The sequence below is a fragment of the Hevea brasiliensis genome, chromosome 11 (genome assembly GCF_030052815.1).
Source record: "Hevea brasiliensis isolate MT/VB/25A 57/8 chromosome 11, ASM3005281v1, whole genome shotgun sequence".
Taxonomy (NCBI): Eukaryota; Viridiplantae; Streptophyta; class Magnoliopsida; order Malpighiales; family Euphorbiaceae; genus Hevea; species Hevea brasiliensis.
In genome coordinates this window covers 17,176,355-17,248,443 of record NC_079503.1, presented here as the reverse complement: position 1 = coordinate 17,248,443, position 72,089 = coordinate 17,176,355, and the positions used below count along the sequence as shown (strand labels likewise).

Below are 72,089 nucleotides of genomic sequence, written 5' to 3'. Positions count from 1 at the left end.
ACTCCTATGATATATGGCTGTGTCCAAATTTCGAAGAGGTCGGAAGAGAGTCTTTATCCGTTCCTCAAACAAAATTTTTAACAAATAATTTAAAATAGATCAGAGGAGAGTTCTTATCCGGTTCTCAAACTAAAAATTTAATAAACATTCAGAAAGGAGATCGGAGGACAGTTCTTATCCGGTCTCAATTCAAAATTTTAATGAATACTTAATAGAGATCGGAGGAGAGTTCTTATCCGGTCTCAATTCAAAATTTTAATGAATACTTAATAGAGATCGGAGGAGAGTTCGTATCCGGTCTCAACTCAAAATTTTAATGAATACTTAATAGAGATCGGAGGAGGGTTCTTATCCGGTCTCAACTCAAAATTTTAATAAATATTAAATAGAGATCGGAGGAGAGTTCTTATCCGGTCTCAACTCAGAATTTTTAATAAATATTAAAGAGTTCGGAGAAGAGTTCTTATCCGATTCTTAAATTAAATTTTAATAAAATATTTCTTTCAAATAAAATTAACATACAACAGTAACTCACTAAGGTTGTCTCATTTACTTATGTATCTGGGTGATCCTAATTTAGTGAAAAATCAAATGTTCCTTTAGTCAAAAGGATTAATATGTCCATTCAAGCCCTCCTAACTAATGCAAAGTTAAATCTACTTACCCTTATTAAGGGACGAGGTGGGTTGCCTAACACCTTCCCCACCCGTTTACGGACCCTGAACCTAGAATCTCTGCCTAGAAGTGGTTTCATCTCAATTTATCTTCATAAACGGTTTTCTTTAATTTCCCTCAAAATTAAAGTGGCGACTCCTCATTCTTTCCCACTTCGGTGAGGGTTAGTTCAGGCGACCGCAAAACCCCTTGCGACAGTAATTTTTGTGGTTGATTGCAGGTGGATTTTCAAATAGGTTATGGTCAAAATTTGGGTTTGTTTTCTTCATGAAAGTTGTAGGGCTATGTCTCAGCTTTCTACTAGTAAAATTTTAGGTCATTTGGACCTTCCTAGACCAAGTTATAGTCATTTGCGTAACTACTGTTTATTTGGTCATTTTTGTACAAGTCAGTTTGCCTAATCTGGATTTGGCCAATTTGTTCACTAAGTTATGGTCACTTTCTGGGCATGATTCCCAAATAAAAAATGTTCCATTTTGTGTCTAGTTTAATTCTCAATTGGCCTCACACCAATTGGGTTAGTAAATTTTTAGTTTTGATCCCTGAAAGGGACCTAGGTCAAGCTGCCTGCAGATTGACCATAACCAATCCGAATTTAAACTTGGTTCCAATACTTCATATACACCACAAATGGTCACACTTGACCATTTCTCAACTCAAGTAAGGTTAATAACATTATTTGGCCAATTCCCAAATTTTTCTTGAATTTTTTTTTTCACATGGGTCAAGAACCCTAATCATGCAATTGATTAATTCATATCTAATTCACTACACTAATCACATATTCAACCTTAATCAAGTTCAAATTCATATCTAATTTAAATTGAACATATCAAAACTCCAAGGTACCATGGCTGGCCGAATTTTCCTCTCTTCCTAATCATGAAATTTTTCCAATTTCTTCATATAATCTCATCCATTTCTACCCTAAATCAATTATGTATACTAAAAAGAAAGGTTGGATTAGCTTACCTTAAGTGAGCAGAATTTATATCTCTAATTCTTCAAACTTTGCTTGATTTATTTATTTACTCCCAATCTTCTTATCAAATCTCAAACACAAGTTTTAGTTAAGGGATGTAGGGATTTCATGGCAAAATTTAGGGTTTAAGAGAGCTTTAGGTGGGCTTCAATGGAGGTTTTATGAGAGAAATGAAAGAGATGGGAGAGAGAGGGTAGACGGGTTAAAGATAGGAAAGAAGACTATTTTTTTTTCTTTTCTTAATTTGTCTTTTAATTGTTAGAAATTATCCCAAATTTTCAAATTTTAAAAATAAAAATTTATTGCATTATGCTTATGTCATGCATGATGTCATAACTTTTATTTTTTTTTTCATTTCTTTTCCATTTACTTCATTAATTTAATTCTTGATCTCGAAATTTTCTTTTCTCCTATTTTATTGGACAGTTAGGTCAGGAGTCAGCTCTAGGGGTGAATTGACCAAATTGCCCCTTGCCGGTTTAATCCAGTTTGCAAGTAATTCGATATTTCTTCCGAATCCCTGACCTAATTATTTGACCTGCTTAACAATTATTTTTCGTGATTTTCTCTTTTCCACTATGTTCGCAATAGTCCTAAGGACAGTGGCGTCACATTTTACAATTCGAATTTTGAGTTTAAATTGACCTCGTAGTCCTTCCCAAGAAGGTCACCCATTACTGTGACTCCCTACTCATTTAACTTCTTGTGTTCTGTTTTTCTTATTTATACTTAACTATTTGACAATTACTAATTATTTGTTTTCAGGAACTATCTAGTTGTCTTAGATGTGGTTCTAATCCCCTTAATTATTCAGACCGACACCGGTCATCGAAACAGTGAAATATACCAGGCTATACAAATAGGAGTGTTATAATTCTCCCCCCCTTAAAATAAATTTCGTCTCAAAATTTTACCTGGTATCAATTTCTGAACAGCTGTGGGTACTGTCTCCTCATATCCTTCTCTCGTTCCCAAGTAGCTTCTTGGCCAGAATGATAGTTCCACAGCACTTTCACTAACGGTATCTGCTTGTTCTGTAGCTGCTTCACCTCATAAGCCAAAATCTCTATGGGTTCTTCCTCATATATGAGGTCTCGATTCACTTCAATTTCTTCTACTGGTAGTACATGAGATGGGTCTGATCGATACCTCCTCAATATGGACACATGGAAGACATTATGTATCTTCTCTAACTCTGAAGGTAGTGCCAAACAATAGGCCAAAGGACCCACTCTTTTCAGAACCTCATATGGCCCAATGAAACGAGGACTCAGTTTCCCCTTTCTGCCGAATCTCATAATTCTCTTCTAAGGGAAAACCTTGAGGAATACTTTCTCACCCACGACATATTCAATATCTCTTCTCTTCAGATCAATATGGGACTTCTGACGGTCTGATGCAGTTTTAAGTTGATCTCTGATCAATCTGATTTTCTCTTTAGTTTGCTGAATGATTTCTGGCCCAATCAACTTTCTTTCGCCTACCTCATCCCAACACAATGGGGTTCTACATTTTCTGCCATACAAAGCTTCATATGGAAGCATTCCAATGCTTGATTGGTAGCTATTGTTGTAAGCAAACTCAATCAAAGGCAAGTGTGTATCTCAACTGCCCTCAAATTCAATCACACAAGCCCGTAGCATGTCCTCCAAGATTTGAATTACTCTCTCATACTAGCCATCTGTCTGTGGGTGGAATGTCGTACTGAAGTTCAATCTAGTTCCTAGGGCTTTCTGAAGACTACCCCAGAATCTAGAAGTGAACCTAGGATCTCTGTCTGATACAATACATACTGGCACTCCATGCAGTCTTACTATCTCATCAATGTATAACTTGGCCAATCTTTCCAGGCTATAGTCTATCCGGACAGATAGAAAATGAGCAGACTTGGTTAGTCTGTCAACTATAACCCATACTGCATCATGACTCTTCTGTGTCTTCGAAAGTCCCATCACAAAGTCCATCGTTATTCTCTCCCATTTCCATTTTGGTACTGGTAGTGGATGTAACAAACCAACTGGTACTTGATGCTCCGCCTTTACTTGCTGACAAGTTAGGCATTTGGAAATAAATTCTGCTACATTTCTTTTCATACCCATCCACCAGTAGTGCTCTTTCAGCCCTCTATATATTTTTGTGCCACCAGGGTGCATAGCAAATGGAGACTCATGTGCTTCCTTCAAAATAATCTGTCTCAAGTCAACGTTATTAGGAATGCACATTCTGCCCTAGTGAAGCAGTAGACCATCATCTCTTACTGAGAATTCTAGTTTCTTGCCCATTCTGACTTCTTCTAATAGCTTCTGATACTTCTGATCATTTTGAGCAGCCATTCTGATCTGATCAATCAACACTGGCTATATATGCCATGCAACTGTTGTCTGCCCCTCCTCATTAATCTCTAAGCTGGCATGCAATACTCTCAACTCATGTACCATAGACAAAGGAGTAACCCATAGACTTGCCATAGTCTTGTGACTTAAGGCGTTAGCCACCACGTTAGCTTTCCCTAACTGATAGTCCATCAGACAATCATAGTCTTTTATCAACTCTAACCATCTCCTTTGTCTCAAATTCAACTCTTTCTGAGTGCCCAAATACTTCAAACTCTTATGATCTGTGTAGATGTAACACTTTTCCCCATACAAATAGTGTCTCCAGATCTTAAGAGCGAACACAATAGCTGCAAGCTCCAAGTCATGTATCGGATAATTCCTCTCATGCGGTTTCAGCTGGCGTGATGCATAGGCAATGACATCCGATCTTGCATCAGTACACAACCTAACCCATTATGAGAAGCATCACTATATACTGTGTATTATTTACCTGGGGTAGGTAAAGTCAGGATTGGAGCCTCAGTCAAACACCTCTTTAACTCATCAAAACTCTATTGGCATTTATCCGTCCACTGAAATTTCACATCCTTTCGAAGTAGCTTAGTCAATGGAGATGCCAACATGGAGAACCCTTTCACAAATCGGCGATAGCATTCAGCTAAACCCAGAAAATTGCGAATCTCCTTGATATTTTTGGGTGGTCTCCAATTAAGGACAGCTTCTATCTTCCTTGGATCTACCTTGATGCCCTCTGCCGATACTATGTGCCCCAAGAAGGATATTTCCTTCAGCCAAAATTCACACTTCGACAATTTGGTGTATAGCTGTTTCTCTCTCAAAGTCTGCAGTACAATCCGCAGATGTCTATCATGCTCCTCTGCACTCCTCGAGTAGGCCAATATATCATCTATGAATACCACAACAAACTGATCGAGGTATGGTCTGAAAATAGTGTTCATCAGATCCATAAAAGTAGCCAGAGCATTAGTTAACCCGAATGGCATGACCAAGAACTCATAATAGCCATATTGGGTTCTAAAGGCAGTTTTAGGAATACTTTGCTCTTGAACTTTCAGCTGATAATAACCCGATCTTGGGTCAATCTTAGAGAATACAGCTGCACCCCTTAACTTATCAAACAAGGATCAATACAGGGCAATGGATATCTATTCTTTATTGTCACCTTATTCAACTGTCGGTAGTCAATACATAAACGGAGAGTGCCATCTTTCTTTTTTACAAACAACATTGGCGCTCCCCGAAGCGACACACTAAGGCAGATAAAGCCCTTATCAAGAAGCTCTTGCAACTGCACTTTCAACTCTTTCTCTTGCAACTGCACTTTCAACTCTTTCAGTTCTGCTGGTGCCATTCTATATGGTGTTATAGAGATTGGGTCCACACCAGGCATAACATCAATCTCAAACTGCACTTCTCTTTCTGAGGTAATCTTGGCAATTCATCAGGAAACACATCAGGAAAGTCACATACAGTAGGGATGTCTCTTAGTGTCGGACTCCCCACTTGGGTGTCTATCACATGTGCCAAGTATGCTTCACACCCCTTTCTGATCATTCTTCTGGCTAGTGCAGTCGAAATGATGTTTGATGGCAGTAACTGCCTCTCTCCATGTATTACCACATCACCGTACAGAGGGAGACCAAAAGTGACTGTCTTCAGTCTACAGTCAATCATGGCGTGATGTCTAGCTAACTAATCCATGCCCAAGATGATATCATAATCTCTGAAGGGCATTTCAATCAAATCTGATAGAAAAGTGTGTCCTTGGATTGCTAAAGGACAATCTCTATAGATTCTATTGACCCGGACCTCTTGTCCTAACGGACTAGTTACTAGCACTTCAAAATTCATTTTGGCACACGGAACAGCAAGTGAACTAACTATGCTAGCACTAACATATGAGTGGGTTGAACCCGGATCAAACAGTACAAATACATCTTGATCAGAGATAGAGAATGTACTGACTACAACATCGATTATCTCTGCCTCTTCCCGCTGTCTCATAGTGTAGACTCTGGCCGGAGCACTCCCTTGTGCTAACTGGCTAACAGTACCCTGACTGCTAGAAGCATTGCCTCTACCTCTGCCTCTTCCTCTACTAACCGATTGTGAACCTCTGATAGCAAGACTCTGAACGGACCCTTCTGCAGTTGTAGGAGTTGGCCCAAATCTAGGGGCACTGGTGCAATCCTTAGCAAGATGGCCTTTGCCTCCACAATTAAAGTAAGCTCCTGTTGCCCAATAACATTCTCCCCCATGAATCTTGTCACATGTCTCACAGGGGCGGGCAGGATATGAACCCCTGGTCGACTGCTGACCAGATCTAGGGGGTCTCTGTCCAAAGAATCTACTCCTTCCAAACCTTCTGCCTCTACCTCTGCTTGGTCCCCCAAATTTTTCCTTGTTTCCAGATGTACCACTGGTACTTTGCTCTACTGATTTTTCCCCTTTGTCTTTCTCTAGTTTCTCAGTCTTTTCTGATTTCTCTTTTGCTGGTGTCACTTCTAATTCAACCCTTTCTAGCTCAAGTGCCTGTGAGATGAGCTCAGAGAAGTTACTGTGTCTGAATCCCACTACTTGCATTCGCAGACTAGGCTTCAAACCGGTCTCAAATCTCTTGCACCTTTCCTTGCTGGTAGAAGGAGACTCCCAGCATAGTAGCTTAACGGGGAGAACTCCCTCTCATATTCTGCCACTGATCTGTTGCCGTGCTTTAGACTTAGAAATTCTTATAGTTTTTAATCCACATATGCATCTGGGACATATTTCTGCCTAAAAACTCTGATGAAGTCATCCTAGGTCAGTACTGACGGTTCTGCCAAGCTTTGGGGGATGGTCTTTCACCAATCATACGCATCCCCTTGCAGTAGCGATACTGAGTACTCGAACTTTAATTCATCTTGGCAGTGCAGCTTCTTGAACACTCGGTCCATCCTCTCTAGCCACTGCTCTGCCTCTAAAGGGTCTATTGTACCCTTAAATTCTGTCACCCCATACTTCAACAGCTTGTCATACTATCTGATTGGAGCTTGAGGTTGCACCACAGAAGTCTGGGGTGGAGCTTGAGTAGGCATACCCCCAGCCATTTGTTGGAATATCGCAGCCATCTGCTGAGCAAATTGTGCCTGAAACTGTGGCATTTATGGGGCTAGTGCTACTGACCCACTGACATTTTGTAGAGCTGGGGCTTCCCCTTGTGCCTCAGCTTCAACAGATTACTCAATAGAGCGATCCCCTTCTTCCATTTCAGTCTGGAGTTAGGATATCTCCTAAACAAATAACACAAGGAGATTTCTCTCTGTTAGTTCATATTCATGATGTAATACAATGTATGTAACAAATAAGGACATTAAGCAGTTGTAGTTATCAAAGAAAAGACACAAATTCACAAATCAAAACATATTCCAAAAATTCGCTCTGATACCACTAAAATATGTCACACCTTACCACTCTGTAAGGCATAACATGATCCCGTAGAATACCTAATAAACTACCGAACTTCACCTACCGATAACTCATTAAGTACCCTACAAGGGATTTTAAAACCATTTTCTTACTTTTTAGAAGTGGTGAGCATTTTCTTATTTTTAAAGAAGTTTAAAAACTAGTTCAAATTTTTATCTATTTTTATTTTTCCTCAATTCTTGGAAAAATTTTGGCAGACTGTCGTCTATATTTAGGGAAAATAGTTCTTCAAAAACCTATAAAAACACTTCCAATAATTCTTTTTCATCAAAATCCATCACTACCACAACAAACTCAACATCAATTTTTCCCAGACTCTAAAACTCCAACATAATTCTCAATTCAAATATCATCAAAAATAATACTAAATAATTTCATTAAAGTAAAATCAATTTACATTCATCAACCAAACTTTACATAAGCAAATCCAAAATAATATTATTACAAACTCTATACAACTGCTCATGATCAGTTTTTACATATACATACAGTTACATACACAAATATAAACATTACATTCAGGGTATAAATTTATACCCGACAAAACTTTAGGAAAGGTGGCTTCAAGATCGTCAGCAGCTCACTCTGCTGCTCCTCCAATCTCTATAACTGCGACAGCAATAACAGCCATCGCTGAGTACTATGACTCAGTGGTGCATAGCATACTAAAATACATTTATGCATAATTGAAAACACATTTATTCAAATACTGAACGGAATATGAGAAACAGATGCAAAACATGATTTACAAACTTTTAGTCCAAACAATTTCATTTAGGAAGTCTCAAAACAAATTTCATAAAAACACACAGTTGTATCATGCCATTCGAAACAATAATCATCTCAATAGCCAGAGGCTTATGAGAAATCACATCACAAAGCTAGCTAGCTCAAATATATGGGTACCCATTCAATTTCTTTTTCTACTAGCACACACCTCAACACTTCAGCCAGAGAATGAATCAAAATTCAAAACTATTTCTTCCCACTAATCATGCTAGTGAGGTATTCAAATATATGGTTATGACACTATGGTTTGAAAATTATCTTAAAAATTTACTGAATATTTATTGCCATTTCAAACACATACAAGTAAACTTTCAATAATTTAAGTCAAAAGCATAATACATATTTTGTAATATAAGTAATTCATTTCATGCACTTTGTAAATGAATTTTAAAGAATATTGATGTTGTGCACAAACCTTAAGCGAGTCGCCTCTTGACCTTAACTCGATGCTTCGGGTTCTTTCTTCGTATTCTTTTCAACTGAAACACACAATTTTACAGTGTTTCAGTATCATAAATTATCATAAGTCCAAAAATAATTTCAAATCTATTTATATCTAACTTTAATATGCTTAACTTGACGTTCTTTAAAATTTGTATTTTGGGGTTACTATTCATGAAACTATTCAAGTCAATTTGTTGACTTTCTAATGCTTAATAGGTATGGGAATTCCAATTTCACCCACATACCACATTTTCATTATCTAATTTGTTGGTTTTGGTTGTTTCCTCAAACTTCAAGTCTCTTAAGCACAAATTTCAAATTTTCAGTTTTGGTGTTCAGTATTGCACTATTTCATTGGTCATGTTGCTGTGATAATTTAGCTAAATTTTCTTCATAGACGTTCTTCCTTATTGTTTTAACTTTATTTCCCTTTTTGAATCACTCCATTTGGAGTTTTGTAGTCGAAGTTATAGCTATTTGAACATGTCTGGCCGGATTTAATTTTACCTAGAATTCTGGGCAAATTCTGGATTTTGGCAATTTTTTTAGTTGAATGCAGGTAGATTTTCAAACAGGTTATAGTCAAAATTTAGATTTATTTTCTTCATGAAAGTTGTAGGGCTATGTCTCAGCTTTTTACTGGTAAAATTTTAGGTCATTTAGACCTTTCTAGACCAAGTTATGGTCATTTACGTAACTACTATTCATTTAGTCATTTTTGTACAGGTCAGTTTGCCTAATTCAGATTTGGCCAATTTGAGTTATGGTCACTTTCTAGGCATGATTCCTAAATGAAAAGTGTGTCATTTTGTTTCTATTTTCATTCCCAATTAGCCTCACACCAATTGGGTTAGTAAATTTTCAGTTTTGGTCCCTGAAAGAAACCTAGGTCAAGCTGCCTGCAGATTGACCATAACCAATCCAAATTTAAACTTGGTTCCAACACTTCATACACACCACAAATGGTCACACTTGACCATTTCTCAACTCAAGTAAGGTCAATAACATCATTTGTCCAATTCTCACATTTTTCTTCATTTTTTTTTTCACATGGGTCAAGAACCCTAATCATGCAATTGATTAATTCATATCCAATTCACTACACTAATCACATATTCAACCTTAATCAAGTTCAAATTCATGTCTAATTTAAATTGAACATATCAAAACTCCAAGGTACCATGGCTGGCTGAATTTCCCTCTCTTCCTAATCATGAAATTTTTCCAATTTCTTCATATAATCTCATCCATTTCTACCCTAAATTAATCATGTATACTAAAAAGAAAGGTTGGATTAGCTTACCTTAAGTGAGAAGAATTTATATCTCCAATTCTTCAAACTTTGCTTGATTTATTTACTCCCAATCTTCTTATCAAAGCTCAAACACAAGTTTTAGTTAAGGGATGTAGGGATTTCATAGCAAAATTTAGGGTTTAAGAGAGCTTTAGGTGGTCTTCAATAGAGGTTTTATGAGAGAAATGAAAGAGATGGGAAAGAGAGGGTAGACGGGTTGAAGATTGGAAAGAAGACCAATTTTTTTTCTTTTCTTAATTTGTCTTTTAATTGTTAGAAATTATCCCAAAATTTCAAATTTTAAAAATAAAAATTTATTGCATCATGCTTATGTCATGCATGATGTCATAACTTTTGATTTTTTTTTTCATTTCTTTTCCATTTACTTCATTAATTTAATTCTTGATCCTGAAATTTTCTTTTCTCCTATTTTATTGGACAGTTAGGTCAGGAGTCAGCTCTAGGGGTGAATTGACCAAATTGCCCCTCACTGATTCGATTCGATTTGTAAGTAATTCGATATTTCTTCCAGATCCCTGACCTAATTATTTGACCTGCTTAACAATTCTTTTTCGTGATTTTCTCTTTTCCTCTGTGTTCACAATAGTCCTAAGGACAGCAGCGTCACATTTTACAGTTCGAATTTCGAGTTTAAATCGACCTCGCAGTCCTTTCCGAGAAGGTCACCCATCGCTGTGACTTCCGACTCATTTAACTTCTTGCGTTTTATTTTTCTTATTTATACTTAACTATTTGACAATTACTAATTATGTGTTTTCAGGGCTTATCTAGTTGTCTTAAATGTGGTTCTAATCCCCTTAATTATTCAGACCGACACCGGTTACCGAAACAGTAAAATATACTAGGCTATACAAATAGGGGTGTTACATAATGCCTAAAGAGTTTAACTCATTTGTGAGACCCCCCACTCAACAAATTAAAGTCTCATTATCGGCATAATTAATAGTTAATCCTAACCCATATTAATTCAATTAACTAATGTAAATTAATTAAAATAAACACTAATATTGTTAGATTTGTGACTTATAATCCTAGTAGTATTTGAAAACATCTTTTTCTTAATTTGAGTAGAAAAAATATTTTTTAAGAGGATGCAGGAATATTTCTTTTATATTTATATACACACACTGAAACTTCTACTTTAGTGTTATTGATAAATTATGTTGGATTTCTGATTATATTAGGATTAAAGGGACTAATACTATAAATAGGAGTATTGTGAAGTGATTTTGACTTTGCCTATTAATGAGAGACTTCTACCCATTGCAGTCTTGTGAAGAGAGAGAGGCTTTAGCATAAGTTAAAGAAAGGGCACAGTCGAAGAGGAGAGGTTTATTGTCCACTGTAGTTCCATAAAGGGAAAGAGGTATCGGCCTAAAGTGGAGAATGACATAGAATTCAAGATAAAAGAATTTTTATCCATTGATAAGGGGCTCTTACCTATGTAATAGAAGGCACTTTTATGGCATATAATGTAATTAAAGTATTGATTATATTGGATTATGTTTAAAGGAAACTAAGAGGGACTAATTAATATATTTATTATAAGCAACTTTGTGAGGGTTCTCTTAGGTGTAATTTGGATGATGGGTTATGTTTGACCTTGTAATTGATAATTTATTTTATTTATGGTAGAAGATGGCATATCCATGGATATAGCCTTATGTTAAGAGGATGAACCATGAAAATATTATTTTTGTAGTTATTTACTTTGTTTCTTTATAATTTACCTGCTTTTACAGTGAACAATATGTGGTATTAGAGCTATGGGATGATACAAATGAGTTTAGTTGAAAGTGGAGCTGCTATGACATGCAGAAGTCACACATGTAACAATGGTGATGTAAGCTCAAAGTCGTGGAGAGTCAAAATTAAGGTGGAGCTCTTGATGCAAAATGAAGAAAGTTGATAGCGTGTAAATTTTTGAAGAAAGAAGTAAGTTACACCAAAAATGAAAATTGAAGAGTTGAAGATTTTAAGGATGTCAAGCTTAAGCATGGAGATTTGATAATTGAATACAATAAAAAAATTTGAGGTATTCAATGGTTGATGAATTTTGAGTCAAGATAGACATTGTCAGATTTGTAACTTATAATTCTTGTAAGATTTGAAGATATCTTTTTCTAATTTGAATAGGGGAAATATTATTCATGACGATGGAGGAATATTTTCTTATGTGGAGTATAACTCTTATTTTAGTGTTATTCCTAAATTGAGTTGAATTCCTAATTAAATTAGAATTATAAGAACTAAAACTATAAATAAAAGTATGATGGAGAGGTTATTTGACTTTGTCCATTGATGAAAGACTCCTACACATTATAGTCCATGGAGAGAGAGAGGCTTTGACATAAGGTAAAGAAATGACATAGTCGAAGAGAAAGACACTATTGTCTATTGTAGTCCAATGGAATGAAAGAGGTTTCGGCTTAAGATGAAGAAAGGGCATAGTCCAAGAGGAATACACTATTATCTATTGTAGTCTCATGAAGGGAAAGATACATTTGCCTAGGGTGAAGAAATGGCATAAGATTCAAGATGAATGAATTCTTATCCATTTTTTATAGGGCTCTTACCCATGTTGTTGAAAGCTCCTTTATAGTGTATAATGCAATCAAAGTAACAAGTATATTAGATTATATTTAAAGAAAACTGAGAGGCACTAACTAATGAATTTATTATTAGCAGTTTTATGAAAATTATCTTGGATGTAATTAGAATGATTGGTAATATAGTTTTAAGCTTATAATTGATGATTTATTTTATTGATTATAAAAGATAACATACTCGTAGATATAGCCTTATGTTAAAAGGATGAACCACATAAATATTATTGTAGTAGTAGTATTTTTTGCTTATTTGTAGTTTGCACACTTCCGTTATGCACAACAAATATGCTTACATTTTATTACTCGCAAGTTTATCCTAAATTCAACGAAGTCTATCTTGTGAACCGAATATTTTTCAATTTTCACAAGACTCAATCTGCATAAAACTTACCATCCTAGCCAGCACATAAAAATAGTATATACTCATACTTCTTCTTCCTCATTGCAAACATCATGCATAAAAATAGTAAAAAAATTAGACTCTAATAAAAGAGGTTAGATTTCAAATGAGGTCTTAATTTAAAAGAAACAGTAACAAAACAAATTTAAATGCACCTTGCTCCAATTTCATTCAAGAAATTATTTTTATTTTTCTTACTTCACATAAAGAGAGTGATAATCAACTATTTTAAATTGGTCTAAAAGTAGAGAAGGGATTAATTGTTATTTGAAAATAAGCTTAATTTATCCTCTATCCTTTGTAAGAATGTCTGCCTTAGTTCATTTTCAATTTTAGTCCAATTTAACTCTTTTAATTTTTGTTTAGGTTCAAATTGACCCAATGTGCAACTCACTCACCACTTAGTGCGTGAATTACTTTTTTTCATTTTTTAATATTAATTACTTAGTTAATATTTTTAATGTTAATTAAATAATTATAATAAAATAATTTTTTGTATTTAACTTTTTAATATTAATTAATAATATTTTATATTTTTAATTTTATTTGATTATAATTTTCTAATTTTAATTAAGAACACGAAAATATAAAATAATATTTTTTTTATTTTAAATAATTGAAATAAATTATAATCATAATTTTTAATTTTAATTAATTATATGAAAATAAAAATATTTTTTATTATTTTTAAATGTAATTAATTTATTTTTAATTAATTAATGAAAGTATAAAAGTAATATTTTTTCCATACTTTCATTTTAATTAATAATATTAAGTAATATTATTTTTACTATTTAATTTAATTAATCGTAAAAAGTAAAAATAACATTTTAATATTGAAAAATAAAAAATATTAAAATATTAAAATGATACATGTATATCAATTGAGCTAATTTATACTTAAATCAAAAGTAAAAAAAATTAAATTAGATAAAAAATTAAAAATATACTAAATTGGACAATCATAAAAAATATAGGGAGTAAATTGGACTTGTTTCCATTGTTATTTCACCTCATTAAATTTGATTCAGATTGAAATATGAATTTACAATTCAATTTGAAGTCTAATTTATTCTGTTTAAATAATAAATTTAAAAAAATTATTTCAATTATTAAATTGCTTCAATCTAAACCGCCTCGAAATTGAATCGTAACTGAATTCGAATCAGCTTAATATCATATGAGGGATCAAAATCATCGAGAATCGACCCGTATCTTCATTTCAAATTCGTCCGAACTATATATATATAATTAGAAATTGAAGTTGTAAATATTTCTTATCCTTTAAAAATGAAGGCATAATATATGTATTCTTTGAAATCAAGTTCATATTCAAAATTAATTAATAGCATTTGAGGGCGGGTTTTTTGAAAAAAAAAAATCATTAGTTTTAATTAAAATTTAAATTTAAAACCTCACAATTTGAAAAAAAAAAAAAAAAAAAACGTTATACTGAAACTTATAATACAAACAAATGTAGATTATATGGGCTCAAGGGTGGAACTACGTTGCTGCCGATGTAGCATATATGTCCTTAAAGGCGGAACTACGTTGCAATTTCGGACTGTGGCACTCTCAAAAAATTTTAAAATTATAATTTTATTCATAAAGTTTAATATTTTTTAAAAAATTATTTTTATCACCTAAAATATTAGCTATAAATTTTTTTTTTAATTACTATTTTTTTAATATATTTTATTTTATTTTATTTTAATCGATGTAAAATTTATTTATATTTTTATATTATTTAATTTTATATTTCTTAATATTTATTTTTAATTCCCAGGGGTAATTAGAATTTCAAGTATGGGCTTGCATGAAGATTCACAAGTAGGAAATGGATTTGGATATGAACGGTTGTGTTGAATTTCGAGCACTGTAGTTCACGAGCGTGTTTGGTCCACTTTCGAATACAAAACTGAGGGCAAAATGGTAAAACAGATGTGAACACTGAATCGAATTATCAAATGGGATTAATGTAATTTAAAATTTTGATTCAGTTTTTTAGAAAACTCAGTCTATTTAATTTTAATCTAAAATTTTAATTTATTTAATTCTGTTTATTTTTATAAGAAAGAAATTATAATAATCGAATTAAACAGAAATAAGTATGTTCAAAATTCTAGTGAACAGTACAGCAGTTTCGGCCCCTGCCAAAATGCCCACAAAGTCCGACCAAAAAAATAATCTCAACATGCCTATACTTAAATAGGTTAAAAAAAAAAATGTCCACTGCTTCTCCCTAATTAGGATTGAAACATTACTAATAAATCTTTTATTTTATCTATTTTTTTTCTTTATTTGTAGATAGATCAAATTTTAAATTATTTTTATTATGTCTATAATTCAGATCAACTTCTAATTAGAATAATTTGGGGAGGGACTTTGAAGTATATTATTGATTGTATTTCTTTTTTTTATTGATTGATTGTATATAGGTGAAATTGCAAATCTGAAATTTTAAAAATTATAAAATTACTGAGACTGTTACCTCTGATCTATTGATTGTCATGTTTATTTGTCAATAATTATTACCTTTTGCTGATCTATTGAAATTAAAAACTGGTCCCTTTTTGCGATGGCTTCTCTTGTAAATTCATTCCTTATTGATTAATTGTTGACCCAAAAAACTACAAACCTATTTATCATCAAATTTTAGAATTGACAGACTGAACTAAATTAATTTATATTGATGTGATTTAATTCAATTACTCTCTTTAATTCTATTTGATTAGATTTCTTCTCATTGAGTAAATTTTAATTTTTAAATTTAGTTCTATTCAAATTGAAATAACCAACTAAAAAGTATAGCCGACAAGCATGTGACAGAGACATGTCTCGTCCTCATTTCTCTGCAATATTTTTATGCTCTTATTTTTCGCTACAAAAACCACATTTTATATTTACATATATTGATTTTTTTTTTAAAAAGTACAATATAAAACTTACAACCTATATGATGGGGCGGCTATATAAAACTCGTTCTCAAATAAGATGGAGATATCCATTTCATTCATATTAACTGGACCAGCATTTTCATGCATCAATTAAGTTCACATGCAAAATATAATACCTACAAAACCCAAAACAATAAATGAATCACGAATCCAGCTATGCAATTTCTGTCCATTCCTAAATTAACAAAGGGACTAAAAAAAAATTGCCGCAAATATACATGTGTTGCCCAATTGAAGGAGGACATAATCCACGCAGCCATATAACAAATACTAGGAACCAAGTTGAACAGGCTGTGTTGGTAAGTAAAGAGAGCTCTCCCCTAGAATATTACTGCACTCTTCACTTTAATGGAAAGCGAGAGAGAGAGAGAGAGAGAGAGTTCTCAACAAGAACTAATTACATGAGCTTACAACTTCCCTTTTTTCCCAAGAAAGCAATATATATATATATATATATATATATATATATATAAAGAAGAAACATATAACTCAAAGAACTGAACAAAAGGACGATTCTACACAGGCATTGTGACATAAGGAGATAAATGCCACTCCAGTCAACAAAGAAGAACTGAATCTGATCCCTAAGCATTTTCAGCAGGTATCTGACCCATAACACAAAAGTTGCTAGCGTGCTTGGGCCTCCACTTAGTTCTTCCCCTCACTATCTCAGCACTATCCTCTAGTCGAAGCAAATGCTGGCACTCAATCTCACCAGCATTTGCTAAATTTCCTATCCCACTGCCAGAGACAGCAGTCAGAGACTGCAACACACTGTCCCTTCCACACTCCCTCCTATACTCCAGAGTGATGGCAGACAGTTCATGACTCTCCAGGATCGGCAGCGGAGCACTCTGCAAGAAAACCCACCATAAGGTGAAAAAATCATCCACACTTGCACAGAAAAAGAAAAAAAAAGTGTAAAAGTGCATGTTCATGTGTGGTATAAAATTCCTGCTTAATTCCAGGCCGCTGTTAATTAAGCATGTAAACAAATAAAGGGACAATGTGCCAATTGATACCTAACTACTATTCATTTCTCTTTTATTCTTCCAGACTTCCACATGCATACATCCATGAAATTTAGATGGCCATGGTTTCACACTGATTTTTTTTTTTTTTTTCATACGCCACAGCAATCCAATTATTATTTTCTGATTTTTTGAACAAAACATCAATCTACATTTGCGTTCGGATTGGAATTTTGATTCAATTGCAGACTGGGAATTTGAGTGCCCTCCTCCCACTATGTACTTTGTTCAAGCTAGGCCAAAAATATAAAATGATCCTTTAAAACAGCACTGCCATGTGGGTTGACAACAGATGGTCTACTTTACATCAACAAGACCAGCTAAGATGTTAAAGCAAACAAGCTAAAAGATAAAATGATATGTGGCTTGTATCATGAGACAATCATTGAACTTGAAAAAATTAAACATCAGTCTTATCCAGTCCAGCTGTTAATTAAAGATCAAGCAATTGACTATTTCAGAATATTTAAAAGAAAGAAAGAAAGAAAGAAAAGAGATACAGAAGTCATGGCATAGCATAACAGATTGCTGGATGTCAAAATTTGTTACATTAAGAGGTTTGCTTGAGGTTTTGACAACAATTAAACTTAAATCTTTTTTCAAATTATTTGTTAGTACCATTATGCAATACAAACAATTATTTAAAACATGTAGGTAAATTTGCCATCCTCCCATAAATTATATGATTGAGGTGAAAACAAATTTATCAAGGACTCCAAAATCAGCAAAATGACAAAAATAAATAATTTGAAATGATTGAATGAGAATATCAGTTAACATGCTGTTATACCAGCTACTACTACTAATGCAAACAAAACAGGGGAAGGCATTAAAATTGGAATTTTCTAGGTCAAAAAATCTACCTCAAGGATCCAGCCAATGTACTTGACATTGTTAACATGCTGGTTGATATCTAAATCACTCCATCTAGGCTGCAAAGCAGATAGTTTATATCATCATGAGAACAGCAGGTGAGCAATAATTATAAGCCATAACACTTTCAGTAAATATAACTATTAATATTTTGGTAAGTCTCACTCACAGTTAAACCTTTGAGAACATAGTCTGCAGTGTTTTCATCAAGCTTTGGCAATTTTCTGCTATCCTCATCTACAACAAGATCAGAATTCAAAAAGTAAGGCTCTATTTCCCCTCGAACTTCTTCTGGAATTTTAGATAACCTTCTTGTCAGTTTATTCATCATCACCCACACACTGTCAATATTAAATGTGCCAAATTAATTAGTCATCAGAAAAAAAAAAAGCTGCAAAAGGTATGAAATTCCAAGGAAATGAAAATCCACCTGGAGGCTCTTGTTAGAGTTTCACCAGTTTTACTGTCACGTACAAGCCAATCACGCCGCATACCATTCTTTCCAGATGCACTCACCCAAGTATCTACTTGAACGACATCACCCCTGCAATACAAAAAAATTCAGCCAATCAAAACTCTGGTCATCACAACCATGATCATCCAAACTTGCACCATATCCAAATATAATCAGGACACAAAAGCACTAGGTTCAGAAAACATCTAGCATTTATGCCAAAATCTTTCTTCAAGTAAGAGAGCACATAAGCAGCCATCTATTATGAAAACAACCAAGGATCTAGTCACAAACAATCATGAATAACTGAATTGTGGGCTGCATCTAGGCACATGCTAGATTCAATGTTTTTTCATGGCAATCATCAACGTGTTGCCTAACCAGAAATTCTGAATTTCCTTTTATCAAACTGCTATAGCTGGGAAATTTCTGCTTTTCAACCAATGCTTGTAATGCCTATTATTAAGTGCAGCTTCCAAGGAATTTTGAAGAAACAATAAAACCTAAAAGAAATTAAAAATTAAAGACGCAGGTCAGCCTATTTTAAAACTTCACATTCCAACTTGGAGGTCTTGAGTTCAAACAACAACAAATGAAGTAAGGGTTTGAAGGATGGACAATGAAAGCCCAAAGAATTTTCATATGAAAGACAAACAAATTACCATTAACCAAATTTCAAGACAAAATGTAGGCAGACATAATCGTCAAAAAGCCAGAAATTACAGAAACATCAATTGATTATTTTAAGGAAAACATGGAAAACAATGTAAATTGGATCATGGCTTACCATGTTGGGTAACGATCCACCAGGACCTGCATACGTGTGACCACCCATATCAGGTTCCTTTTACTCATCTCTGGTGTTGAACCAAATCCATCAACAAGAAGTCCAGCAGTCTTAACATGATTGAGAGCCGTTTCCTGCAACCAAATAAATCAAAGTGAACAATTCACACTTACTAGGAAAATAACTAATACTTTGCCTTTTTCATATATTGCTAGCTACATAATTTTGTAATCACTAAATCTTCACGCACAAGGATAAAACTAAATACACAACATACTTGTAAATGATTCATCAACGTCTCTATAGATGCTGTACGATCAGCACCAATTTCATAAGATCTGATGGAGAAGTTCTGGCGAAACACAAGCCCATCTTGAACAATTCTACCTAGGCCAAATGGGTCAATAAGCATGTCAGGTCGCCTTGGTTTCCAGTCAAGCATCATCCACTGCTTCTCTGCTGCCAAAAATATAGTTGTAATAGCAGCAAGAAGCATGCTCCAATCAGGTAATTGGTTGATAAAGGTCCTAGGGGGTGGTGACGGCACGTCATCTTCATTCTTCACATTTTCCACAGATGTTGTGAACCCTGCTGTGGAACCATTTATTTTTGGAGGGGCTTGGGCATTTGCCTTGACCAGCAAGCCCCCAGAAGCAGCAGATTTGGATTTTATTCCACTTAAACTAGCAGGTCCACTGCCAATCTTGATGGACTTGGCAACTGCAGATGAAGAGGGAACTGGAAAGAACGACGAAGTAGCAGCAGTAGCAACCATACTGTAACTGAAGATTGGATGAACCAGCAGTCGTCCGACAGCTATTTGATAAGAATTTGACAAGAAGGACGAGCAAGTTTCAGAATCTTATTATGTTTCCCGCAATCTACAGAAATATGCTTCTGCATCACAAATGACCCCTAATCAGAAAAATCTCATTATTGAATGAATGAACGACAAAATCATATGATAACAGCTAGATTCCATATTACAGATTCTGCTTAAAGCAAAGTATAACCCTTTATTCAATAGCTGCAGTCAGCTTTTTGATATCATGAATAAAAAAATCGCAAACAAATAAACAATTAAAACTATAGCTACTTCGGGGAAAGGTTAGCAAATGAAAAAAAAAAAGAAAAAAAAAAAATATATATATATATATATAAGAAAAGAAATCTACTTTCCCATCGGGCTAAGACGCGGCAATTTGAATCTAGCATAAAATACATCAAAAACAGTGTTCATTCTCCGACCCCAAAAGGAAAAGCAGAATAATTTAGAGGCGTGACAGAATCCATTAAGCAAGAGAATTATGGGTTTACGCGCATTGGCAGTTAAAGAATTACAAAATCATAAAGACCCAGGAAAAAACAAAAACACAGCAGATCTGACCATAGAAGGAAAAAAATCCAAAACATTAAGTAACTCTACACCACATACAAAAAGTAAAATAAAGAAAGTGGAGCTCTCATGCAGTGTTTGGTTGCTGAGAAAACGCACGATGGAGGACAGAAATTTGAAATTTTCAAATCTCAGATCTCTCCAGCCAACCCAACCTAAACACATCCATTTCAGTGCCTCATTACCTCAGGTTTTTCAAAATCCAAAATCAAAACCGAAACCTCAAACCGGATCAAAGATGAAATTGAGAGAAAAGAAAACTTACTCCAGCAAGCGAGAGAGAGAGAGAGAGAGAGCGGGAGGCAGCTCAACAAACAAGAGAAAAGTAATAAAAGGCAGAAAAGACAAGGGCTAACGCGTCATTTCATATCCGCAAACTTCTCCCATATTCTTCTAGGACTCGCAGATCTCTTTTTCACGTTGCCTTCCTCTCTTTTTTTTTTTTTTCCTTTTTTTTTTTTTTTGAAGCTTCCTTTGTAGCTTTCCGAAAACGCCCAAACTTCGCCAGGAGAGAACAAGAGAGAGACGATGTTAAATGTTTGTGAATTGGCAGTGAATTGGAGAGGCCAGCGAGTGCAATTTAAAGTGTACACTTGGCTGGCCACCTCCCGCCTCTCATTCAAAGTTCCATTTCGCCAACATTTCTCTTCTCTTAATTACGTTTTTGCCACCTTTCATTTATTTCCCTCTAAGCCTAAACTAAATCCTTACTCACATAATTGCCAGCAAATACTGTTGATTAGTGACGTATAAATTACCTTAAAGTTAGCTATAATTATAGTATTAATTTATTATAATTTTGAATATAATTTTAAAATAATATAATATTGTGACTCAAATTGATAATAATGAATTTCAATTCTTTCTTATTAAAATTAATCATGATTTAAGTTCGAATAAGAATTAATTTGATCAAATTTGAAATCCAAATTAATCAATAATTCTCTTAAACTCGGTCATTGGTCTGATCAGAATCGCTTGGAGTCGATCAAGGTCCTTTCATCTCTTGAACTGAATTGGAGTTATGATTCGGCTCAATAGTCTAATTCAAAACATGAAACAAAAAATTAAGAATTTATTTCAATTATTAAATTGCATCAATTCATATTGAATCGAAATTCTCAGATTAAAAAAAAATATATTCAATCGAAATTAGAATCATGAGAAATCAAATCAGTAGGGGATTGGTCCCTAATCCGGTTCAAATTAGTTGCATGATAAGTCAGAATCAGCCCATAATAAACCTTGCTTTTTTATAGATCAAAATTTGATTTTGTTGAAAATTACAGCATAATTATTTAAAAATTATGAATTACCAAGTTGAAAAAGAAAAACGTGTCCTTAAAATTACTTGCAAAAGAGATTTATAATAGAATAAATCGAATCGAATCACTATAACTTGGTAATTTAGTTTGATTTTTAGGTAATTAGGTATGGTTCGATTTTATATTTTAAAATTTCAATTATTTTAATTTGGTTCGATTTTTAGAGAGAAAAATCAATTGAACAGAACCAAAATCAATTGCTTTATTAATTTTTAAATTACTTTATTTTTATAAAAAATTTATGTATTATATATATTTTTACATATATAAATTATATATTTCATTGATTAATGGTTATTAGGTTCAAATCAAGATAAAAATTATATCAAATAACTTGAAAATCAATTATAAATAAAAAAAATCCATCAAAAGCCCAAAAACCAATCGATTCGAATTGAATCAAAGCAAATTAGAAAAATTTAGTTCTATTCGATTTTTCATGCCTTTCAATTTAGTTTGATTTTTAAAATATGATAATTCGGTTTTTAATGATTCAATTCAATTTGATTTAAACCGAATACTCAACTCCTAGGTGTAAGAGTTATTTGCTCCATTTATTAAGTTTTGTTAACCTGGTCTCCTAAGATTAATATTTAATCCCTAAAAAAGGTTAAATGCAAAGGAGATTAAAAGTTAACCTATGATTATAGCATCAATGACCCATATACCTTATGTTAATCTCGTATCAAATGCCCCATAAGCATAAAAAAGAAATTATAAAATTATTAAATTAAAATGTCTTAATAGCCTGCTTAATTAAGGAATGTTGACTAGTATTATAGAGTGATTGAGATATATATTGGAAGAGATTTTGTATTTTATCTTTTGGTAAGTCATTAATTTTAATTACACGTGCTCAGCTATTTAATTTTCTTTTTGCCTAACATGTTTGCCTTTCTTTTTCTTAGCCTTTGACAATGCTTGCTTGGCTGCTATATATTCAAATGGCAATGTGCAATACACTCACCATCCCCAAACAAAGGAAGAAAAATGTTTTATTCTCTTTTCAAGCACTTTTCTTGGCTGGCTTTGGTATAGTAAATAAATGTTTAATTTCATTTAAATTTTTTTACTTAAAGTTGAACCTTAATTTATATGTTTGGAACACACCTTGAATATTTTAATTATTTTAAAAATTTTAAATTCAAATTTTCATTAAAATTAAATAAATAAAAAATTATTTTAAATATGTCATATTTATCTAATTTAAAGACATTAAAATTCCTCAACAGCTAAACACAATAATTTCATGTGAAAAAAATTACAGTGAGATTATGAAATCTACATATCAAAATCATTCAAAGGGATCTTCTATCCCATATTTAAGTTTATTTTATCATAATTATAATGGAAAGAGACCTAAATCAAAAAAGAAAAGGTGAGAAAATTCTATGGAATGTGAAAGGCTACATCTAATGTATAGTTTTAAATTATATAAAGCTAGTATCTTTAATTTTATCTTATATTTCAAATTTCAATAATTATATATTTTAAGATAAAAATATTAAGTTAAACATAATCTAATGGCATTAATTATAATTATAATTAAGAAAATAAATTAAAGTGAAATTTAAAATTATTACTTATTAATTACGTCAAATGTCAATTAATGTTGAAACTAAATGCCAAATTTTATCTAAAAGTTGTGAGTCATTGGCTTTCATATATATATATATATATATATATTAAAATTTATTAAAAAATATAATTTTTTTTACCATAAAAAAACCTTTAAATATAGATATATATAATTTATTAAAAATTAAATTTCAAATGTTCTACTTTTTTTGTAAATTCTAAATATTTTGTATTTTCAAACAAAATTATTATCTAAACATTATCTAATAGTATCTTTGATTTTATCTTAGATTTTAAATTTCAATAATTATATATTTTAACATACAATTATTTAGCTAAACATAATTTAGTGGTATTAATTATAATTATAATTACAAAAAGATAAATTAAAGTGAAATTTAAAATTATTATTTATATATTATGTCAAATGTCAATTAATGGTAAAGTATAGTATCAAATTTTAGTGAAAAGTTGTGAGTCCTTAGCTTTCACACACACATATACAAAATAATTTGTGATATACAAAACCAATTTACAGTATTTTATTCTCACATAATAAACTAAAAATATAAAAGAAAAACTCTTGTAAATTTAGATTTTAAAAATTATATATATATATATATATATATATATATATATATATATATATATATATATATATATATATATATATATATATATATATACCATCAAAACCTTTAGATATAGATATATATAATTTATTAAAATATTAAATTTCAAAAATTATATCTTTTTAAATTTTAAATATTTTATATTTTTAAATAAAATTATTATTTAAACATTATCTAATAGATAATGGTATCTTTGAGTTTATCTTATATTTAAATTTCATTGATTATATATTTTAAGATAAAATTATTCAGTTAAATATAATCTAATAATATTAATTATAATTAAAAAAATAAAATAAAGTGAAATTTAAATTTATTTATATATTTTAAGATAAAATTATTCAATTAAATATAATCTAATAATATTAATTATAATTAAAAAAATAAAATAAAGTGAAATTTAAATTTATTATTTATTAATTACGTCAAATGTTAATTAATGGTGAAACAAGTGTTAACTTTTAGTTAAAAGTTGTGAATCCTTAACTCTCATAAATCGGTTACAAATAGAAATTAAAATTCGAATTATTGTTAAAATAATTAAATTTAAAAAATAAAATTTTTTTATTAAAAATTATCAATTTGTAATAGTAAACGATTTTGGAACTGATATATAATTGATTGAAAATAAATTAGTGGCTTTAATTTTTTTAATTTTATAACTGTTTTGTAAGTCAATTGCTGTTTATAACTAATTTAGTAATTAATTATTGGTTGCAATTAGTTACTAATTTAAAAAAAATAATAAAAAATTAAATTTTCAAATAATAAATAAAAATTCTCATAAATAAATTATTCTCAAAATTACTAAAATAATAATTTGTTAATGGCAAATTATTCTAAAAGTTACTAAAATGATAATTTATTAATGAAAAATTAGTACTACAAAATTAATATAAAAATATTATAAAAAACAAATTACTAATAATAATTATTAATCAAAATAATAAAAAAGTTAAATATAAAAATATATTTATAAGACGAATTAGTAAAAAAATTTACATATATAAATATTATAACAAAAAAATTAATTAGTACTAAAAACTAGAACTACAAATAATTTACTAACAAAAATATATTAACAAAAAATAAATTATAATAAAAAATAAATTAAATAAAAATATAAGAAAGAAAATAGATGATGAAAAAGAAAATATTAATAAAAAATAAAAAAAAGATAAAAAAAGAGAATAAATGACAAAAAAATAAATGAAAAAGAAAAAGTTTGATAAGGAAGGAAAATGAAAAAGAAAATTATATTTAAGAAGAAAATAGATGATAAAGAAAAATATTATAAAGAAAATATATTAGAAATAAAAAGATGATGAATAAAATAGATAACAAAGAAAAAGATAAAAAAATGTGAAAAAAGTGATTAAAAAAATAAGTAGTGATTTATATAAATTAATTAGTCATTAATTTTAGTAATAAATTGTCCGTTGCTAATTTTTTAAAAAAAATTAGACAAAAATTTTAAGAAAAAATTTTATAATTGATTTACAATTAGTTATAAAAATTAATTATTATTAGTAACTGATTTGCAAATCAATCATAAATTAGGAAAAAGAAAACAAAACAAAAAAATTTGAGCTCAAATTTTTGGAAGGAAAATTTTGTAACTAATTCCCTATTAGTTATAAAATCTATTTTATTCTATTGTAAAAATCAATTACTGTTCCTAATCGATTAACAAATCGACTATAAATTAAAAAAAAAAAATTAGATGAGTATTTTTGACGGATAGCAATTAATTATTAATGATTATTAGTAACTAATTTAAATCGGTTACAAAAATTGATTGTTAATAGTAATTGATAAGTAATCGATTGCTAACAAAAACAATAAGGAATCGATTGTAAATTTAAAATTTTTTTAAAAAATTCTAAATTTAACAATTGATTCGCAACCGACTTAAATCAATTATTAATAGCAATAAATTTTTATAACATATTATAAATTGATGGTTAAATTTAAGATTCAATTAAAATAACTATTTAATTTAGTAATTAATTTTTAAATTAATTGTTAAATTTTTAAAAATTAAATATTTTATTAAAAAAATAAAAATCGGAAATCATAAAATTGGTGGTAATCAAATTTAATCAGGCCTAAAACTGATTATTATTTTTTTAATAATAAAAGTATATAAGCTTACTTTTTATAATATTTTTTTAGACACTATTATCTCATCATTAACTATCAATGGTCCCGCTAAAAGAAATTAGTGGCAGAGTTTGACCATAATAGTTGGATCGGCCAAACAGAATTAAAAAATAATTTATTAATTATTTATATTCACTCATAATTAAAAAATTTTACATTTATACATTCTTAAAATATATTGTATAAAATTATTTTTATTCTAAACTATTAGATGTGAAAAATAATAAAAAATTAAATTTATTAAGTTATTAATTTTATCTATTTTATTCACTAATTTACTAAATAAGTTATAAAACATATTTTAGAATAAAGTAAAAATAAATAAAATTAAACATTTTATTTTAAATTAAAAATATTTGATAAATAAAAAATATTTATTAACTAAATTAATATTAGTAATAAATAATATTTAATTATAATTTATACTTACTAATTAGATTAAAAATTTCTAATAAATAAATTTTTATATATTGTATAAATTTTTATATTTGAAAATAATTTTAAAAGTTTATCTTTAACAATTATATATATTATATATATATATATATATATATATATATATATATATATATATATATTCTTTCTACAGATTTTTTAACTCTAATTTTAATTTGAGACTGCTATTTTTTTATTTACTTTTAATAAATTTACAACTTTTTTCTTCTAATAATAGATTTGCTTTTCCTTTTCTTATTTCTCTCATTTTAAAGAACTAGTTTTTCTAATAACGTGACGTTATACTCTTTATTTATACTTGTAATTTAATTTTCTTTATATATAATTTTAGAAATTTTTTTATATTAATTAACGAATAAATCTTAAAATATTCTTTTTTTATTTTCTTAAGAATTATTATATTAAATAAAAAAAATTAAGAAATCTCTAAATTAATTAATGCAATAAAATATATACATATATATACTATCAATCGACATAAACATATATGAACATAATCACCCCATATTCTAGTAATATATAGGATATGTGAATTTGACTTTAATTCTTTATTTATTGTGTATATTTTATAAAACCACAAAAACTTGAAAGGAGTAGTTAGTTATAAAAAAAAAATTATAATTATAATTTATAGAAAATGTTTCAATATAGAATTTTATCTACGTAAGAATAAATAATAAAATTATATATTTAATTAATTTTATTAGATATTATTAAAAAATAAAGATATTTAAGTTTATAGTGGAGTTATATTTTTGTTTCATCTCCATATGGTGTGTAAGCTCAATTCCAATTAAAAATATTCTTTAAAAAATAAAATTTAAATTTAAATAAAAATTACCATAACCAATTAAATTAATTTTTTTTAATAATAACAAATTAGTCACATATTTTGTTTTTTCTTTAAATAATGAATTTTTTATTTTAGTTATTTTTTTACTACATTTTATGTTGAATTGAAGTAAATAAAAGTAGAATAAAAAATTTTAAATTTATATAAACACTAACATATATTTTTTTAAATAATAAAAAAAATTTTCTTCATCTTTAAGATGTAGGAAACAGGGAGGTTTCGAATTCGAATCTCACCAACTTTCAATTTTAAGATAATTCACTTTTATAATAAGAAAAAAGATAGATATCTCCCGTTATATAACACATCAGTTATTAATCGATTCATTGGGCTTTCACTAAATCTAAAAAAATAATAAAAAATTATAAATAATATAAATAATAAATTTTAGACCAACTCAATATTTCCCTTCTCATTTATATATTTATATATATTATAGGTAAGTTATAAATTATTTTATTTTATTTTTTTCTTTTGCATGCAGTTGTATTCTCTACATGGTTGTCTTCTATTCTTTGAAGATATTACTTTTATACTTTCTACTGAAATATGTATATTTAACAAATATTGAGACGTTGGAATAATTTAGGAGCCACACGTAGGGGATAGATAAGTAATATTTTAAAAAATTTACTTTATTTTGTAAGATTATATTTTAATTTTTAATATTAATATTATTAATTGTAAATATTGTATGTCTATTTCATTAATTGAATAATACTTACTTTCATTAAAAAAAGAGAGTACTTTGAGATATTCTAAAGTTTCGTACTTTTGGCATTCAATGCTTATGCTTTCTTTTATTAACCCTTAAGAACTCGTTGACATGGTGTAATAAAATATTTTTTCCTAGTCAAAATATAAGGATAAATTTATAAATAATAATTAAAAAATTAAGCAACTTAATGTAATTTATATCTAGTTCAATAATAAAATAAAAAAATCATATATATATTTTTATTATTTATTTTATATATAACAACAATAATTATATATATAATTTTACTAAATACTTATGATATGTAATTTACAATAAGTTATTGATTACTGATTACTAACTATTAATTAGTAACAGTTATCTACTATTAACTATATCTCTAATATATATAATAGCCATGTCAAACATGCCCATGTGTGAGTGTGTGTGTGTGTGTGTGTTGGGTGAGCATCTCTTTTGTTGGTTCTAAGCTTCAAGTGTCATGGATCTTATTACCAGATTTGTAAACCTCAACTTTCAAATTGAATTTTTATTTTTCCTTATTATATTGGTTAAGTTACGTACCAAAATAGGTTGTTATTAATTTTGAGCAAATGGATAGTCCATCTCCATAAAAAAAGGGATGTAGCTCAACTATATCGCCTTTTATCCTTACCAAGAAAACAATACAACCAATGTGAGTCTAGTTTCATTGGACTTTTCTTTTAAAGAAATAATTTTTTTTGGGAGTATTTCAAATTTCATTACATTTAAATGCACCAAATTTTCAAATTTTAACATAATCTAATTTATGACATTTGTTGTATAAAATGAATATTTGATCACTGAAATTTTAATATAAGAATATGTTAAAGAGAATTTAATTTTTTCTTATAAAATAGTATTAAAAAATATATTTTTTCATTTAATTTTTTTTTAAATTGAAGGATTGAAGATAGAGACTCGAATCTGACTCTATTAAGTGAGTGATATGTATTTAGCTATTAGATGAAGTTAGGTTAAACACATTCAAAATGTATAATTTCATTTAGAAAAATGACAATCGATATAAATAATGGTTAATTTTTTTATTTATTTTTTTTAAATTTAAAAGTTATATATTTGAAAATAATAATAATATTATGAAATTAGAATTTATTAATAATGCTTATTAAAATGGTATTTTGTACATAAGCTTTAAATTGATGGAATAGGGAGACTTCCAGATAAGTGGGCCGGTGAATTAAAAATTAAATGCAAGAGTTGGACAACGGTGCAAAGCACCCAACAAGAATTGGATGATCTGGTGCACATAGAGCAGACATTATGGCTTCAACGGTTTAGAGCAGAGTGGTTTACAGAGGACAATTGTAATACGAAAAATTTGCACATGAAAACAGATGACATGTGATAGAGGGACAATATTGTTGCCTAAAGAATGAATGTGAAGTATAGCAAGAGGGATCATATGAGAATGATATTAAGGTGATTTCCAACTACTATATATATTCATTTCTGAGCTCAGTACCATTTCAGAATAATGACATAATTGAGGCAATCTTTGCTTTTCTGGATGAGGATATAATAAAGTTAGATGGTCTTATTTTGAAGGTTTTTTTTTTTTTTTAATTTTTTTAAAATTAAAATGGGCTTTCCTACACATTTTACGTAATTAATTATGACTTACCTTTCTACTATATTCTTTTATATCCTACTTAATGGACAACCTAAAGGTTTCTTGAATCTTTACCAGGGCATTTACCAAGGGATCCTCTTTAATCTAACTTCAATTCCAACTTATGATCTGTACGTGGAAGATGAAAGCTTGAATGGATTGGAGGTCCTGGTAAATCCAGAAGAGAACATGGATTAGTGATAATCCATGCGCATGCTTAGAAAGAGTTGCTGATAGATTTTGGAAGCGATGCAAAATTGTCCAAGTTAACAGTTGTAAGAACCTACCATTCTCTATACAAGCAAGAGCCATCAAGCTATGAAGAAATTATTTCATGCAATCGTACCGTTGTACATATATTGATTAAAAATCAATTGTTGATTATGAGGCTAGATACATGTGAGTGCTTTCATTTTTCGAACTCTCCAATCTACCATATTTTAATTTTAATAAAATATCTTCAAAGCCCCACCCACTTACTCTCTATACTCTATTTCTCTCACAATCTCATTTACGTTTTTCACACATTCTATTTTATCACGCCATCTTTCTCTCTCTTTCTACCCTTTTTGTCTCTCTCTCTCTCTCTCTCTCACATGCCTCTCTCTCCTTTTTCTTTCTGCCTCTCTCCTTGCTTCTTTCTCTGATCAAAACAGTCTATAAAACTACAACTAAAAGCACAAAGAAAATAACACTAAGATTATGCAAACCACATCCAAATCCACAATAATCAAATATAATATATATATATATATATATATATATATATATATATTTGAAATTTTAAAAAAGGACTTCATCATGTCGTATAAATTCATGTTCTTGAATGCATATAGGGCCAGCCATAGCCTCTTTTGGTGATGGAAATTCGTATGGGTGGCCGCATGGCGCAATTAGGATTGTGGTAGGGTTGACGGAAACTAAAAAGAGAGATGGCAACAAGCAATGCATAATATATCGGACCCTTTTATTGCTTAATTTACCGATAATACTGATAAATATATATATATTTTTAACTAAGCATAATTCTTTCTATGGCCACGTCTTTCATTCTTGCCTCTCTCTTTGGGTTCTGGTTCACAACTGCTTTGAGTAAGACAGAAATCAATTTTTAGATGCAACTTCATTTTCAAGATTTAATTATATGGAAAATAATATATGCAATTTTTTTCCCCACATAGATTGTTTAGACCATTGTCCATCACAAACCTAATTCTCTTTAAACTAATACACCTATTTGATTGCTCCTCTTTTTATCTCCTAATCTCTTTAATAGAAAAATTTTTTACACCCGAATGTATATACTTATTGAATTTATAAATGTCATATTAGCTAAAATTATAGTAGATTCTACATCTAAATATATATATCGATAGTTTTTTATTGACTAGATATATAATCTGTTTGATATTATTATTGAAACTGCTACTGAGAAAAATATATATTTTTTTAAAATATATTAATTAGAGCGTATTAAAAAATTATTTAAAGTTAAAATTCTATTTGTTTCACAAAAAAATAATTTGTATATAGAAAATATTTTTTATGGAAAAAGTTTTCTAAAAAATAAAATATTTTTCATTATTTGATTGTAATATTAAACTATTGGTATGTATTTATGTCATGTATCTATAAATATTTTCATATTTTAATAAGATTATCAAAATCTAAAAAATAGAAAATGACTTCTTCTTTTAAAAGATGAAGTTATTTTTCTTAAAAATATCTTAATTTTCTCTTTGATTAAGAAAATATTTTTTATCGATCCATTTTTCAAAGTGTCCAAGTGCCAAAAATAAATATATGAAAAATATTTTTTAAGAAAATATTTACATGAAATAAAAGGAATCTAAATTTTATAAGTTTTAGTTATTAAAATATTGAAATAACAAAATAGTTTTTTTAGCAACATCTATCTTGTAAATAGTTTTTTATCCTTTTTTTTTTCTCCTTCTTAATGAAAATGAACAAAGAGCTTACCAAGCTAACCATTAATTATTCTAATTGATAATATTAATTTGAATACCTCAAAAACATAGATCTAATTGGACTTCATTGCAATTCATGCAAGACGCACTTCTATTTATAGCCAATATTTTCTATTTCATCCAAGCAGGATCCGAAGTATCTGCCTTATTAGGAGAATGCCTTTTATTATGAGTTATCAACCTACCCTTGGTGATTCGATGGTGCCAAGTATAGTGATTTGACAGTGCCAAGTGGAAGGCCATCACTCAACGGATAAAAGTTACTCTACGGATGACAAGCTAATCTTCCTCAAGAGCTCACATTGATGGGAATTCCAAGAATTTAGGTTGTTTGCCCATTAAAATGATACATGAATTAGGTTCAAATACCTTTTTCTCAAAAAATAATTTTAACTCTTAAATTTCAATGTAAAACTGTCACATAAATGCCTAAGTATAAGTAAGAATACAAGTAAGAGTTGTTGGGATAAACATTCAATTAATTTAATTAAATCCTATATAGTCGTGATAGGATAATAGCCTGTTAGGTAAGTTGGCTTTGCAGTTAATTTCCTCAAATTTTTTGACAAAGAAATTTTTGTATATTGAAGTATTTTGTGATTCAAATCAAACCGCTTCAATGATGTATTTGTTTAACTATACTAATTAAATGGCTAAAATATCACTAATAATTAATTCTTTCTCTTTTTATATTATATAATTCCTTCATTTTATTTGATTGAATATAACATTTATTTGCTAATGAAAATTCAAAAAGCTATTGCCCCATTATTCTATAATAGGTAAAGTATTAAACTACTATTCAATGGAAGACACTCAATTCCTAAAATACAATTTCAAAGGGAAAACCAGTAATAACATAGACATTAATTTGTTTATTTAATTCTATTTAAAACTCAAACTTCACACAATTCTAATATCAATGAATCAGCTAAAGCTCATTGTATAAAATAAGGATTAATTAGATGAAATTTGCATGCACGTAAAGCAAAGTGATAAATTAATTATTTAAAAATTAATGATTTTTTTTAAAGTATACTTATTAAAATTCATTATATATATATATATATATATATATATAAGAACTCAGAGATTAGATACTCAAATCTGACACCTACTGTCTGAGTGACTTTAGCAATTGGATTAAGTTTGGTTGTAGGCAAAGTTTGTTAAATATACAAGTATATTACTAATATTAATTGCATTGGTAATATAATAAATTATATTTTTTATGTGATATTATATCAGTTTTGATGCAATATTATATATTTTAATATATTATTAATAATTTTCAACCTAAAATTAATAATAAATAAATACATTTAATAAATTTTAATTGTACTCATTAAAAGATTGAAAAAAAAAGGTGATAAATTAATTAATAAGGGTGCTCCCAACAACTTGGATGGGTTAGTAAAGGATAGAAAGGAATGGCTTAATTTCATTTTAGTTGTCAGTGACGGAGCTAAAATTTTAGTTTAGGAAATCTAAATAAAATATATGATTTATAAATAAATTATTTATTTAAATATTAATTGAAAGAATTAATTACTTAATAATAATAATAATAATTTTATAAGTATAAAATAAAATTTATATAAAATTACTATTAAATTTATTTAAAATTTTAAAATAATTAAGATTTTATATTTATTAAAATTTAATATAAAAATAAAATTTTTTTAAAATTATCATTAAATCTTTAAAAATTTTTTAAATTTAAGAGGATTCTCTCTTTGGCCCACCCCTAACTCCATCCCTGCTAGTTGTGTGATAGAAAAATTTTTCAACGCACGCATTAAATATAAATGAAAGCATTAATTATTAATACGGAAAACAAAAGCAATGTTGATGTGCATGGGGACAGGGACTGGTGAGACCAACCAACTTATTGGGCTTCTTAATTAGTGAATCTTCAATCTTGTTTTTTGCTTTTCATCAAGGAAAAGAGGGGTCTAACCTTACATGCCCATCCATAAATCCCCGTGTGTAGACCCTTATTTTGTGATGAGTATGTGCATTGAGGCCGTGGGAAACCCGATGATGAAAAATTATATATGACTGTAAGATGTAATTGGAGGCATGGAGCTGAATTATTAATTCCGTGGCATGATCTTGAAAAAAATAAAAATAATAATAAAATTTTGGGGAAATTAATTTAATTAAATTTAAATAAAATTTTATTTTGTTTAAATTTAATATGGGTAGTTCTTAAATGGATCTAATTAAGTTTAATTGGGCTCTATGGGCCTAAGAAAGCCTAGTTAGGAATTTTAAATGGGACCCATTTAATTATTTTCTAAAAATTAAAATAACAAAATATCTCTCTCCTCCTTGACCCCACTCTCTTCCTCACTCCCTATTGGTGCCTTCCATTTTTTCCTGTCTTCCTATTGGTTGAAACACCTCACCCATATCCCAGTCTTATTCGAACTCTGCAATTGTAGTTGTTTAAATCATCTAAACTTTATCATCCTAAGACTCAAAACCCTATCACACCTCTCTCCCAAAACCCTATAAATACCCTACTAGAGAAGAAAAAAAGAGGAGGGAAAAAGAAAAAAAAAAAAAAAGAAAGGAGGATGAAAGGAAAGAGGAAGAGAAAATTCAGAGCTACAGGAAATTTGGAGATATTCAAGACTCTTTGAGTTTTTCCTTATTTTTTCTTTTCTTCAAGAAGATTTTCATACAAGATTTCTGGAAGGTCAGTTTTTGTTGTTTTCTTTTCAAGATTCAAGATCTATGCCACACAATATTTTAATTCTATGCTCTTTGTCTTCAATTTATTTTATACGTTCATATTGATCATGTAATCATGTTTAATTTGAGGGGATACACAACTCTGCACATGTTTAGTTTCTGTCTCTCGTATTTTTATTATTTTTCTTTATTTTCTGAATCTGTAAAAAATTTGTAAAAATTATATTCATATTCTACACGAAATTCCATTAATTTTAGGCTCAAGAATCACTAAAAAAGCTTTAATATTTTGTAAGTTATGGCTGTTTGAAGTTAGGGTTCCTGTAAAATCTGATTTGCAGGATATCCAACTTGTGGAGCCCATATCTCCCTTGTTCCTTAATATTTTTGTGCAAATCTAGTGTCTAAAATTAACTTCAGAATCTTATGAATCTTTTCCAATTGGTTTTGCATTCATATCTTTTGTGGTTAATGAGTTATGAATTTTACAAAAAAGTAGTACGATTCTGTCACTTAGAAGAGTTACGATTTATGTAGATCATTCGGCTAGGGTTTTGTTTGATTTATAAATTTTATGTTATTGTATGATATGTAGGCTATCTTCTGTAATTTTTTTATGATTTTTAGGCATGTTTAACTATTTTTAAAAAATCGAATTTCTTGCTACTGTTAATCTGCCAGAATTTGAAAATTGTATATTTATGCATGTTCTTGTATTTTCTTAGGTTTTAATTGATATTTGATCTATTTTATGTATTCTTTTAATTCAAGAAGTTTTATAAAGTGTTTGGATCATGTTAGAAGACTTAGACCATTAGGTAGTTGTAACTAATTAGGAATCTTAACCCTTTAGGAGACTAGAGTTAGAATCCAATGTAAATTGTTATTAATATTTTCTTTATTTCTTTTATTTTCTTTAGTTCCTTTATTTTTTATTACAAACAAAATTGGTAAGTAGCCCGAAGATAAGTACCAAAGAGGGCATTTGCGTGTAGCTTATATGGAGCTAAACGGGCGTACGCTTGGGATATCATTGCCATACTAGAAGAGAAGACCCTTTTTAAGGGTAGCTTGCCCCAATGGCAATGCATTTACCAACAGGTAAGTAGCTCTAAACTTCTCGAATAACCATTGGCATGAAATTGTAGTAATAATAGAACTTTTATTTGGTAAATTAAAATTAACTTTATTTTTAATTTAACTGACTTTTGCATGTAATTAATTTAAATAAATATTTTGTAAATTAAAATTAATCTTGTTTGTAAATTAAACTAACATTGGCATGTAAATAAATTTAATTTAATACTTGGTAATTGTAAAATAAATTTGCATGTTAGAAATCTTTATTAGGTTGTGATTGTTTGGGCCTTATGTGATATTAGAATAAATTACACATGTACATAATTAACTTAGTTTAATTATCCTTAGGGTAACTTGGTGAAAATTAATTAATTATGTTAAATAGAAACGTAGGGTTATTTGAAATTGAATTTGTTTGTGAATTAAATTCTCAATAATAAATTAATTTTAGTCATCTGGTAAATATCATTTAAATAATTAGCAACCCCATAGATAGGAATTACTTGTGCATGAAAATTGTGTGTAAACAACAATCCTTTTGTGAATTACTTGCGTGTGTAGGATTAGAATTGCATTTTTAGGATAAAGTTTAATAAAGGAATAATAAACAAGACTTCTAGAAACATTAGTAGAGGACTGGCACTCGAATTAACGAGGTTAGACCAGGCGTAAGGGGTGCCTAACACCTTCCCCTTACGTACCCACTATCCCGAACCTAGACATTGGGCTATGGTAACGACGGTTGTGGAAACTCTGCAAGGAGTAAGTTGCCATCCATGACCCTCGGAAGAAACACTGAATATGTCCCGGTTATTACCCGGGTGGCGACTCCTGTCTATCTATGCCTTTGTGGCATAAATCCTTAGTACCGTGGTAGTGTTATGGGAAGACGGTACTTACCAGTGGTTTGATTCTATTAGGATTGTATGAAGTGCATGTCTAGGAAATGCTGTCTAAGGAGGTGGTACTTAAGTGAGACCATTGTGACTCCACCATCTTTCCTGGGCATTACCTGGTGCATTTTATATAATTCTAATGGATGATATTTCGCCTCACGCTCCTCACCCCTACAGTTTGGCGACTCCACTGGGGATTAAATGGATAGTTACTCCAACATGTTTCTATTAGTCTAATATTATTCCTCTGTTAAACTTTTTGCATTGCACTACACTATCACACGGATCACTCTTACCCTTTTTAGCCCCGTTAGTACTAGCCAAGGAAACCATAGCTCTACTCGAGCTATGACGAATTGGTGAATGCTAGCACCCCATGCCTGTACCTTCGAGTATATAAAAGAGCCATAGCTCCGGCCGTTGTGCTTAATGGACAAGCTCTCGCATGGGTGACCCTTTTCCTACCTAATAAAGCCCATGAGCCATAGATTTTAACCCTAGGTACCCCGTAGATTTTTGTTGTGCTGGATTCGTATCCTTACTATTCAAACCATAAGTTTTAGTGGTAGTTGAGATGAACCTAGGCCTATGCATACACTACAAGAAAAAAGGAGATTTGAAACCGAATATTCGGTTTCAAATCAGTTAAAATCGGTTTCTAAATACATTTAGAAACCGATTTGAAACCGAAATATTCAGTTTTAAATCCGCAAGTTTCTAAATGAATTTGAAACAGAAAATGGCGTCCGTTTCAAATTCTGAATCTATTTTCAAACCACTATTCCGTTTCAAATTTAGAAACCGCATATATTCGGTTTCAAATTCCGTTTTAATTTAAAAACTGATATTTCGGTTTCAATTTTTTTGAAACAGAAATTCCGTTGCAAATCGGTTTCTAAATTCTGAAACCGATACTTGTGTTGTTGGATTAGAAACGGAAAAATTCGTTTTTAATCCGTTTCAAATTACTAGTAGAAAATTTTTATTTTTTTATTTAATATATTATTTCCTGTATTGAAGCATATAATATAATATTAATTTTAAATGCTCAATATCATAATATTTATAATATCAGGCTATCAAATATCAAATATCAGTCAATATTATATATAAATATGACAGTGAAGGGTTATGACAATAATATACTGTATGGAAAAATAAAATATCATAATAACAAAAACAAGCTACTTGTCATCAACAAGATAATCACTCATCACCACTATCACCTCTCTACCATCATCTTGATGAGTCGCATGTGGAGTTGGGGTCATGAATCGCACTGCATCATTTGTGACATCATGTTTTGCATCATTTGTTGCATGCGCTCCTCCAATGTCTGCTCACGTTGTCTATATCTCTCCTCTAGCATCAACTCGCGTTGTCGATCTCTCTCCTCCATTGCAACCAAACTATCCTTGAGCGTTGCAATAGTCTGATGCAATTGTTGAATCTCTTCTGCATTGCCTCGATCGAGCACAATAGGATGCGATGAAGATGATCCATGTGATGAGCTAGGGTAAAAAATTGATGCTTGAGATCCAATGCCATAAACCCTGTTCTTCTTCTCCCCCCCCACAACTTGATAATATAGTGCGACCTCATCTACAATAGGAGGGTCACTGCACCCCTCTTGTGGTTGAGACGACTGCTCCTTAAGCGCCAAAAATGCATCCTGCATAAGTCAATACACATATTTTAAATTTATTTTTCTTGGCAATTGAATAAACAAACTCACTTATTCATTTTTTTCATATAATTGAAAGACATAAAATACTTGTTCACTTACCTTAATTGATTGCGCTCGTGAATCAACCATATCGGAGGTGCCTTTCCTAGTGTGGGTCTTATGGAAAAGTTCATAAGGAAAAGGTCTTCGTACAAGCTGGGCTTCCTGAAAAGATATAATGATTTTAGTGATGTTTATAATAATGTTCGATTATTTGCTACTAATATGTAGACAGACAATAACAAAACTAGTAAATATGAAATCATTACCATCCTATAGTAAATATGAAATCATTACCATTCTATCTGCGTGAGTAGCATGTGAAACTGAACCCCCTGTGTGTCTAGAGATGCCTGCCCCAACTCCCCCTATCTCACTACAACGGTTAGCAGTGAATTGATGGCTCTTGGCTTTAAACTCTGGGCTACTCCATGCCTCCTTCCATTTTTGCATTGTACTATTAGGCACGATGACCTTGGATTTTCCTTTCCTGACATTGCACATTAGGGCCTTATAGCGCTCTGCAGCCTTACGCCTCAAGCTTCCTTTACTAGTGGAGTCACCTCTTGCCAATCAAAGTATTTACGGTATAAAATAAATAAAAATTAAGACAGTTGTATTAGTATGATAATATTTTAGAAAAAAATTGACAGCATTTCCCCTAAATTTTGGACAATCCAACCTAGTTATTAGGTATTAATTGCACCTGTTAAAAACACTTCATATATTCTCAACAATAAATAACATCCACCCCAACTACAACAACTCACAACAATATATATTTTCAATATCACACAAGCTGTACATATAGATCATTTAAGCATTAATATACTTCAATTGTGTTCTTTTACATTAATTCACAAATTCTCATCACTTAAATGATATTTGTTCATAACATTCTTTTTTGAGGTTTCATAAACTATGCAAATTAGTTATCTGATAGCTAATATTTAAATATTTATTTTATTACTTGAAATTCATCCCAGTAAAACTCTTTTGTTTCAGGCGTGATAGTTTTCCAACAAAGGCCCTCCTGGGTCCATCCTCTCCTTGAAGATATTCTTCATCTTCTTAGCACATTCCTCGGATGGATGTAACTTTGTACAAAAGAAAGACAAAGAAATATATTGATTTTATGTAAATGTAGAAACACAAGATTTCAATTCCCAATGATATGAAATACCAAATCATAGATAAAGTTAATTAATTTTAAATACTTACGTGCCATTAATGAGCTTTATTCTTTTCTTTCTTCCAAATGTAGTGAGTGATAGGCCATCCATCGATGATATTGGTGCTGCCCCAACTGAATGACCTTCATGACCGAGGTTGATCCAATTGCGTGCTCGTAAGATGGGGTAATAGGTGGTGGCGGTGGAGGTGGAGGTATAGCTCGATCTTGTGTTGAAGCGAAGAGACCCTCCGATCTCGTGCCGACCTCCCGTGGATCGTGAAGGAACCCGAGGTGACTCGTGTAGATTGGTCTAGTTGATCATTGGGCTCATCCTCGCAGTAATCGCTTTGACCGTGAATGACCCAACAAACCTCCCCTGCGACCGTTGCCTCGCATCCTGCATAAATAATTGTATTAATTAGTTAGCTTCATTCAACTTATGATACATAATACAGATGAAATTAGTTAGAGTTTATACTTCAAGTTTAGAAATATAAATTCATTAAGAGAAATACCTAATTCTAATTAGTATCACTATCATATACATCATCGCATTCCTCATCACTTTCTGAGTCCAATTCAAGCTCTTCTTCATCTTCAACATCCTCTTCATTAATTTCAACTAGTACACCGTTTTGATCATTCAAGTATTGTTGTTGATCATCATCATCGTCAATTTGAATCAAAGGGACTTCCATTTCATCTTCTTGAAATGGTTCTTCCCGCGCAGGGGGAGTTGTCACATTCACTTGCTCAGGAAGATCAATAACAGATCTCGCTTTGATTTTGAACACAGCCCACCAATCATCCTTGTCACGTTTTAAGCTTGGATATATGGAATAATTCACCTGAGCAGCTTGGATAGCAAGAACAAATGGTTCATACCTATTGAAGGATCTTTTATGATTAATATCCACAAGTTTATATTTTGGATGAATCTTTGTTCCCACATTTGGTGTTGGATCAAACCAATCACATTTAAACAATACAATTCTTTTGATTGGTAATCCAGGGTACTCCAATCGTAGCACTTCAATTAATTGTCCATAGTAGTCACTTTCATTAGTACTGTAATTAGTCCCCTTGATACATACCCCACTGTTCATCGTTGCCCTATGCGAACCATAACCTTTAGTGTGAAATTTATAACCATTAACTACATAACTATTGTAGCACATAACACTTCTTAATGGACCCTTTGATAGATCCTTTAAAAACTGGCTTGATATATTGTTGGAGGGATTGTGAACATATTTATTGAACCACTTATCAAATTCACGCTCTAGTTTCTCATCAACTTGTTTATCATTGATATTTGGATTGGCCATGTGTAACTCATTAACAAAAATGCTGCACACAATGAAAATAGTTAATTACATGTTTGGAATCAATAATGGCATTGCAACAATTATAATAATTGAATATTAGAAAAACTTACTCAATGTACGGTTTTACTTCTATACAATTCAACAAGATGTACATTTGTGCTGCTTGAAATTCTTGTTCTGTGAGATATCTAACCTTTCCTTTTCCCAATAGCCCATCGGAATGAGTGAAAATTGATAGATTCCCTAGATGTTCATCCATATGTTCGACTGTATCATCATTGCGTGGAACCTTTCGATGCCTTGTGTTGACATGGGGTTCAAAATAATGAGCGCAGAATGACGATGCTTCTTCAACTAAGTATGCATTGCATATGGAACCTTCCACTTTGGCTTTATTTTTCACATTATTTTTTAACTTCCTAAGGTACCTGTACCATTTACTATTTAGTCACAACAAAGTTTTTATTTCTCCATGTAATGATAGTATACAACAATACATTAAACTAGTTACCTCTCAAATGGATACATCCACCGATATTGCACAGGACCAGAATCCATGCTTCATAAGCCAAATGCACCGAGATGTTCCATGGAGTCAAAGAAACTTGGAGGAATATACGCTCTAGTTTACATAATATAATAGGAATCTCTTCATTGAGCTGTAACATGGCTTCTTCTCTAAGTGTTGTTGAAGTTAACTCTCTAAAGAAATTGCTCAATTCGGTCAATGCTTGCCACACATTTTTTGGAAGCAATTCCCTAAATGCTATTGGGAGTAATCTTTGCATAAAGACATGACAATCATGGCTTTTCATCCCAAACAACTTTAGTTTTCTCATGTCTATACACCTACCCATGTTTGACACATAACCATCCAGGAATCTAAGATTTTTAAGCCATTCACACAACACTGCTTTTGATTGTTTGTCTAATGTGTAACATGCTTTAGGATACTTTCCTGTTGCCATATCCCTCTCTAACTCAGGTCGGTGACAAAACTCTTTCAAATCTTCTCTTGATTTTGCATTGTCCTTCGTCTTCCCTTCAACATTCATCACAGTATTAAAAATATTTTCAAATACATTTTTCTCTATATGCATGACATCCAAGTTGTGGCGAAGCATGTTAGTACTCAATATGGCAAATCCCAAAAATGCTCCGTCTCTTCCAACCCGTGTTTTTGCTTTGCAACTGTTATTCTCATCTGCACCCCATATCTGTGACACACATTAATCCTAGATGTTCTATTTGTTCTAAAATTTCCTCACTAGATAGAATGGGGGGAGCACTTTTTGTAAATCTTGTTCTTTCTAAAAGCAATTTTATTCCGTCTGAAAGGATGGTTAGTGGTAAGAATTTACGGTGATTGTCAAACCATGATTGTTTACCACCCTTTGTCAATGTGAATGCATCCGAATCGTCCCTACAATATGGACAAGCAGTCTTGCCTGCTGTGCTCCAACCGGATAACATTGAATAAGCAGTGAAATCACTTATTTTCCATAATAACGCAAACATAATAATAAAATTATTCTTCTTAGATGCATCATATGTCTCAACTACAACTTCCCACAATCTGTTTCAACTCGCAATAAGGGGTTTGTAAGTACACATCCAATTTGTCTTTTGGGTTTCTCGGACCAGGAACTAGTACCGTTAGGAACATATACTCTTCCTTCATACATAACCAAGGAGGCAAATTGTAAGGAGTGACAATGACTGGCCAAGATGAATATTGTTGTCCAGACTGACCGAATGGTTGAAACCCATCGGTGCACAGTCCTAGCCTTACATTCCGAACCTCAGCAGCAAATGAAGGATGTGTTTTATTAAAATGCTTCCATGTAGTTGCATCTGAACAATGACACATTACCCCATCTTCATGGTCATGCTCAGCATGCCATCTCATTTCTTTTTCTTTTGCATTCGAAGCATATAATCTTTGCAATCTCTGTGTGAGAGGAAAGTAGTACATTTTCTTATGTGGCACATTGGTTTGAAAATTAGAAGCGCCTCGACTATGTCGTTTGAACCGTGGATGGTCACAAAATTTGCAATTCGTTAACTCACTATCTTCAGCCCAATATAACATACATCCATTAGTACAACAATGAATCTTCTCAACAGGTAGGCCCAATGCTTGAACCAACTTCTTCAGATCAGAAAGTTTTGATCATTAAATTTTCATCCCAGAACACCTCTTTCATAAGTTGACAAATGTCATCAAAACACCTTTCTCGACAAATGATGTTACGCCTTGATGTTCAACATCCTTGCAACAACCGAGATCTGCGAATGGCTTTCACAACCTGGCCACACCTCTTGATTAACAGCTTGCAACATGTCATACAATTTTTGAGCTGATGGATTTGGAGGCTCCTCCATTACATCCTGAAAGAAATCAGGACCTGCTGCATCCATTACCATTTGCTCATAGGTATTGCTTGTGCTATTATCAACCTCTTGAACAGACTCTGCTATCATAACATTTATGTTTTGACTATCAATATTACTTGTGCGGGGTTCCCCATGTAGAATCCATTTATAATAATATGGCACAAATCCATGCTTCATCAAATGTAACCGAATTGTATTCTCATAAGCATAATTACGATTCTGACACTTTCGATGATTACATGGACACTTCAGTTTATCCCCATCCATCCACTCTGGATGTTGCTTAGCAAATGTTATGAATTGTTCAATACCTTCTATGAATTCTGAGGTCAATAGACCATCTTTTAACCTAGCATACATCCATCTCCGATCTGATCCCATTTTCCTAATAGCTGTGTAATAATTAAGTGAATATTAGTAATGATATGTCATATATCAGAATTACATCATATCCCCAATCATGCGTTGAAAGGTAAGGCCCTAACCCAATTAGAATTGTATCATCTCTACCAATAACAGACAGATAATGACATGTCATATATTTGTAAAAATTCCAGCAGCATCTCCCATTAGTTCTCCAAGTGCACAACATAAAATTTGCACCCAGAGAACAATGAGAGATGTTACAAAATTTCTACAAATAGAAAAAATTATCACCTCAAAAATTGATATGCATGCATCTACAAATTAAAACGCCATATTAAAATATTACTTACCTGTGATATCAAAGCAAGGGACAAAATAACGAGAGATAGTGACCAAAAGAGAATGAGACAGAAAAAAAAAAAAAAAATACACAAATTCCGTCAGTAAATTATTGTATAAAATTTAACACCTCAAAGTAAATAAATAAATAAATAACTACATTATATGGCATAATAGTATAAAATTAAAAAACATAATAATCATTAAAATTAAAGGACATGAAAAAATAGATATTAGTATAGCAATAAAATAAACATACAATCTTTTATTTGTAATTTTATTTATTTCTTCAATTTTCAATAAAGTTTCTTTACTTTATTTTTATCTCTTTCTTCTTGAAGTTTTGGATTAAACCTTTGCTGTTCTTTGAAGATTTGTTCATGTAATTATCTCTACACACTACACATTGCATCACATTGACTAATAGAAAACTTAATTTAAATTGGATAGACGGACTAAAGAATAAAATAGAAAGACTAAATAACAATTTTTCCTAAAATAAAACCTATATTTCTCTTCTATCTTCTCAAACCCTGCACAACATGGTGGCCTGAGAGTTTCTGGTTCTACCATGCAACATGGGGCCGCTTGGCATGATGTACTAGTCCATTTTCACAATGACAAGATCCATCTTCTTAAATGTAAAACTAAAATATTATCTCAGATCCAACAATTGGCATTCATTGCAAGCAGAAGATTATTAAAGGCATTTGAAATGTAATCAAGCCTCCTGTTTGCTTATACAACCATGAATGAAACAAATTCTCATGCTGAAAAATGCAAAGAGAAAAAGGGACCTCACTCAGTTTCAACCCAACCTAAGCTGATATATACTTGCCTTCAGCTTAAAATTCTCCTGAGTATTTAATAAAATAGATCTATTGCTAAAGATAGCAACTTCAAATCCAATTTGACACCTGATGATGTAAGAAAAATCGCACCAAATTGGTAAGGTTAAAGATAATAGAGATAGAGACAAACCAACAGTGTCAAGGGCTCGAAGAACCAAATGGAATATACATACCTATAAAAAAAAAAAAAAAAAACACGAAATTAGAATTCATTTATGAAATCATACAATCATACAAATGATTTCCCAGGCTGTATTCTACTGCTTGTATTCTTCACAACACAAATGAGTTGGCAATTCCACCGAAGATGGAAAGTAAACATCATAGTGAGGGCATAGGCCTGTCCACAAGATCTATTCCTGATTATAGATAAATTTTGGAAGATTATAAAGGCTGGAATTCAAATCTACACCTGCGCAATACTTAAGCTAAAAGCTATTAAACTATAGGCTGACAAAGTTCCTTAAAGAAAAAAAAAAAAAAAAGTCACTCAAATTGCTCATGACAAGGACTTCTTTCAATTAAAATCAACCAATAAACTAATGGTACCTGGAAAATAAGGGTAGCCAAACCCGAATCCAATTATATATGTAATACCCGAACCCATCCTAAGCACGATTAGAATTTATCCTTTACCACATGTAACCATCCCAAACCCGTTTACTACCATCCGCATACTACCAGAACCTGCCCAAACCCAATTGTTTTTTTGCATTTTTTACTGGAAATTTAATCATAAGGGATTTGGGGGTAAAATATCTGAACCCGTATCCAAAATATTAAAAGAATCATGGCAAAATAAAATTCTAGATTTTAAAATAATTAAAAAAATAATACCACAATTTCATTTCACACATTAATTTCATTAAAAAAAATTATAAATAAAGTTAACATATAAAATATAGCCAAGCCAATGTTTTTTTTTTCTGTTTCCTCCTTTCCCATTGATAACAGCATGCTTAGGTCCTCCCCATCACAGAGAAGTAATCAAGTAAATACACTGGTCTATATGATCTTCTAAAAAAAGAAAAAAAAGCCTTCATTCAGCTCGAAAATGCCAATTCAACAAACAAAATTAAGTTCCAATACCAAATCGCGATGCATAAATTGAATTTAAAGGAAAAATTGCATTGCCAACGTGACAGCTAAAAGAACATGCTTATGAGTTGTGGCACAAATCTTAAACCGCCAATGGAAGTTTCTAAGGAATTAAAACCAAAACCCTAATCAACGGAATAAGAATGTAACCGCAGATACTGTACAATTAAACCAAAAATTAAAAACCCACGGTACAGCGCTTCACATGGAAAAAAAAAAAAAAAAAAAAAAAAAAAAAACAGAGATCTGTCAACCGTGGAATGAACCCTTGGTTTAGGAAAAGATGGAAGAGAAGACGCAAAGGTATGTTAACTGAAAAGTGAAAATTCAAGTACTCACCTGCGAAAAGCACCGACGAATTGCTTGATGATGCGGCTTGAAGACAAAGTGATGAGGAATGGGAAGAAAGAGGTAAGAGGGAGCTGGGGCTTTGGGGAAGGGGGAGGCGGCGGCGTGACTCAATGGCCTAATGATATAGAGGAGCTGCTGAGTATTTTTCTTTATGCGCCTTATTTTACTCTCACCATTTAATTTTTTTACATAATTGCCTTTTCTATGGGATAGAGCATATGAAATTTCTACCAAGATCCGAACACAGAAAGAAGGAATAAAAAAAAAACAAATAAACAAAAAAAGAGAGTGAGAGAGAGGGAAATAGAAAATTACAGGAGCTTCACTTGAAAATAGAGGTAAAAATGCACAAAATTTGAACGATGAGCTTCGTGAAGGAATGCAACAGCAAGCTTGACAGCAAGACACTCGTTCAACTGAGGGCGTCGCGTCTAGGAGTGATCGAAACTTTAAGAAGCAAGGGGCGGCAATGAAGAACAGAGGAGCGTTTTAGGTTTGTTAAGGTCACCTATCCTTAAAACTACGTAGTTTTATGTAATTTAGCACTCTCATTTAAAAAAAAAATTTCTATTTTATTTGTTATTTTATAAAATTATGAAAATATTAATTATTTTTTAACTTTACTTTAATTATTATTATTCTCAATATATTTATTTTTTTCACATATTTTTACATTTCAATGATATTATAAAGAAATTTTAATTAATTTTTAATATTATTTTTATAAAATATTTATCCAATAATTTTTAATTCTTATAAAAATTTTAAAAATTATTGACATAGAATGGAGCTAGTATTAAATTAGTATTTACTTGTAAATAATTTTTTATTTTTATAAATATAATTAATTATTGATTTAAATTATTTTAATAGCGTAAGTTTATGAAAGACATTTCTCTAGAATGGTATAAAAAATTAATATAGTTGAAAAAAAATTAATATAATATATATATTTGAAATTAAATTATCCCCTATAGTTTTATGAAAATAAAATTAATATAATTCTATATAATTAAAATTAAAATTAAATAAAAATAATTAGATAACACTTTAATTTTTGAAACCGAAAGCTATCGGTTTCTAAATAGAACTAAAAGAATTAGAAACCGATATAAATTGGTTCCTAATTTATTTTAAAATTTCATTGATTTTGAAACCGATGAAATCGGTTTCTAACTTTACTTTAAAATTTATTAAATCAAATATATAATCGATAAATTTTGAAACCGAAAGTTATCGATTTCTAAGCATCGTTGAAAATATTAGAAACCGATAATAATCGGTTTCTATTTTGAAAATTTAGTAAATAATATAGAAATTATAAATATAATTAGAGAACAATTTAATATTTGAAACCGAAAGCAATCGGTTTCTAAATTACTTTCAATTAGAAACCGACATAAATCGGTTTCTAAATATAATAAAAGAAAATAGAAACCGATAGGAATCGGTTTCTAACGTTTTAAGTAAAATTTGAAACCGAAAGCAATCGGTTTCTAAATTTATTGAGTAATTAGAAACCGAAAGGAATCGGTTTCTATTTTATTTTAAAATTTAGTAAATAAAATAGAAATTACATTACTTTTGAAACCGATATAAATCGGTTTCTAAATTGTTAGGTAATTAGAAACCGATATGAATCGGTTCCTAATTTATCCTTAAAATTTAATAAATAAAATTAATGATTAGATTTATTTTGAAACCAAATAAATCGGTTTCTAAATATAACAAAGGAAAATTGAAACCGATAGGAATCGGTTTCTACGTAATTTAATTTTTAGTAAATAAAATGGAAATTATATGAATGTTGAAACCGATACGAATCGGTTTCTAAATATAAATAGATAATACTTTTATTTTGAAACCGAATGAAATCGGTTTCTAAATTAAAGTGAAAGAAATTAGGAACCGATATATTCGGTTTCTAATATGACAAATATTAGAAACGGAAAATTATTCGGTTTCAAAAATCGGTTTGTAATCGGTTTATAAACAGTTGCTAAATTTGCCATCAAAATGTTCTTCATAATTTAGAAACCGACGAGTTTCCGTTTCTAATTTCGGTTTCTAATCAGTTGCTATTTGGTTTTTAATGTATTTAAGTTGTTCTACCAGATTTCCGTTTCAAAATCCGTTTCAAATTATAAACCGATATAAATCCGTTTCTAAATTCGGTTTCTATTCTGATATTTTCTTGTAGTGATAAACCCAATGTGTGTATAGGCCCAAGTCCATTTTAAAACCCATGTTAAGCAAGAGGATGCTTACTTATGGTTAAACTTTAAGGATACAAATCATTTGTTTATAGAGGAAAGGTCGTCCTGGACCACCCCCTGTTGGTGTGTCTAGTGTACCATAGCCTAGGATAGAATTTTTTTCTTACCCTGCACGTGAGAGTCGAAGGTATAAGGGGGCGAAGATTCAGTTCTGGAGATTTTTTTTTTTTCAGTTTTAATTCAGTCTTTGGTCTGATTTTAGTTCAGTTTATATGGTCTGGTTTTGGGTTCAATTTTGGTTCTATTGGTATGGTTCGGTTTTGGTTTTGTAAAAGTAAAGAAAAAAAAATGGTCCATTCATGCATTACATTCATGTACATAGCATACTTAGGTTAACCCTTAAATCCTATCTTTTTTTTAGCAAACATAGCCTCAAAACACATCAAAGAGACTTCCAATCAGGTCACTTGGGTTAGGGAAGAGAAGAGACTAGTAAGGATTTCACCTACACTACTTAAGATGGAAGAAACTATGGCCGTGCTTGATGAAATATTGAACGCCAAGATATTTAAGCTAGAAGAGACAATTGTGGTCAACTTTAGAAAGAGGCCCCAAGGTAGGCCAATTAAGTGGCATTAAAGTTATTGAGGTTCAAATTATGTCTCTCACCCCAAGGAGATTTTTTCCAATTCAGCCAACCCTTATCCAAGTTTTGGAGCTTCTCAAAGTTCAAGACCTCCTGTAGCTCTTAGCACCTGCACCACTACCAAATCCACTCCCACCTAGCTATGATATCAACCAATGTTGCCGATTCTACTAAGCCCACAGTCATGACACCGATTGATGCTTTCAATTTAAGCATGATATCTAAGACCTAATTGATGCCAAAAGGATAATTGACCCAGAAAATCAACCCAAAAGCCCCATGCCTAGCCAAAATTTCCACCTACATCAGGTATCTACATGATCTCCATCACCCCAAATAACCCTAACAGAATTATTGACTTTATCCAACCCATCCAAAAGCCCAATGAACCTATCCAACCCATTCAAAAGCCCAATGGACCTCAGTCTATAATGGTTATTGAGATTTGTGATAATTCTAGCTATGATGAGGGTTTTTTGGATGTCTGGACTGATTCTGATGAGGAGATAGTTGCATTATAACTAGATGGTTCAGTTCCACTAGTGTCTGATTTTCAAGTTGTTGGGATCTATGAAAACTAGATGGATTTGAAAGTGGCTATTGTGAAGAAAGGGATGAAGTTTTTTTCCTGCATGGGCCTAGGAGAAAGTATAGATGGTCTGGTGACTTTTCTTGAGATGAAGGGGCAGATCACGAGTCATGGTTTAGGCTATGAGCTAACAGAAGAGGAAGAAGAGCCAAAGCCTTCTAAGTTCTTGAAAGCGAGGGCAATTACCTTGACATATGATTAGGGATTACAACACGTGAAAGAGCTAAAGCAAAAAATCAGCACCATTGATCAAAGGACTGTATGAAAAACCAAACACCTAAAGCTACACCCCTATGTTTGAGTCTATCTTTTGTAATGCTCACAGTAGTGATATTGATGTTTCCAATTCTGATGTACTTGATAAAGATTTCGAGGCAAAGATCAATAACATTCCCAGTCCTTCTGCTTACTTGTTTGATGTTTATTCTAATGGGCATATGCATGGCATTCATAATCATTTAGAGTCTATTTTTGTTAATGCATCAAAATCGATCTCTATTAATTTGGGTACACCAAATAATCCTAAAGACATTAAGTTAGCTAAAGATTTAACCCAAGAAGAAAGAGATAAATTTATAGCCTTGTTAACAAAGTACCAAGAAGCACATGCCTCGAGCTTAAAATCAGATGGCCAATTCCTAAGCCACGCTGGTGTCCCTATAGGAAAAGAGTGATCAAAAGTTGACTTTGTTAGTTATCCTAATGAGGAGTAAAATTTTATGCTATGAAGGATTAGTAGTAGCACATGTGGACCTAGAGGGAGAAGGAAAATGATATGAAGACATAAGGAGGTCTCTGGAAGTGAGAGAATACTCGCAATAAGCCTACAAAAGAGATAGAGCAACAATTCATAAATTAGCCACTCAACTTACTTTAGCTGGGGGGCAATTCTACAAACTCTTATGTGTGATAGAAAAATAGGCTGAGCAAATAATGAAAGAAATACATGCAAGAAATGTGTAGTTCCCATATGAATGGAAATGTTCTAGTTGGAAAAAAAATATTCGAAACATATAAGGATTGGCCTGAAAAACTCCCTTATGTTCTTTAAGGTTATCATAGTACTGCAAGGACATCCACGGGGGCAACCCATTCTCTTTAGTAGATGGGACTAAAGTAGTGTTATCCATTAAGCAAGAGGTCAAATCCTTGAGAGTGATGCTAGAAGCTAAGATCCTAGAAAATGAGTGGGCCTAGAAGAGATATGAAGAACTAGCTTTGATTGATGAAAAGAGGATGTGAGCCTTGTATCATATGCAGGCTTATCAGAGGAAGATAGCTAGAGCCTTTAATAAGAAGGTGAAGCCAAGAAAGATCAAAGAGGGAGACATGGTTGTGAAACAAACTCGGCCCATCCCTTTTGATCCAAAAGGAAAGTTTAAGCCAAACTGGGATGGTCCATACATAGTCAAAAAGATCTTGCGGAAGGTCTTTGTAAGAATATTAGACCTGGATGAAAATGAATTTCAAGAACCAGTCAACTTAGACAAGCTCAAATGGTACTTTGTGTGAGACAGGTCCGCTAGGCTGAAAACCTGCAAAAGGCGGTCTAGGCAAAAGTAAGGGTCAAAGAAAAAAGAACGAAAGAAAAAAAAAGAGAAAAAGAAAAAAGAAAAGAAAAGAAAAGAAAAGAAAAAAAATGCTAGATTGAAAACCTACAAAAGGCAGTCTAGGCAAAAGGAGAGATGAGAGAAGATCTGGATGGAAAACCTGAAAAGGCCATTCGGCAGGTTATAAAGCTTATTTCTAACTTTGGAAGGTTAGAAATTTAGCAAAACTAAATGTAAGAGGGAGTAATGGTGTACCTGAATAAATAAAGAAGTTTTTATTGCATTAACCAGGAATAGGTTTTATTGAATTATGATTGTGAATGTTTTGTGTCTTGAGGGATATATCAAAAGATTAAGTAATTGAACTGCATTGTTTTGATTTAACCTATTGTCTTGTGAGCATGATAGAATAGGTGCTTGATATGAATATTCTGGTGATTGTCTAATTTCAAAAAAAGAGAAAAAGAATAAGAAAAAGAAAAGAAAAAAAGAGAGCTCGCTAAGTGGAAAACCTGAAAGGGCCGCTTAGGCAAAAGTTAGAGCAAGCCCGCTGAGATGAAAACCCAAAAGGGCATTTCAGGCAAAACTTAGGGCCTGAGAGAATGAAGTTCATGGAAGAGAAATGAGTCAAGGCAGAAATCATGGGTGGAGAGAAGAAAAAGAAAAATCAGAGAGAAATTATATTGTGACCTTAAGGAAGTCTTTTTTGGTGAATAATTTTTCTCAAAAAAATTTGAGGTTATAAGAAAGTTTTTGCAAAAAGAGATCCCCCAGAGGACTAAGTTTTTTTTAGAATCTCTAGCAAAATCAGCATGCCCATGATAGGAAGTAGCATACAGGAAGCATAGAAATCAGAAAGAATTTTAAGATCTAGTCATCCCAATTTTTTTCAAATCATGAATTGGATATTTTTTGGTAAGTCCTTAGACGTTGTTTAGGGCGCATGACATAGTTGTGTAAGGCATAGAAGAACATGCATCAACATGTCACCTGTGGGTGTGTAAGGCGTAGAAGAACATGCATCACCACAGTTTCAAGTGTCGAACTACGAGGGGGTCTGATTCTTCCTCAGGATAGCGAGGGGGATACGTAGGTAGTTTAGGATCGTGGTCCTAAATACGAACCCACAACATTTCATGATAGATGTTTTTTGGTAAGTCCTTAAACGTTGTTTAGGGCACATGGCATAGTTGTGTAAGGCGTAGAAGAACACGCATCAACATGTCACCTGTAGGTGTGTAAGGCGTAGAAGAACATGCATCACCACAGTTTCAAGTGTCGAACTACGAGTGGGTCTGATTCTTCCTCAGGATAGCGAGGGAGATACGTAGGTAGTTTAGGACTGCGGTCCTAAATACGAATCCACAACATTTCAAAACACAGAGTTTCCATTATCATGAGACCGTAGCTAGTCTCATGATGCAGAGTGTATCGACAGAGTAAGATGCATTCGATTTTCACATTACAAAGTTATCATCATTATGAGACCGTAGCTAGTCTCATAACACGAGTGTATCGACAGAGCAAGATGCACTCAATTTTCACATGACACGCTTATCAACTGTTATGAGACCGTAGCTAGTCTCATGACGCAGAGTGTATCGGCCACTTGAGCAAGATACACTCATTTTTCACATGACACAATTATTAATATTATTAGACAGTATATAGTCTCATAAAATAGAGTATGTCGGCCACCGAGCAAGATATACTTGATCCTCATAGCCAATGTTTCATAGTTATTAGAAATTTGAGTTTCACTTTGTGAAACTTGAGCAATACTTTCGCATTGATTTCAACTTTCGCCAAAGTGGGGGCAAGCGTAGACCCTTATTTTGTGATGAGTATGTGCATTGAGGCCGTGGGAAACCCGATGATGAAAAATTATATATGACTGTAAGATGTAATTGGAGGCATGGAGCTGAATTATTAATTCCGTGGCATGATCTTGAAAAAAATAAAAATAATAATAAAATTTTGGGGAAATTAATTTAATTAAATTTAAATAAAATTTTATTTTGTTTAAATTTAATATGGGTAGTTCTTAAATGGATCTAATTAAGTTTAATTGGGCTCTATGGGCCTAAGAAAGCCTAGTTAGGAATTTTAAATGGGACCCATTTAATTATTTTCTAAAAATTAAAATAACAAAATATCTCTCTCCTCCTTGACCCCACTCTCTTCCTCACTCCCTATTGGTGCCTTCCATTTTTTCCTGTCTTCCTATTGGTTGAAACACCTCACCCATATCCCAGTCTTATTCGAACTCTGCAATTGTAGTTGTTTAAATCATCTAAACTTTATCATCCTAAGACTCAAAACCCTATCACACCTCTCTCCCAAAACCCTATAAATACCCTACTAGAGAAGAAAAAAAGAGGAGGGAAAAAGAAAAAAAAAAAAAAAGAAAGGAGGATGAAAGGAAAGAGGAAGAGAAAATTCAGAGCTACAGGAAATTTGGAGATATTCAAGACTCTTTGAGTTTTTCCTTATTTTTTCTTTTCTTCAAGAAGATTTTCATACAAGATTTCTGGAAGGTCAGTTTTTGTTGTTTTCTTTTCAAGATTCAAGATCTATGCCACACAATATTTTAATTCTATGCTCTTTGTCTTCAATTTATTTTATACGTTCATATTGATCATGTAATCATGTTTAATTTGAGGGGATACACAACTCTGCACATGTTTAGTTTCTGTCTCTCGTATTTTTATTATTTTTCTTTATTTTCTGAATCTGTAAAAAATTTGTAAAAATTATATTCATATTCTACACGAAATTCCATTAATTTTAGGCTCAAGAATCACTAAAAAAGCTTTAATATTTTGTAAGTTATGGCTGTTTGAAGTTAGGGTTCCTGTAAAATCTGATTTGCAGGATATCCAACTTGTGGAGCCCATATCTCCCTTGTTCCTTAATATTTTTGTGCAAATCTAGTGTCTAAAATTAACTTCAGAATCTTATGAATCTTTTCCAATTGGTTTTGCATTCATATCTTTTGTGGTTAATGAGTTATGAATTTTACAAAAAAGTAGTACGATTCTGTCACTTAGAAGAGTTACGATTTATGTAGATCATTCGGCTAGGGTTTTGTTTGATTTATAAATTTTATGTTATTGTATGATATGTAGGCTATCTTCTGTAATTTTTATGATTTTTAGGCATGTTTAACTATTTTTAAAAAATCGAATTTCTTGCTACTGTTAATCTGCCAGAATTTGAAAATTGTATATTTATGCATGTTCTTGTATTTTCTTAGGTTTTAATTGATATTTGATCTATTTTATGTATTCTTTTAATTCAAGAAGTTTTATAAAGTGTTTGGATCATGTTAGAAGACTTAGACCATTAGGTAGTTGTAACTAATTAGGAATCTTAACCCTTTAGGAGACTAGAGTTAGAATCCAATGTAAATTGTTATTAATATTTTCTTTATTTCTTTTATTTTCTTTAGTTCCTTTATTTTTTATTACAAACAAAATTGGTAAGTAGCCCTAAGGTAAGTACCAAAGAGGGCATTTGCGTGGAGCTTATATGGAGCTAAACGGGAGTAAGCCAGGGATATCATTGCCATACTAGAAGAGAAGACCCTTTTTTAAGGGTAGCTTGCCCCAATGGCAACTGCATTTACCAACAGGTAAGTAGCTCTAAACTTCTCGAATAACCATTGGCATGAAATTGTAGTAATAATAGAACTTTTATTTGGTAAATTAAAATTAACTTTATTTTTAATTTAACTGACTTTTGCATGTAATTAATTTAAATAAATATTTTGTAAATTAAAATTAATCTTGTTTGTAAATTAAACTAACATTGGCATGTAAATAAATTTAATTTAATACTTGGTAATTGTAAAATAAATTTGCATGTTAGAAATCTTTATTAGGTTGTGATTGTTTGGGCCTTATGTGATATTAGAATAAATTACACATGTACATAATTAACTTAGTTTAATTATCCTTAGGGTAACTTGGTGAAAATTAATTAATTATGTTAAATAGAAACGTATGGTTATTTGAAATTGAATTTGTTTGTGAATTAAATTCTCAATAATAAATTAATTTTAGTCATCCGTAAATATCATTTAAATAATTAGCAACCCCATAGATAGGAATTACTTGTGCATGAAAATTGTGTGTAAACAACAATCCTTTTGTGAATTACTTGCGTGTGTAGGATTAGAATTGCATTTTTAGGATAAAGTTTAATAAAGGAATAATAAACAAGACTTCTAGAAACATTAGTAGAGGTGCACTCGAATTAACGAGGTTAGACCAGCGTAAGGGTGCCTAACACCTTCCCTTACGTACCCACTATCCCGAACCTAGACATTGGGCTATGGTAACGACGGTTGTGGAAACTCGCAAGGAGTAAGTTGCCATCCATGACCCTCGGAAGAAACATCGAATATGTCGGTTATTACCCGGGTGGCGACTCCTGTCTATCTATGCCTTTGTGGCATAAATCCTTAGTACCGTGGTAGTGTTATGGGAAGACGGTACTTACCAGTGGTTTGATTCTATTAGGATTGTATGAAGTGCATGTCTAGGAAATGCTGTCTAAGGAGGTGGTACTTAAGTGAGACCATTGTGACTCCACCATCTTTCCTGGGCATTACCTGGTGCATTTTATATAATTCTAATGGATGATATTTCGCCTCACGCCCCACCTCCACACCGTGTTTACAGGTTAAGGACTTGACGTTAATGACTTTTGAGGTGGGTTAGGTTTAGAGTTTGTTGAACAAGTAGCTTCTCTGCCATCTCTTGCCTGTGCTTTGTAGCTTCTTGTCATGGTGCAATTCAATTCAGCCTCCCAAAGTCCCTCTCATGTTTCCTTTTTTTGGTTGAAATTTAAATTCTTGACATCCTCTGTTATAAGATGTAGAGCACTGCTAAATAGCTCAATTTGAGCTAGCTCAAATGGTATTAATGTATATAGTTTTACTATTATACCCTTAAAAGAAAGAGAGAAAACAACTTAAAAATAACTTCAAAGCTTGGAGTTGGTGAGATAACTTATTTAATGGCTCATGCAAAGGAAAGTGTGCATATAATAAGCTATTATTGCTTGCAGCCATGCACACCATTAAAAAATTGATGATTCGAGAAGTGTGTCTATTGCATTAATGCATGCACATATGAGCTACTACATGCATCAGTGATGAGCTAGCATAATGAATTAGATTGCAGAGAAGAATTAGATATAAATGTAAAAATAAATATTACTGGACATGATATATAATTTTGACAAATAAAATTTATATTTTTGAAAAAAATAATATATATACACATTAGAGCTTGTACAATATATATATTTCATGCAATAAAATGTAAAATGAGGGTAAGTAGCCCGACTGACATAGAAGTACGTATTCCAGCGTGATTCAGGGTTTGAGCCCTCCTTATGTCAAATGTCATTTTTTCCCATTTATAAGCGCACCTAACACAATACATTCTTTATATATGTATATATATATATTTTCGTTAATTTAAAAAGTGGATGATGGCTAATAGTCCGATTGGCACATGCTCCCAAGCATAAGATAGAGGTTTTAGGGTTCGATTCCTCCATTTGTCCCTTTTTTTTTTTCCTTTTGTGATTCTTTATAATTATTTTCATTCCAAAATATAAAATTAAATTATCATGATTGTAAGTATTTTTAAATCCTAATTAATATTTTTCCTTAAAATTATAATATAACAAATTTTTAGATTTAAAATTATAAGATATATATAAATCATTTATTTATATATACCTAGTTTTACAGTATTAATACCACTTCACTACTATTAGAATAATCACCTATACAACGATCAATCGTTAAATCAATATCACTGCTACAATCACCACGTGTACAATATTACCACGATTATCATCGCTAAATTATTATTTTTAATTTAAATATAGAGGGAGCTAGTTAAAGATATTTAGAGAATGATAGAAATAAAAAGAGCTATAGACAGAGATATTAAGATTAGCATATATATAAAGATAAATAGAGGGAGAGAGATATATAGAAATGTATAAATCAATATGTGTTGATTTTGAAATAACTCTTGTGTATGTGTGTGTGTATACAAAAATTTATCAGATGAGAGCTAATAGTCCGATTGGCACATGCTCCCAAGCATAAGGTAGAGGGTTTAGGATTCGATCCCTTCATTTGTCCCTTTTTTTTTTTTTTTCTCTTTTGTGATTCTTTATAATTCTTTTCATTAAAAAATATAATATTAAACTATAATAATTGGAAGTATTTTTAAACCCTAATTAACACTTTTCCTTAAAATTATAATATAACAAATATTTAAATTTAAAATTATAAGATATATATATAAATTATTTACTTATATACACCTAGTTTTATAGTATTAACAACACTTCACTACTATTAGAATAGTCACATATACAACTATCAATAGTTAAATCAGCACCACCGCTATAATCACCACGTGTACAATATTACCACCATTATCATCATTAAATCATTACTTTTAATTTAAATATAGAGGGAGATAGTCAAAGATATTTAGAGAATGATAGAAATAAAATGAGTTATAGATAGATATATTAAGATTATCATATATATACAAATAAATAGAGGGAGAGAGATAAAGATGTGGAGAGAGATAAAGATGTGGAGAGAGATATATAGAAATGCATAAATCAATAAATCAACACATATTGATTTATGCATTTCTATATATCTCTCTCCACATCTTTATCTCTCTCTTCCTCTATTTATCTTTATATATATGATATATAGAAATGTATAAATCAATATATGTGTTGATTTTGAAATCAACACATATATTGATTTATGCATTTCTATATATCTCTCTCTACATCTTTATCTCTCTCTCCCTCTATTTATCTTTATATATATATATATGATAATCTTAATATCTCTATCTATAATTCATTTTATTTCTATCATTCTCTAAATATCTTTGACTATCTCCCTCTATATTTAAATTAAAAACAATGATTTAATGATAATAATGGTGGTAATATTATATACGTGGTGATTATGGCGGTGGTGCTGATTTAACTATTGATCGTTGTATATATGATTATTCTAATAGTAGTGAAGTGATTTTAATACTATAAAACTAGATGTATATAAGTAAATGATTTATATATATCTTATAATTTTAAATATAAACATTTGTTATATTATAATTTTAAGGAAAAGTGTTAATTAAAGTTTAAAAATACTTCCAATTATTACAGTTTAATATTATATTTTTTAATGAAAAGAATTATAAAGAATCATAAATAAAAAAAAAGGGCAAAGGAAAGATTCGAACCCTGAACCCTCTATCTTATGCTTGAGAGCATGTGCAATCGGGCTATTAGCCCTCATCCGCTTTTCAAATCAACGAAAATATATATATACACATATAAAGAATGTATTATGTTAGGTGTGCTTATAAATGGAAAAAAATAATATCAAATATAGAGAGGGCTCAAACCTTGAACCACGCTGAGATGCATGCTTCTATGTCAATCAGGCTACTTGCCCTCATCCAACATTTTATTGCATGAAATATATATATATTACAAGCTTTAATGTGTGTGTTTGTCTATATATATATATATAATATTTTTTTCGAAAATATAAATTTTATTTGTTAAAAGTGTATATCATGTCAAGTAATATTTATTTTTACATTTATATCTATCCATATTCATATAATTTGTAAGTAAATGATTTAAATAACGATAATAGTGGTGATTGTAAACCGTGGTGATTTGAGTGTTTATGGAGTATATATGATTTAAAATATATATAGTGAAATTTATATTATATTTTAATATTTTATATACTGAAAAAATATAAATATAATTAGTTTGACCGTCACCCTACTTACACTAATCAACCACCGCCATCATTATCACTCTAATACCACTATCAAATTTCAAACCAATTTTAATATGATACTTACTTTAATATCAATATTTATTGTTATAATATTTAATTTTATTTTTGAAATGCTATTTACTTCATTTCAATTAATATATATCAAATTTATATCATATTTCAAGTTAAAAAAAATAAATATAACTTATAGTATAACTTATCATTAAAAATCAATATATCTTATCTTATAACAAATATATTATATGTAATAACTTATAGTATACAATATCTTTAAATTTGTATATTTCCCATAGCATTAATTTTTAAAGTTCCAAAAACTGCTAGCGTCTTAATTTGACATTGGAAAATGTTGTTTGGTGAGTAGATATTAAATGAAGAGATTTTATAGTCAAGTGGCTTATAAATGAGCTAAATGGCTCACAAGTCACCATAAATGGCTCATATATTAAAAGGGTAAAATGGTAATGAATTTCAATTTAATTACTAATATGCCATTTTGAGCTAGCTCAATTTGAGCTGTGTAGCATTTTTGTAAGATGTATATGTTATGTTACTAGTTTTTTTTTTTTTTGATAAACATAATTTCCATTAAAAGAAAGAGCAAAACAATAATGGAAAAAATCAGTTAAGAGAGAACCCAAGGTCAACAGGTCTAATCCCATACACCCATTTGAAAATTGCCAACCTAGCTGATGAAAAACGTTTCATCATTGCCTTATTAATTTATTTGGCCAAATGTATTTTTTAAGCTTAAACTCCTCTACACTTAAATTTTGTACTAATTAATCATAATTTTACCATGTTAACAGTGCGTTCCATGGATGCACACTCCAATGATGTATCAAAAGAGCACACATACCGTTGATGTGCCACAGATGGAAGAAGAAATTTTTTTCCTCTTTTCTTCACAACCACTAGTAATTAATGCTTGGTTTCTCAAATCCATTTAGCAATCAAAATCCTTATATTTTACAGAAGATTGTGAGAGAAATCCTATAAACCACAACTCAGATTGCTATGTGGTGAGTACACAAGTGATCTTTCCTTCTTGAAGCACTTGAAAGTCGATTTATCAGTGTTGTTCTTCTCTTCTAAAAGATGAGTTCTTTGTTCTCTATTAATTCTCAACCAAAAAATGTGAGAATTGGATTTGTGTTTCATTATGTAACACCCCCATTTTTTAAAAATAAATAATTTTTGTAAAATTTTATTTTATTATTATTATTTTAATAATGTTTTATTGTTAAAAATATTTGTTTTAATAGTTGAATTATTATGAGATTTTTGTAGTTATATATATCTGTTGGAGCCAACCTCAACTGCTTCTATTTACATGGACTGTTTAAGTTGCGATGCTGTTAGTCAACATTAAAAACGACATTTTGCCAGCTTTATGAACATCTCTTATCAACTTCAAGCACCAATGAGAATTCTTAATTTGAGCGGAGGAGTTTAACTAGATTCTGAGTTGCCTGAGTTGTCTTCAATAAACAACGGTTGATTTTTTTTTCTTTTATATATATATAAGCTCTAAATTATTCTCAAGACCAACTTAATACAACAAATAATGTAACAAATAAGGGATGCTCCTGATAAATTAACTATATGTGTATGTATTAAAATTATAAAAATACTTAATATCCAACTCATAGAGTTAAACGACCCAACTGCTGTTAGTCTGGTTAAGAAAAACAAGATAGGCATCTCCAATCACCCATATAGACGCACCAACATCTATCAAGTAATTGGCTAAAATAAATTACATAAGAAAAATTACGGTCCTAGGGTTTTGTCAGACTTTTGTCTGAGTCTCCTTTATACCTATGATCTAATTCTTAGAAGGCAAACATAAATATAGTGCAACAATCTCACAAATGGCCTTGAACCGATAACACTCATTCACTCTGCTCATCTAGGGACTGCTAAAACCTTAATGTAGGTTCGATATCAAACTCTAACTTAGGTACTTATACCTCATTATAGTTCAATTAATTATCTGTACAACTCTGAATATTCTAAAAATATTTATGGAGGTCTGTCACACTAATCTTCAGTTCTTAAAGTTTATTTTAGTTATTTTAGTAAGAAAAGATATTTCATTAATTAATTTGCTAACCTAGTACTCAAATAAAAATACTGAATTAGAGTTCGGATTTACCGATACCAAATATGCTATCTAGAATGTGTTTAGAGCATCTCAAAATGCTAGGAATGATTATAAATATGTCCATTTGTAAGATAGTTTGTCAAGCACCTCAGTTTGGTCAAAAACTCGATCCCAAATATTGGAGAGATATCGCCAATCTAAAGGTACATTTGAGATGCCTAAAGATACTGATGACAGATCTAAAGTCCATTTATCAAGACTTTGCTCCATATGCTATAGATCGATCAATTTAATCTTAGCCATCCAATATTCGATTGAGGTTTATTGGCGTCAAATTGAAGCCTAAGGGGCAAGGGTCACAATCCTCAGGTTTAATCGTCCGGAATGGCCATTGAAATTGGCCAGGATTTGAGCTAGAAGGTCCAAAATTTCTTTTCCTCCTCTCTTTACTAAAAAAACTCAAAGAAAATTGACGACGTCGGTTGAAAAAGTTTCCCCAAGCCAAGGTGTATCAAATAAAGTTAGTGGCATGGCCGAATGACTGCTGGAAGGGCTGAAGCGAATACCTAAAGCCACCATCCCTCACGCGCTTCCCATTCGCCACTTGCTGTCATTCAGGGTACCCTAGCATCATCGACAGGTGTTGTCTGAGCTGCTAGCATCCTAGTGGTGCTAGTTTTTGGTAGAGCAAAGTGAGCGAAAGGGGACGGTTACCCGGAGTTAAAAAAATAACAGGGAGGGGGATTTCTAGGTAAAATGAGGTGGGGAAAAAGGATACTTTTAAGAAGTTTCCAATAATAATAATAAAAAAATATTAAAAAATATTATAGACTAAAAATATTAATAAAATCATTTCTAAATTAAAATAATTTTTAAATGAAAAATATATATATAACTAAAAAGAATCTCATAATAATTCAAATACTTAAACAATTTTTTTAACAGTACTAAAATATCATTAAAATTATAATAAATAGAATTTCACAAAAAAGTTACTATTATTATTATTATTTTTTTAAAATCGAGTGTTACACATTAGTCATTGACAAAATTACAACTTCTATGTAGACTTTATACAAGGGCACATTGTAGACGTTTCATTAGTAAAGTAGACCAATAGAGGTTCTTTTTATTGCAATTGTTTATTTAGATTTAGTGTTAGAAATACATGAGATTGGTCAAATTTGTTATTTAGAAGTTCAAAATTAAGATTTGTTCAATTCCCTTTATTGGTTTATGTGGCCTCCTCTCTTGTCATTTCGTTTATTATGAAAATAGTATTGTGATTACTATGAGTTGGTATCAGGATGGTGCCTTTTTCAATGACCCTACACCTAAGGTATCATGGTGGAGTCCATGAGAATACTCGAATAGATGCATGTGGACTATTTATTAGTTTTAGAATTACTTGATGTTGCCATGGATCTGGATTATGATAATGTACAATGTGTGTACTATAGGTTAGGGGTGTAAACAAGTAGAGCTGTCACACCTTACACCATTATAAGGCATAACATGATCCTATAGTACACCTAATGAATTACCGAACTTCGCCTACCGATAAGCCATTAAATATACTACAAAGGATTTTAAAACAATTTTCGTCCATTTTTAAGCTGGTGGGTAAATTTTTTTACAATTATTAAAACCTTTATTTTATATTAAGTCATAAATCAAATTTTTGGATATTTAAAATTGTTATAATTTTTACAAAAATTTCGGCAGAGTGCGGCTATATTTTGAGAAAATAGTTCTTCAAAACCTGAAAGAAAAACACTTCCAATATGTTTTCTCAACTACAACTCCAATAAACTCAATTTCATCTCCCAAATCAATACAAATAACTCAATTCAATTTTTAAGTCAAACTCATCATGGAGGAAACAATTCATTCATTAAGATAATAAAATTAATATTACAAAACTATACAAGTAAATAAAAATCTCAAATTTACATTACAATAATTTGCATTTAATTACATATCAAAATATTTTACAAGAGTTTTTGTACAACTGCTCAAATAATTTACATACATATTATTACATGAATACATCAAAATCTAATGTACAAGGGTATACCTATAATATACCTGGAGCTAATCTGAATTTGTCTTCAAGGCGCAGCTACAGGAATCTCACTATGCTGCTCTAGCTTTACTTTCACCAGCGACAGTATACAAAGCTATCGCTGAGTGGTGAACTTAGTGGTGCACAATTATAATTTAAAATATAGTACACAATACCTTGACAAAATTTTTAGCAAGAGTTTGGAAATCTTGAAATTCATCAAAATTCCAAAAGATCAAAATATTCGTTGCTGATATTATAAATCATTTGTTTAAATAACCTTGATCAAGAAATTTAATTTATCAAATCACAACTAAACATTTAAAGTAATTCCAGCAATTTATGGAAATAAATCTTAATTTCAATAATATCAATTAAGCACAAATCTCATTTAAAATCACAATTTCTTACTATTTAAAAACCATTCTTTATCTCACTAACTATGCAAGACTAATTCGTAAGGGCCATCTTTGGGGCGATTCTAACTCCCTATGGTCCGGGAGATCGAATCGGGATTCTAACTCCCTATGGTCGGGGAGGTCGAATCATCGTGCATATTACACACCACAATAATGCAATTTCCGAAAGCCCAATGAAAACTTAGATCTAACCTCTAATAAGAGGAGAATCTAAGCATGTGCACGTACCATGGTAATCAAAACAAAGCTAACTCCATTATCTCCTCAACAAATGAGACAGACAGGTAATAACCTAGTCAAGCATCTATAGTGAGATATAAAACAATATCATGAATCTCTTTGTACTTTTTGTGAGCACAAATCACAACATAATTCAATTCCAATATCCAATAATTTTTATGCTCATCATAATTCAAAACATATTTTATCACAAATTTTCCAAAATTAATTCATTCAATCCACAACAATGCTCAATAATTGTTGAAATACCATTTTACAAAGCTAAATTCATGCATACTATAACAATTTCAATAATCATTGAAATAATTCCAATACTTGAAAAACATAATACATAAGGAAAATAACATCATTTAATCATATGAAATATTCAGAATAAAATCAATTAAAACTAGTTGTGCACAAACCTCTTTGTCGACTAGTTTACCCCAATTTTTGGTTTTTCCTCGAAGATCCCTTTTCAGTCTCTTTTTCAACTGAAACACACAATTTACAGTGTTTCAGTACCATATCTCATAATTAATCCATTAATTTATTTCATGCCCACTTAATTATAGCCTTAGATTTACTTAAAATGGTATCCTTTGAATTTTGTATTTTGGGTCACTATTCATTGCACTATTCAAGTCAAAATGTTGACTTTTTCCTACTAAATAGGTTTATTAATTCTAATTAAACTCATATACCACATTTTGGGTGTCAATTTTGTTGGCATTGTTTGCCAATTCAATTTCTAATTTCCCTAGGCACAAATCCAAAATTTCAGTTTTGGTTCACAAGTTTCTACTATTCCATTGGTCTATTTATAATGGAATTTTGACTAAATGTCTTTCATCAAAGTTATTTTTTATTGTCTTAGCTTTAATTACCTTTTAGAATCACTCAATTTGGAGTTTTGCAGCCCAGGATATGGCCATTTTCCTAAGGCTGGCCAGATTGGTATCTATCCATAATTCTGGGCACAATTCTGGTAGTTTTAGTACGCCGAGTGCAGCTCACTTTTTGGATGGGTTATGGTCAGAATTTGGGTTTGTATTCTTCATAAAAGTTGTAGTGCTATGTCTCAGCTTTCCATCGGTATAAAATTTAGGTCATTTGGACCTTCCTACACCAAGTTATGGCTAAATGAACAAATACTATTTATTTGGTCATTTTTGTACAGTGGCAGTGTGCCAATTTTAGGTTTGACCTAATTGTTCACTATCTTAATGTCATTTTCTGGGCATGGTTTCTGCATGAAAATTGTGGCATTATGTGTATACTTTCATATCTAATAGCCTCATACCAATTGGGGTGGCAAAATTATAGTTTTGGTCCTTGAAGTGGACCAAGGTCAAATTGCCCAATTTGGGACAGCATCACATTCCATTCCCAATCTAATTCGAACCATTCAAACACATGCCAATTGACTCCAATTGACCATTTCAAGCCTCAATTAGGTCAATTGACAACAATTCCCAAAATCCTTAATTTTTTCTCACTTTTTCATGGCTCAAGAACCCTAATTTTTCAATTGACATAATCCATGGAATTTAAGTACACCAATCACCTCTACAACTTCCATTAAGCTAGTTCACTCTTTTAATTCAATCAAAATCCATCAATTTCAATTCCCTACTTGGCTGGCTGAATTTTCTAGGTTACCAATCATGCATGATTTTCATCTTTCCCAACATAATTACTTCATTTTTAGCCTTAATTTCAAAGTCTAAATGTAAAGAGTAGCTCAAAGTGCACTTACCTTAATTTGTGACTTTTCTACTTCTTTAAATCTTCTTCCCTTCCACTTTTTTTTGTTGCCACTATTCTTGCCAAGGTCCAAGAAAAAGATTTAATTAAGGGAGTTAAGGAATTTATAGAATAAAATCAAGCTTTTGAAATCTTGAGATGGGTGTTAATGGTGGAAGATGAAAGAAATGAGAGGGAGAATTGAGAGAGGGTTAGATGGCCACTTTTGGAAGAAGAGTGAATTTTATTTTTTTTTCTTTAAATTGGTCCTTTTTTAGTGGTATTTATCCACCAAATTCAATAATTAAAAATTATAATTATTATAATTATTGTGTCATGCTTACCTCACTAGGATGATGTCATTAAAAATTTCTTTTAATTTCTTTTCTTTTTCCTTTCTTTTTTCCATACTTCTTTAATTTAATTTTATATTTCAAAATTTTCATTTCTCAGATTTTATTGGATAATTAGGTCATGAGTCACCTCTAGAGGTGAATTGATCAATTTGCCCCTCGTCGGTCTGATCCGGTTTACCAATAATACTATATTTCTTTCGGAACCTTGACCTAATTATTTGATCTGGTTCTCACCTTTTTCTATGATTTTCACATTTTCCCTAGCTTTGCAATTTTTCTTAGGACTGCGATGTCATAATGTCCCGTACAAAATTAGGGTTTTGACTAATCTCGTGGTTACTTCCCGGTGCGGTCACCCATCACTGTGACTCTCAGCTCATTTAACCTTTTATGTTTTATTTTTTTTTATCTGTATTTGACCTTCTGGTAATCACTATTAATTCTTGTTAAGGGCTTTTCTAGATGACTTAAATATAGTTCTAATCCTCTTAATTGTCAGGACCGACACCGGTCACCGGAACAGTGATTTGCACAGGACTATACATATAGGGGAGTTACAATTCTCTCCCCCTTAAAAGAAATTTTAACCTCGAAATTTTGTCTACTGTTAGCCCTTAATCATCCGTATGTGTTGTTTTCTCATGTCTCTCTCACATTTCCATGTAGCCTCATAATCTGAATGATGGTCCGTAGCATTTTAACCAATAATATTTACATATCGATTGCTCACCTCGTGTGCCAAGTTTCTTATGAGCTTCTTGTCATAATTTAAGTTTGAATTCATTTCAATTTTAGAGGTAAGAAAATTTGTGTGCTAACGGATTCACTCTTTCTAGGACTTCATATAATCCTATGAGGTGAGAACTTAGTTTTTCTCTCTTATAATCTTTTTTTTTTCTTTGAGTCTATGTAAGACTTCTAACTATCTATTACAACGTTTAATTTATGTGTATAACACTAATCTTCTCTTACTATTGTTCTATTTAATATTTTGATTCATGTTTCCTTATTGAATAACCATTGTGGTCATATTCAAATTACTTATCTAGTCATTGGCCATAGATTCATAACTATTATCTTGCCATCTTTATTTCGAATCTAGGTCTATGTGCCATTTTACACCATCTTGTTTGCTTTTGTTTAACTCATTTCTTAATGTTCTATTTGTTTCTTTTTCCATTCCACAACTTAACTTTAATTATTTTATTTCTCAATCTTATATTCTTCCTTAACTTGACTGTAGAGTCATGATTTAGCACCTCTTATCATTCCTAATAAATTCGCTATACTTCAATATTACTTTGATTTGGTCCTCTGACTATTCTAGTCAACACTTTTACTAATATTCGTAATATTTCTTTGTTACATTTGGGCCAATTATTCCAAGTTTTGTTTACACCTTTCTTTTATCTATCGATATTCTATAGCTTATTTTTCACTGATTTACAATCATTACTTCCTCTTGTACTAAACTATAACCTATCCTTTAATACCCTAAGAAGGGAGTATACAAAACTGTCCTTTTTCTTTTGTCCTGTACTAATCATAATCTATTCATTATGGTCTACACAATAGAATTATGCTCTTTCGAAGAAATACCTAGCCAATTATTCTTATCTTGGTGTACTATTGGGTAGTATGTAGCTCTACATAATAATCTCAAGTCAGCACTGTAATCTGCAGCTTATAGTAGAAACATTAAGAACATTGCATAGTTACTACGATACATTCCAATAGATCGAACTTTACTACATTTTATTCTTTTCAAATTCACTAATATCCAAAACTTATTCTGATTACCATATCCATTGACAATTACTAGTAGTAACATCTTTGCCCTCATCTAGATCAATTATATTACTATAACTTGCTTTTAGGTCCTCTTGCCTTACATTAAATAGGCTAACTAATTAGCTTTATAAATTCTTGTGTGCTAGCAAATACTTTTCGCTGATAAAATTACACTTATTATCGTAATCCTTATATTAAAGGACTAATCACTGATGCATCAAAATTTATTCCTATGTAAAGGAATAGTAACAGAACATATAATTCTAACACTAACATACAAATAAGTAGTGCTGGGATCAAATAATAACTAATTATTTCCTTTAAAAATTAAAAACTTACCAGCAGCTACATCAAAAGTTTTTATTCTTTCTCCTTGGTGCATAGTGGATGCTCTAACTAGTGCACTACTATATTCGAGTTGATTCATTGTGCTATGATTGCAAGGAGTACTAACTCTATTTCTATCTCGGCCCTGACCAATTGTCTGTGAACTTTGGAGAGCAGGTCAATGTGCTCTAGCACAATCTCTAGCAAAATATCCAAGCTTTTCACAATTGTAGCAAGCTCTAGTGGCCTTACGACAAATACCCCCGTGTAACTTGCCATATACCTCACAGACACGGATAGGGTAGAAACTTCTGATTCTTTGCTGACTGGTTCTCGATTGCTTCTGTCCTGAAGATTCGGCTTTGTCATATCCATGAGTTTGGGGTCCTTCAAATTCTTTTCTCTTCCCCAAATTACTACTCGAACTCTAACCCATAGGTTTCTCACTATTCTCTATTTCACACTGCCCTTATGGGGGTTGGGTTTGTACTTGGGCTTAAGCTGATAGACTATCAGCCATTTGTTGAAAGAAGGTGGCCAGTTGCTGGGCCATTTGTGCAGTAATTTGTACCAGTGAAACTAGTACAGTCGAGCCTTCAACACTCTAAGAAGCTGGGGCCTCACCTTGTACTTCTGCTGTCACACTCTGAAGATCTATTTTCAGTCTCTTTTTCAACTGAAACACATAATTTACAGTGTTTCAGTACCATATCTCATAATTAATCCATTAATTTATTTCATGCCTACTTAATTGTAGCCTTAGATTTGCTTAAAATAGTATCCTTTGAATTTTGTATTTTGGGTCACTATTTATTATACTATTCAAGTCAAAATATTGACTTTTTCCTACTAAATAGGTTTATTAATTCTAATTGCACTCATATATCATATTTTGGGTGTCAATTCTGTTGGCATTATTTGCCAATTCAATTTCTAATTTTCCTATGTAGAAATCTAAAATTTCAATTTTGGGTTTGTGTTCTTCATAAAAGTTATAGTTCTATGTCTCAACTTTCCATCGGTATAAATTTCAGGTCATTTGGACCTTCCTACACCAAGTTATGGCCAAATGAATAAACAATGTTTATTTGGTAATTTTTGTATAGTGGCAGTGTACCAATTCCAGGTTTGACCTAATTGTTTACTATCTTTATGTCATTTTTTGGGCATAGTTTCTGTATGAAAATTGTGGCATTATATGTATATTTTCATATCCAATTGGCTTCATACCAATTGGGGTGGCAGAATTATAGTTTTGGTCCTTGAAGTGGACCAAGGTCAAACTGCCCAATTTGGGACAGCATCACATTCCATTCCCAATCCAATTCTAACCATTCAAACACATTCCAATTGACTCCAATTGACCATTTCAAGCCTTAATTAGGTCAATTGACAACAATTTCTAAAATCCCTAATTTTTTCTCAATTTTTCATGGCTCAAGAACCCTAATTTTTCAATTGACATAATCCATGGAATTTAAGCACACCAATCACCTCTACAACTTCAATTAAGCTAGTTCACTCTTTTAATTCAATCAAAATCCATTAATTTCAATTCCCTACTTGGCTAGCCGAATTTTCTAGGTTACCAATCATGCATGATTTTCATCTTTCCCAACAAAATTACTTCATTTTTAGCCTTAATTTCAAAGTCTAAATGTAAAGAGTAGCTCAAAGTGCACTTACCTTAATTTGTGACTTTTCTACTTCTTTAAATCTTCTTCCCTTCCTCTTTTTTTGTTGCCACTATTCTTGCCAAGGTCCAAGAACAAGATTTAATTAAGGAAGTTAGGGAATTTATAGAATAAAATCAAGCTTTTGAAATCTTGAGATGGGTGTTAATGGTGGAAGATGAAAGAAATGAGAGAGAGAATTGAGAGAGGGTTGGATGGCCACTTTTGGAAGAAGAGTGAATTATATATATTTTTTTCTTTAAATTGGTCCCTTTTTAGTGGTATTTATCCACAAATTTCAGTAATTAAAAATTATAATTATTGTGTCATGCTTACCTCACTAGGATGATGTCATTAAAAATTTCTTTTATTTTATTTTCTTTTTCCTTTCTTTTTTCCATACTTCTTTAATTTAATTTTATTTTTCAAAATTTTCATTTCTCAGATTTTATTAGATAGTTAGGTCATGAGTCACCTCTAGGGATGAATTGACCAATTTGCCCCTCGCCAGTTTGATCCGGTTTACCAATAATACTATTTTTCTTTCGGAATTCTTACCTAATTATTTGATATGGTTCTCACCTTTTTCTGTGATTTTTACATTTCTCCTAGCTTCACAATTTTTTCTAGGACTGCGGTGTTACAATGTTCGATACAAAATTAGAATTTTAACTGATCTCGCAGTCACTTCCCGGTGCGGTCACCTATCGTGTGACCCCCGGCTCATTTAACCTTTTATGTTCTATTTTTCTTATATGTATTTGACCTTCTGGTAATCACTATTATTTCTTGTTCACGGCTTTTCTAGATGACTTAAACATGGTTCTAATCCTCTTAATTATCCGGACCATCACCGGTCACCAGAACAGTGATTTACACAGAACTATGCATATAGGGGTGTTATAAGAGCCATGTCGATTTTTGGCTTGTTCAAGCTCGACTCATTCGTATTGGTTTAGGCTCAACCTCGGCTCAAGCTTGATTCGAGATTTAACATTAAAGCTTGAAATTAGTTCGTTTAAAATATGTTAAATTTGAGCTTGATTTGTTTTAAGTCTGTTTATTATACTAACATGCTAAGTTCGAGTTTGGTTTGTGTCAAGCTTAATAAGCTCATTTAAACGAACTTGAATGCAAGCTCAATAAATTCAAGTTCGAGCTCAACCTCGAGATCAATAAACTCGATCATGAGTTTGATAAGCTCAAGATCGAGCTTGAGTTTGAATTCGACAAGCTCGAGCTCGACTATTATTGTTCCTATTTTAACTCACAATTATTTTTATAATATATTATTACATGAGTCCACAATCATTAATGATAGAAAAATAACAATAAAAAAGTTTAGAACACATTACAACTAATTTTAAAATAATACAAATTACAACAATGCTATAATTCAAAATAAAATTAATTATTCTTTATTCTTTTAATTTAAAATTGCATAATTTTAAACGTAGTTTTAAAATTACACTATAAATTTTATGTAATTATAATTAAATTTATTATTTTATTTTCTAATGTTATTCTAATAAAATATATTAATTTCTATATTATTAATTAATTTATACAGTTAATAAATTAATTAATTAATTTATTACATAAATATATTATAATTTGAGTTTTTTTTCACTATTTTTACATTTAATTTGTTTAAATAAGTTTAATAGCATTAAATATATTAGATTAATTAATTTATCAATTTATATTTGGTGTTTTTATGTCTTTTACAATCACTCTATTTAAGATATGAATAATTTAATTTTTATGGAATAAGTAAAAAATATTAAGTAGGATAGTAATTATGAAGGCACATATCTAAATAGAAGAGTATATATAGAGGGAGATAGTCTAGTGTTAAACTTGAACTCTAATCTTTCAAAGGATTGCAGTTTAGAGAGAGAGAGAGAGAGAGAGAGAGAGAGAGAGAGTAATAATAATATATGGATAGGTTAGATAGTGTTAATAGAAAAATATAGGGGGAGACTTCAAAGAGAGAGACAAAGTAATAATAATATTAGATAGATTAGTATTAAACTTAAAGTTTAATATTTTAAAAGTTCAAAATATACAGGGAAAGAGGAAGAGAGGGAGAAAGAGGTTCATATTTTAAGTCATATAATCACCACCAAAGCTAAGTAGTTAAGTTTTGATTTATTTATTACTTTAATATAGATAAAATAGTTCAAAATAATTTTGTGTGTTTATTGTATAATATTTTAAATTTATTTCTCATATACAATTGACTTTATTTTCCATAAATATTATATTTAATTACAAACAATTATATTTTATAAAT

General features: G+C 30.9%; 3 protein-coding genes across 4 annotated transcripts; all 3 read right to left on the bottom strand.

The window, feature by feature from the left end:
- Nucleotides 1-16,127: 16,127 nt before the first annotated feature.
- On the bottom strand, nucleotides 16,128-21,092 carry LOC110659295 (palmitoyl-acyl carrier protein thioesterase, chloroplastic). 2 transcript variants are annotated; one of them, XM_021817178.2, is made up of 7 exons: nucleotides 20,800-21,092; nucleotides 19,416-20,035; nucleotides 19,139-19,272; nucleotides 18,328-18,441; nucleotides 18,067-18,238; nucleotides 17,888-17,956; nucleotides 16,128-16,847 (listed from the first exon to the last, which is right to left on the bottom strand). In XM_021817178.2, the coding sequence occupies exons 2-7, from the start codon at nucleotides 19,911-19,913 to the stop codon at nucleotides 16,578-16,580; spliced, it is 1,257 nt and encodes a 418-aa protein (XP_021672870.1). In that variant the 5' UTR covers nucleotides 19,914-20,035; nucleotides 20,800-21,092; the 3' UTR covers nucleotides 16,128-16,577. The 2 variants fall into 2 exon arrangements, with proteins under 2 accessions (XP_021672870.1, XP_021672871.1); XM_021817179.2 differs by having other exon boundaries at nucleotides 20,891-21,092.
- A 16,752-nt stretch (nucleotides 21,093-37,844) lies between these two features.
- LOC131170227 (uncharacterized) lies at nucleotides 37,845-38,835 on the bottom strand. Its single transcript, XM_058129295.1, has 3 exons — nucleotides 38,601-38,835; nucleotides 38,364-38,468; nucleotides 37,845-38,249 (listed from the first exon to the last, which is right to left on the bottom strand). Exons 1-3 carry the CDS (start codon nucleotides 38,805-38,807, stop codon nucleotides 37,845-37,847), a joined length of 717 nt encoding a protein of 238 aa, XP_057985278.1. The 5' UTR covers nucleotides 38,808-38,835.
- A 995-nt stretch (nucleotides 38,836-39,830) lies between these two features.
- On the bottom strand, nucleotides 39,831-41,005 carry LOC131170592 (uncharacterized). The gene is made up of 3 exons (XM_058129993.1): nucleotides 40,916-41,005; nucleotides 39,993-40,827; nucleotides 39,831-39,874 (listed from the first exon to the last, which is right to left on the bottom strand). The coding sequence occupies exons 1-2, from the start codon at nucleotides 40,957-40,959 to the stop codon at nucleotides 39,999-40,001; spliced, it is 873 nt and encodes a 290-aa protein (XP_057985976.1). The 5' UTR covers nucleotides 40,960-41,005; the 3' UTR covers nucleotides 39,831-39,874; nucleotides 39,993-39,998.
- Nucleotides 41,006-72,089: the final 31,084 nt, after the last annotated feature.

Coding starts and splice junctions, on each gene's coding strand:
- LOC110659295 (XM_021817178.2), bottom strand. CDS start 19,913: ATGGTTGCTACTGCTGCTACTTCGTCGTTCTTTCCAGTTCCCTCTTCA. Junction 18,442..19,138: donor GTGGATCGTTACCCAACATG/GTAAGCCATGAT, acceptor TTTGTATTGCAG/GGGTGATGTCGTTCAAGTAG. Junction 18,239..18,327: donor ACTCTAACAAGAGCCTCCAG/GTGGATTTTCAT, acceptor TAATATTGACAG/TGTGTGGGTGATGATGAATA.
- LOC131170592 (XM_058129993.1), bottom strand. CDS start 40,959: ATGTACATCTTGTTGAATTGTATAGAAGTAAAACCGTACATTGA. Junction 40,828..40,915: donor GAAGTAAAACCGTACATTGA/GTAAGTTTTTCT, acceptor CATTGTGTGCAG/CATTTTTGTTAATGAGTTAC.
- LOC131170227 (XM_058129295.1), bottom strand. CDS start 38,807: ATGTGCAATGTCAGGAAAGGAAAATCCAAGGTCATCGTGCCTAATAGT. Junction 38,469..38,600: donor CTACTCACGCAGATAGAATG/GTAATGATTTCA, acceptor ATATCTTTTCAG/GAAGCCCAGCTTGTACGAAG. Junction 38,250..38,363: donor CACGAGCGCAATCAATTAAG/GTAAGTGAACAA, acceptor TGACTTATGCAG/GATGCATTTTTGGCGCTTAA.